Source organism: Pelodiscus sinensis, chromosome 3 (genome assembly GCF_049634645.1).
Source record: "Pelodiscus sinensis isolate JC-2024 chromosome 3, ASM4963464v1, whole genome shotgun sequence".
Classification (NCBI taxonomy): domain Eukaryota; kingdom Metazoa; phylum Chordata; order Testudines; family Trionychidae; genus Pelodiscus; species Pelodiscus sinensis.
Window position 1 is genome coordinate 53395071 of NC_134713.1, and position 72089 is coordinate 53467159.

The window sequence follows — 72089 nt, forward strand, 5'->3', positions numbered from 1 at the left end:
ATAGTTCCACTGAGCTATTTGAAACTTCTTCATTTTCAGTCTTGCATTTAGGTGAGAGAGCATATTCTCCATGGCTCTTACATTCTATAAATCGATTTATTTTAGTTGCTTTCTCTACTTAACGGACATAGCTGACTCCCTTCTTGACACTTAGGACTCTGTGATTACATGGTGCAAAAGGAAATGGATTTTTACAAAATCTGGGTTAAGGATAATAGAGAGCCTGCTGGCCTAAGCTAATGGAGAACTCCCTGTAGATCAATGACAGAGCTCTTGCTTTGATAACTAAAGATCCTAGATTCCAGTGCCAGTAGCAAACTCTCCTCCTAATTAATTGTAGATGTACTGCAGTCTGTTAAGAGGATATATGATGTCAACTGAACACGGATAACTGGCAACAGATACCCAAGAGTTATAAAGGCTGAATTACTTATTTGGTTGTCTTAGTATTGAAAAAGAGGGAAAATGCCATCTGTTTTCAATTTTTTTGTTTTCTTTTAATCTTTTAATTTGTTTTCTTTTAACACAAAAATGGGTTTTAGCAGTACTATTCTTTAAGGAATGTTCTTGAGTGATATATTCTTGTGTTTTCCTTTCCACTAAATAGAAGTTTTATTATTTACTAATCCTTAGATTTTAGAACAAAAGGCAAGAAACCACTATTGTACATAATACTCAGGAGATTTATATAAGATATGTATATTTCCCTAAAATAATTCTTCCTAGGAAATTGTAGAGTATGTTTATATACTTCCACAAAGAAAAACATAAATATAGAGCCAGTTCTACAGTAGCAGTGTCAGAGGGCAAGTCTTCATTGGCAAGTTACTACGTAGTAAATCAACTACCAGCACTGTAACTCCCAAGGTGTTCACACTGGCAATGTTCTTAATGCGCACTACTTCCTCAGTTAGTGTGCTCTAGGTAAACCACCTCAGTGAGAAGTGTAGAGCTTGCTGTTCTCTGGATACAGTGTTGGAGGGTAGAGCAGTACGGACACTTGAATTGATTGCTGCAACCTGACTGGCCTCTGGAAATGGCCCATAATCCCTCAAATCCCTTCTGCTCTTTGTTGGTGGAACTGGTCTTGCCCTGCAGGCATGCACATATCCCCTTTCAAAGCTCCATTTCTGACAGTCTGCTTGCTGCACTGATTTGCTCCATGACACAGAGCAAACCATCCAGATGAAATGCTCCTGCTATTGAACACAGAGGCGGATATATGTTTGCATGAGTGAGAGAGAGAAAGGCTGTACACAGAACTGGGGAGGGAGGCAGGGTGGGAACTGAGATGTTGGGGTTTCCCCCTCTGCCTGCCTCAGGAGGGATTGTTTCCTACTGCTGTCTGAACTTACAAGACACCATGCTGACATCTCCCCAAAACACGCTGTCTCCCCCACCCCATTCCACATACACACACATACTCTCCTTGTCACATGCTCCACCTTTCCACTGACTTCTATTGAAATGCAGCTGTCTATGTAGTAGGATGATCATGGAGCAATGGGATGGGGAACCTGCATCATGTGATGCTGCCTGCCCCTATGTGACCTTGTAAATCTCCCCAAAGCACCCTGCAGCCAGTTGCACCATGGGACAGCTACCACTATGCACTGATCTCTGTGGCATTGCAAGAGCTGCTAATGTGGAAGTTGCTACACCATCACAAGAAGCACCGGGTGGATATATAACAGCAGGTTCTCTGCAGTGCTCTGTGAGCAGAGCTGTAACTACCAGCATTTTACAGCTGTCGGTGTCGACATAGCCAGAGTTTGACTACAGAGCCTATCTGACCACTCCATATATTTTATAAAAAAATTGATCTATCTACAAGAGTGTCAGGAATATTACATCAACTTGTACAGCTAAGGGGTACAGACAGATTGACGTGGAGATGATTTGTATAGATATGCCTTGTAAATCACTTTCTTTGTGTTAAAAACATAAGTAGAACTGGGAGAATGTCATATGGCTGAAATGTTACTGGCCATCCACTCTCAAGCATTGTGATCCATTTATAGGAAAAGCTTAATCCTGTGCACGGTTTTTATTATGCAAATATGTCTGGGAACACCTCCAGGGAACTGCACAGTTGGCAATTCCATTAAGACTCCATGTAACTGATTTGGTTTATTTGGATTTTTTTAATGTGCTTATCCACCTTTCTGGGTACATGTACATTTAAAAAAATGACAATCTTTAAAATAGTATAGTGGAGAATAACTGCTGGCCAATTTTGGATTTTGCAAGCAATGCACACTAGAAAGGTAATAAAAGGAGCAACACAGACATTTATCACCACTATAGAGACCTTCCTTCTTATCAAGGGCAAGTTTATCCATAAATAATATCCAGGAAAGTGTTGCTGCTGAATGAAAACTACATAAGAAAGGAAAATACAAAAGCACTAGCTCCATTTTTCAAAAAACCCCAGACCAACTGATAAGCTAAATCCTGGTCATTGCTTCTTCTCTTAGCTATAGATTAAATTAATTTTTCAGCGAGTCTTCATAACCCAGTGGGAGTTTTGGCTCTATGCTACCTAAACCAAACTACGCTCATGTCCTACTTTTCACATTGAAGAGGGCTCATTCTCTTCTATGACATTTGACACCCATTCTTCCCACTCTAGTAATTATAGTCTACCTTGAGGAAAGAAGTAGAGACTGATTTTTATTTCAGAGTGCTCTTCTGTGGGTTTTCAAAGGGAAGAATATTATGTGGGTGTTATCGGTTGTGTTCCCTGGTCCTCAATTAATTCGTGGGACCAGGGTTCAACCCAGATATTATTTATTGTGTGACCACCACCCCCATTCACTTCTAAGTATTCCCACAGGTTACATGCAGTCATATACACTCAATGACTTCGTCGAGGCTGCGTTTCTCACAAACAATTCACGCCCCAGAAGGATAAGAGGGGGACTCGGGCCCACCCTCTCTCCTGAGTCCCAACCCTGGACCCTAAGGGTAGGGAAACCTCATCCCTACCCAGAGGATGGGGTTGCAGACCCTAAACCACCCGCTCACGGGTTCCATGGCCCTGGGTTACTTCCTCTTCCCTCCCATCTTCTGGGGCTCCCCCCCTTGTAACAACTCACTGCCTCCTTCTTCCCCCTCTTCCGCCTCCACTGCTCCCTTCCTCCCCTTCTGTCCGGCCTGCTCCCATTTTGAATTCCCCGCTGCCCTTCCGGGGTCTGTCATCACGCTGCGACCGGCATATTCCTCGCCGGCGTGGCGCGTGACATCATCACTCTGCACTACCTCCCACGCATCCCCAGCATCCTGCTGGCTGCTGCCATCCTCTGTCCCCGATTCTCCAGTGGGTTCCATCCTGCTGGGAGGTGCCCGACCGGTATTTATCCAGGGTGCTTCCTCCATGAGCCCTTGGTTGTGGCTCCCCCAAGTGCGGGGCAGAGGCGCCCCGTCACAGTGGGCCATTTGCATTTCAGCACGTTTTGGCCAACCATGTGAACTTGAGTATGAATTTCAAACCTAGGGCAGAAGGAAAGTTGCTACTGTGACCATATCAAGCTGTATAAATCTTACTACATTATTTACTGTACATCTTATTCAACAGGAAAAAAAACAGATTTTGTCAATAAACAGGGCCCATTTCTGTACTCACAAAAGTTCATATCTAAATTACAGCTGGTCAATAATTTCTATCAAATTTTTTTCAGATGGGAAAAATGAGTTTTCTACTGAATGCTTTTGTGACAAGTGTCTGCTTTCGACAGAAAATTTTGATTCATTTTGACCAGAAAACCCCCTACAAACAAACAAACAAACAAACACAATCACCACATCCCAAAAAAGAATATCCAAAAACTGAAAACAAATTGGTGTGATAGCCATCTGTGGTGTTATCACATTGTTTTCTGTATTCTTTATCCTCTGCCATCTTGGGTTTCCTCTCTTCCCCAATTGCCTATTGGCCATTTGGCCCACAGCACAAGAAGAAAACTATGCTAGTAAATAAAATTTTTATTAAATTACAGACAAAACATGAGTCACATGAGTTTTCTTAGCTTAGGCACATTATAGATTAACTGTGTCTCATTTCTTCATGAATCTGCCATATGTGCAAAATGAAACACAAAAGTCTAATTCTTCTGTCAGTTAAACCCGTGCATTTACTGGAAGTCAACTGCACTGGTATAAGTTTGAGGCAGAAATAGCCCCTCGTATATAGACAATGGTGATTTTCTGTTTTCATAACTTGGTCTTTTATCTCATGTGTTTGACAATGTATTTATTCCAAGTGTCTGTACATCGACTAAAAGGTAAGGCTTGGACTGTTATAATGAAGAAACATCAGCTGAAGAAAACCATTTTAGTTTTCCTAGCCGGTTTAGCAGAATAAGGCTAGATTAGAGCACATCATCAGAAATGAGACACCAAGCAAAGTCATTCTGTCAAATGTTCAATTAATTCCCCCCATGGGGACAGTAAACATAATTGAAGAAAAGATAGTATAGCATAAAGAATGTGCAAATCAATCTTCTGCTTCTCATTCAGAAAATGTATGGTTACAATTTCCCATATATCAGTTGTTTGTTGGGTAATACTTACTGAATTTATAGCTTTGGCAAAATATCAAACCTAGTCCAAAGGGGTAGCCTTGTTTGTTTCAGCCCATGAAGCATACGCCCAATTAAATGTGTTAGCTTTTAAGGTGCCACAGAACTCCTCATTTTTTCAATCAAACTTATCAAAGGCCCATTTAGTGCCCATTTTGGAAAAGGGGACAGGAAACATCATACAATTTCCTTCACAGAGTGTCCTCTGAAGTCTTTGGTTGAGATTCTGGGTCTCAGAAATGAAACTTTGGAAGCAGGAGTTTGCCCCCACAAACTGTGCATTCCCAGAGCAACACCAGTGGCCAGGGCTTTCTGCACAGAGGCTTAGTGTCTCCATATTGTGATTCAGTTCCCAGCAGGCCTGTGGAGCAATGCTGACATGGCTTCTTCTTCAGCTGCTACCTTTAGAGCTCCCTTTAAATCAGGCCAGCAGTGGGACCAGGGGATTCCACTCACTAGGTAAGACAACATGTGCTTGAGCAGGCCTGAGTAAAATACCCTCCATGGGCCAGATGTGGCCTGTGAAGCCACCAGATCCAGCCTATGGATGCAGCGGGGAGCCTCAGGCAGACTTCCTGTCTACCCCCCACACACTGCTGAGAAAAGCAGACATTATGGCCTTCCAGGGCTCTGTTTAAACAGTTGTGAGCCGGGCACGGGGGGTATAAGGGGGGGGAGGATTCAGGCACTGCTCCCACCACCAGCACAATCCCATTGGCCAGTCAACAGGCAGCTAGGGAAGCACCCTCCTTCTCTCCCCTCAAGCTCATAGCTGTTCAATAACTACATGGCTCCTGCAGCCAGTGCAGGGTGGGGCAGTCAAGAAGTCTGCTTGAGAAGGCTGCTGGATGGGAGTCAAGCAGGTAAGTCCCCCAGTCAGTGCCTGCCTCAGACACCCCAACCCTTTGCCCTCCTACCCCACATAACCCAAACCCTCTACACCCTTCCTGCCCCCATATTCCCTCTCAGATCCTGCACCCCAATCTGCTGCCCCAGGTCACAACCCCCTTCTTCCCTAGGTCACAGCACAAACCTCTCCACCCCCTTCTACACCCTAGTCCCCTTCCCCAGGTCATAACCCCCTCTTCACCAAGGTCACAACCCAAACCCTTGCAGCCTATCCCCTAACTCAGGTCACAACGGCCTCCTTCACCTAAACTCCCTCCCAGGCCCCACTCCTACTCCCATTCCTACACCCCAATTCCTTACTATAAACTTCCTTTTCCACCCAACCTCATCCCAGACCCTGCACCTCCTTCATTAACATGGAAGAGTGCAGCCCTTGACCATTTTCCAAATTCTTGGAGTGACCCCACATCACAAATGATTTCTTTAGGATTATTTTGGAATCAAGATAAATGGTTGTGCAATGTTTCAGAGGCCGCTGACCTCCCACACACTTCCTCCATGGAACCATTCCTTATCTTGTTGTAAGTTTTGCATATAGTGACTTGTGCTCCTTTGCAATAACTCCAATTAGCTAATCATATCTCTCCATTTCTCTTGCTTCTCATGGAGTCAGATCCTTCTCCCATTGAAATAATTACAAAATGTACTTTTACCTTCATGGGAGATATAACTGATGAGACTCATATATGCTGAGTGACTGTGAAATGTGGTGTATTGCAAACACCATCATAAAGCTCTCAATAAATGTTGTGAGCGTAATAATGAAACAGAACCATAATTACATTAAATGTAATATGCTGTGTATATTTTTTCCAGAACTGGAGGGGATATATCAGAGGATCTTGAAGGAATTGCCTGAAGCCTTTATGGAGCCATCAGTGATAATATGTATCTTATCTCTTAGACATCAGATAAGCTATCCATGTCTTAGAGGAAAGGTATCCAATTACAGGTTTTTAAAAATATATTGAACTAAAAGATTTACCCGGCATTGCTAGGGACCTTCAGGGCAGGGAGCATACAATTCAGGGTGGGAATTGTAAGTGGGGAGTGCAAGAGTCATGGCAGGAGCTTGGAGATGTGGGGGAGTACCCAGGACAGGGGACTGGAGGTGCGTGGTGCAGGAGTCAGGGTTGGGGGTGAGGACGGACTCCTGGCAAGGGATGAGGGGTGCAGAAGTCAGGTTGGCGGTGAGAAAGAGCTCTTGAAGTCATTGTGGATAGTTCTTTGCAAACATCCATTCAATACACAGCAGCAGTCAAAAACAGAATATTGGGAAACTTTATGAAAGGATTTGTAAAGAAAATATTATATTGCTTCTACATAAATCCACAGTACTCCCACATCTTGAATACTGACTGCAGGTCTGGTCATTCCACCTCAAAAAAAGAAATATTGGAAATGGAAAAGGTACAACAAAACTGGCTGTGGATTAGGGGTACGGAAAAGCTTGTGTATGAGGAGAGATTAATAAAACTGAGACTTTTTAGCTTGGAAAAAAGATGACTAAGGAGGGATATGATAGACGTCTATAATATTATGACATCTGTGGAGTGAATAAGAAAGTATTATTTGCTCCTCATCACACAAGAACGTGGAGTTGCCAGATGAAATTAATAGGCAGCAGGTTCAAAACAAACAAAAGGAAATAAGTACAAATTAGTCAATCTGTCTTAAAGGTGGAACAGGGGATTTGTGTCTGTTCTTTTGATTTCCTGATACCCTGTACTTCAGGTATAGACATCTATGTACATTGTTCCTATTTCTTTATTGAGATTTCTGAGAAATAAAGAAAAATAATTACCATGTGGCTTAAGCCAGAAATACCCAACATATTTACTGCTCCATTTCTGTTCTGTTTCTTTCTGCTAGTGGTGCAGAGCTTGCTCTTGGAAGATTTGTCACAATAAAATTTTCCAGAAGAGCCCCTGAGGACTGTTGCATAGCACAAGGGGTGTAGACATTTATATTCAGGCTTCCCACACCCTGCCTGCGGAGTGGGACAGCAGGTGTTTGGCTGGTACATGCCATGTGAGGACGAGAGGTAGGACTTCCCACGAAGTGTGTTGTAGTTACAGTCCTATTACACTCATTTTTTGTCATCAGAGTCGTGCACAAAAGAAGAAATATAACCTTGTGCTACTGCTGCAGTATGGAAGCTAATACACTGTTATGCTGGTATCACATTAATGATTCTCTGAGACAGAGGCTTGTTCCCCCACATAAGCCTCAGGCAAGCAATCAGTTACTGCAGCTTTCCCCCCACTCCTTTTTTTATTTTTTCTCTTGCATTTGCAGTCTCCAAGTACCCCTCATGATACTAAGAAAAGACCCAAAGATTTTGTAGATTCTATGTAACAAACATAAATTAACAACTCCCAAAGATCTGTTGTACTATTTAGGAGCCCCATTGCCCCAGGGGTTTCCAGGTGTGCAGAATCTGCACTCCCACTATGACGCCCTTCGTGTAACACAGCATGCTGGTCAGTGCATGACAAGGTCTTTGAGGATTCTATAAGCCCCTCAGCTGTATTAACAGCATTAATACAGAAAATAATCTCCCTGTTTTTTGGGCATGTCTACACTGCACACTTATTTCAAAATAAGCTATTCTGAAATAGTTATTCTGAAATAGCTTATTTCGAAATAGCACATCTACACTGCAGGGAAGCCTCAAAATTACTCCAAGGCAGGCTCCCCTAATGCAGACACGCTATCTGGTTTAGAGCCCCAGGAGGCTCAGAGGAGGAATAACTTAGAATGGCACCAGTGAGGGGCTATTTAAAAATAGCAGAATAAGCCGTCCGTTATTTCAAAATTATTTTGAAATAGCAGAATGGCTATGTAGATGCTCGCATTTTTATTTCAAAATAATGCTAGTTATCTCAAACTTACAACACTGTGTAGATGTACCTGTAGAGACGAAGACTATGTCTACACTGTGCAGCTATTTCGGGATACCAGCGGTATCCTGAAATAGCTACCTCGTGTCTTAACAAGCTGCCTGTTATTTCAAAATATTTTTCAAAATAACAGGCACACTATTTCAGCATCCCTATAACCCTCATTCTTGAAAACTAAGAAAATGTTGTTTGAGGACAGCCATAAAAATGTTGGCATATTATGGGCCATAGCAATTCCGATGACTTGAAGATATAAATTGTTCCCAAATTGGAAATGGTTGTGGGTGTGGACAAACACACATAGCTCAGCCACTAGATGTGCTGTGACTTCATCGGGAATACTGTTCCTGACAGCTTGTAGTCCAACCTTGTGGAATATTGGTTTAGAGAGCTTCTATATCTATGGTGACAAAGATTGTGTTTTCAGGCAGGTCGCTGATGAGCTGTAGTTTCCTAAGGAAGTCAGTGGTGTCTCATAGATAGCTAGGAGTGCTGGTAGCATAGGGTCTGAGGAGGCAGTACTCATAACCAGACAACCTTGCTGGGGCATCCAGGATTTCCAGGTTTATGGATCTTGGGTAGAAGACAGAATGCTCCTGGGCAGGACTTTAGGGGTGTATCTGTGTAGATTTAGTCCTGTGCTATTGCAGGGAGTTTCTTGAGCAGAGGGTGTAGTTTGTTTTGGTATTCCTCAGTGGAATCAGAGGAAAGTGGGCTGTGGAGTGTGGTGTTGGAGGGTTCCTGGCTGCCTCTGCTCGTAATCTGACCTATTCATGATGACAACAGCAACTCCTTTGTTAGCCTCTTTGATTATAAAATCAGAGTTGTTTGCATGTGTTGCATTCTGCACAGCTAAGGTTATGGGGCACATGATGTTGTTTATTTACAATGTCAGTCTGCGCACCTTTGCAAAAGCACTCAGTGTAAAAGTCCAAGCTGTCATTTCAGCCATCGGGAGGAGTCTACTTCTTCTTGCAGTGTTGGTAGGAGGGATCCTGTGGGTCAATGTAATGTTCAGTGATGTGTTGGAAATATTCCTTGAGTCAGAGATGGAGAAAATAAGCTTCCAGATCACCACAAAACTGTATCATGTGTGTGGGGGTGGTGCGGCAGAGTCCCAAATATAGAACAGACTCTTCTGCTGGGCTAAGTGTGTGGTTGGATAAATTAACAATGTTGTTCAGTGAGCTGAGAGTACCACTGTTGTGACAAGTCAGTGCAACTGATATCAGACAGGACAGTCTTATGGTCAAAGCATGGAAGATGGTGTTATAGCCCTACTCTCTGTTCTTGGTTTTCACACAAACTGCCTTTTGTTTCAGGTTCTCCATATGTAAGAAGGACTTCAGCTGTTTGTCCTCAGGATAAGGGTATTCAGGCCAGGGTGGAGACAGCTGTGGGGAGACTGAGTCTTTTTCACTGGTAGGGGGGAAGGGTGTATGAATGCAATTCAGCAGGGAAGACATATGTTTCTTTGAACTCCCAGCAGGCTTGAGGCCTAGGGACAGTTTAGAGAAGGAGTGTTTCTTTCCTAATTTTCTTCTGGGACCTTGGCCAAGGTAAGTGACACTTTGCTTGAAATCATAGGCTGATTAAAACTGGGAAGTATTTTTCCCCTGATTGGCACTTGAAAATGTCTGCTGCTGTTAGTTCTGCATAGCTTGTGCTAGATGGTAATGAAATCTATCTACCTTGGTCAGTGGAATACTTGCGTGGTGTGATGACTACTGCCTGTCCTTCCTCAGTGGACTCCCATGTCATAATGACTTGCGGTCTATAAGAAAGCAAAAATTACTTCTTAAATTACAGTAAGAGGCTTTATTTCAAAACCAATCCTCTTTCATGGGGTCATAAATTTCCTTTTGAAGTTTTTCTATTGGTCAATACTTATTCAACTCCAATACTATAAAGTAATAAATATTTCATTCTAAGTTGTGAGGATCCCATGATCTCCAGCACTCAGTCTGTTTCATTCCTACCTTGCTCAACACTTTTAGTATACATGGTTAGAAAAATTCAAATGATGATGAAAATGAAATATTTCAAATGGGGTAGAAAGGGCAGAGATTTTGGTGGAAAAAAATGTCCTGTTCTTTGATCAGTTAGTTGTAGTGGGAGATAGGTGCCTAAGCACCTTTGAAAAGTTCCACAAGATGCTATCTGCATTTGTAACTCTCACATAGTGGCTGTGTTTCATTGTCCCATATAGTGGCACTCAGGCCACTTTCAGAGAGAGTTTCCTCTACATCAGTGTTTGGCGAAGTGATCTGAGGAACCACTTTGAGAAACCTGTTAACTGGCCGCTCTGGCATGTTTTCTTACCAGTGCCACGGCCGTGGAGCCCTCTGTTTTGTCGTTTGCAGCCAAAGGAAGCAGCGGCCTGGCCCGTGCTGCTTCCTGAGGCACCCCTTAGCTCTCTTTCACTGTTTGTAGCCAATAGGATCCATGAGGTTCCATGGTGCAGCACCAGTAAGTAAACATGCCAGAGTGGCCAGCTAACAGGTTTCTTAAAATCGTTTAGTGGAGCGCACTGAAAAACACCGCTCTACGGCCTTTGCTGAGAACCAAGCTGTGGAGGCTCAGGCACTAAGCTGCAGAAGGCCAAGGCTGAGTTAGCTTGGGATTTCAGCTGGTTCTCTGAATGACACTTTTAGTCTGAAATGTGACTGAAAAGTAAGTTTGCTTTCCTTTGTGATCTGCTGTCTTGTCAATCCAGTCACATCTGCTTATTTCACTGGTAAATGTCATCTTTCCCGATACCACTGCAGTATCAACATAGCTAAGAAAATGTGGAGCCTATTTTTTCTTGTGCATAGTTTTAAAAAAAATATGCAGTCTTATCTGGGCTTTCTCTCATGCCATCATGCATGTTTGATGGGAGAGATCTGAGAAGGTAACTATTTAGGGGTCCCCCTATATTTACTCCTTAGGTCCCCAAGAATGCTTGTCTCACCCTAGTGAGTCAAGGCTGCTACTTGTCATTCAGGTGATGGGAGACACTAGAAACAATATCAAGGTGTGCTCTTCTATCCGATAGAGCTGAGATGGGGAATCTTTTCTTGGCTCAGGGGCCACTGACCCACAATAAAATCCATTGAGGGGAGGGGCACTACACATAAGTGAGAAGTCCTTGTCTGAGAAGGAGAAAGACACTCCCCACATTCTCCTCACACAATAGTGCCTAGAGGGGCCTGGGCTAGTAGATTTTGTGAGTTTCAGATCCATGGGTAGGTGGCAGGGGACCTGGAGCACTAGCATGAGCTCCCCAGTGCTGGGGGCAGCCATGAGTCTTGGAGGCCAGGCCTATGATAATGGCCCCTCAGAAGAAGCAAAGGATCCCACATGGTCACAAGGTGCGGGGAGGGGTTTCCTAAAGGTTTAGTCAAGTTTTTTTTTACTATTGAACCCAAGGGCGGGGGGGGGGGGGGGGGAGAGTGTTAAATACAGGTTTGGCTTAGTGCACCAATATCCTTCTGTTGGAAGCCCCCCAGCAAAAATGAGAGCCTGCTGTTCAGAGTTAATCTCTAGCTCATGAGTAGGTGATTATGCTTTGATGGACCCTGGTTTGATTTCTATCTGAAGCCTGGTGTGTCTGTGTTGGTGCAGTTCTATATAGGCAAAATGGTTCTGTGTGGTGTTTCTACCAAATAAGAGGTATAAAGCTGACCTTTTGGGTGTTAGCAAGCATCTAATATAAACAAAGCAAGTAATAACTTTTGCAAAAGGGATTCAAATTGATGATAATGCAGAATATCCTATTTCTAACATAATTTCCAGCATGGGTTAGGCATCAAATTTCATTGCTGAGCATCCCTGTGCTCTGTAGAATGTTGTTAAAATATTAATGAACTGCGCACAACACTAGCTATTTGAGGGATGAGGGGAAACTGGACTCAATACTATACCCAGAAATCCTCCAGCTATCCAATGTACAATAATAAGAACACTCAGATACTATTGTATTTTGTCCATATTATGTTGTTTCAGTATACTAGCATAGTGTACCATGACTTCACTGCTCCCCTTTCAGCCCAACTTTTTCTGTCAAAAACTAATGAAAACCTCCCTGTATTAACAAGGTGAGAAGCAACTTGATAATGGAAAAAATACTTGTGGGGAAAAAGCAAGAGGAGAAAATAGCATTAAAGTGAGTCTTTCAAAAAATGGCCAGTAGTACAGTTCACACTAGATTCTTTCCTGTTCTGAGCTTCACCTGCAGTGGTCAGTAATCCACTTCATGCAGTCTGATGATTTTTTTTTTTTCAAGCTCAACATCAGTCACAGCACAATTTAAAGCCAGTGCTATGGTAGACAGCTTGAAGGTTCACCTTTAACTTAGGTTCCTTAATGAACCTATGCTTTATTACCTTTAACATGGCCTCTTGCCTGGAGAACTCCCTAGCAAAACTACCCTGTGAGCTGGTCCTGTTCGCTCACTCAACAAGTGAGGTTGTCCCCAGTTGACAGAGAAGCAAACCAAATCACCGATGAAGTGTTTCCCAAGATCACATGAGAAACCAGTGCCAAAGCTGAGGTAAGCTTACTAGTCCATTTCTAGGACTGGGACTCTTATCTTCACATCTATTAAATGGATCCCTGGGGTAGTTCATAGTAATCAGCTGGCCTCTTACAGCTCTGCCTCCCTTCAACAGAAGAAAATGCAATCAAATAAGCAGGATCTAGTGGTAATATTTTCTCCAAGCAAACAAACTTCATAATGCAGCATTTTTTCATCCTCAAGTGGCAGATCGTGAAAGATTCAATATCAAAGTCTTAAAATATATCTGTACTGACAACTTCCCTCTACAAGGCAAGACAGTTTAAAAGCTGCTTTCAGAGATAAAAGTAATGCTTCTCCAAGGGTGGCAGCAACAGCGCAACAGCTCAGCAACTGGCTTCTGTCCCATCTTTCAGGAGACACCTGACTTTTGCTCGCCTATCCCATAACTGATGTCCTATTCAGTTCTCTTGGTTCACAGCTTGTGTTCTTAATGCCTTCCAGTCTCAACTAACGATAAAGAAACTTCACTCTTTCTGTTGGTGAGAGTAAACAGTTTCTTTTCTGCTGTAAATCTTGTGGAGAGGGGTTAACATTCATAAAACAGTGACACATTTTTGGGGGTGATGGGAAAGTTCGTTTGCTAGAAAATAGCAGCATGTCAAGTAGCTCTATAGTCTTCACTTGTTTTCAGAGTAGAATTCTGCACTCAATGGCAGTTTATGCTTATAGCCTCTCAAAACTTTTTTACACTTTTTAGCTACCATATATTTGTGGCACTATGTCATGTTTGTTATCACTTTAGTGCCACTGATCAGTAGAGTAGAATACAATGTTATTCCTTTAATCTAAAATTGGACAGTGCTTTTTTTTAAAGGGCTTATTTGCCATATATGAATAAATAGGCATCATCATATGCCAACAATCCAAGGCACAGTAAAGGAATTTTTCTTCTTACAGTGTGGGAGAATGAAAGGACTGCAAGTCATACTCCAGGAAATGAACTAGTAGATTTTTAAAATCTTTTCCTCCCTAGGCAGAGTTTTGTGTATTATGCATTATGTAGCAGCAAAAGGCATGAACAGATTTTATACAAGGGGTGTACAAGAAGTGTATGTTTAGCAGCTGTAAGCTAGGTGATAGCAAGAGGGTTTCCAGGCAGGCTGTTAGAGAAACTGAGTGGATTAGGGAGACTGATGATGATGATGATGATGATGATGAAGGAACCTGTACTGCAGCCATTTACTGATGATTTTGTGTGTTGTTCTTGGTAGCTTTCAGGCCATGTGTGTTGTGCATGTGCTTTGATCTTTCTTCACAGACTCCCTCGGGAAATTTTTGCCCTGAGACCAACATTTCTGACTTGTGTGACATATATTAAATTGCTCTAAAAGCTACATGAAGTCTCTGATTTTACTTCAGAACTAGTGTCAAGTAAATGACATTAATTACATAGAGGAAAGATGAAAGGCATTTAAGATAGCTCCACTGTGCAAGGAAACATTATGCTAAATCAAAGAAAAGCGAATCCCTTTATCATTTGGTCACGGGGTTCCTGAAACAATATCCCCGCTACCATGATATTGTTGTTCCTACATTTTCAGAGTCTTTGAATTTTCTTGATGTGACTCCAGTTGTGTGGCAGGATATAGAAAGCCCTTCCAGCTTGGGGGATCTGAACCCTTCTTCCAGCTCTCCATGGCTGTGTCTAGACTGGCCAGTTTTTCCAGAAAATCAGCTGCTTTTCCGGAAAAACTTGCCAGCTGTCTACACTGGCTGCTTGAATTTCCGCAAAAGCACTGACTTCCTACTGTAAGAAATCAGTGCTTCTTGTGGAAATACTATGCTGCTCCAGTTCAGGCAAAAGTCCCTTTTGTGCAAAACTTTTGCACAAAAGGGCCAGTGTAGACAGCTGAGATTTGTTTTGCGCAAAAAAGCGCATCTAGATTGGCCACGGATGCTTTTCTGCAAAAAGTGCTTTGGCAGAAAAGCATCCATGTCAATCTAGACGCTCTGTTCCGAAAATGCTTTTAATGGAAAACTTTCCCGTTTAAAAGCATTTCTGGAAAATCATGCCAGTCTAGACGTAGCCCATGTGTATACTAAGATCTGAGGGATTTGAGGAGATTTCAACTCCAGCCCCCTGCACTGAGGATGGACCACCTCAAATTATTATGTAATTAACAGCGAGTTTCCATTAGCAACTGGTGGTCCGTGGAAAGATTTGCTTTGAGCCAGGTGGTTCATGGGCCAAAAAGTTTGAGAACCACTGACTTAAACCATTCCGGAAGGTGTTTGTCTAGCCTGTTCTTAAAAACATCCAGTGATGGGCATTCTACAACCTCCTTTGTAAGTTTATTGCAGAGCTTAACTCCCCTTTGTTAGATTTTAGGATTTTTTTTCTTAACTTAAATCTTTCTTGCTGCAGATGTAAGACCCTTACTGCTTGCTGAACTAGCTAGGATTTGTACTTTGAGCTCCTATACAGCATAGATCCTCTGGCATGAGCTGAAGATCTGGAAACTATAGTCAAGCCCTTCACTTTTATAGAGCAATTTAATATCTAGGGCTTTATATACTACAAAGCTATAAGAACTGGTTTTCTAGGATTCATATTTTTAAAAAAATCTTTTTTTAGCTATTTTAAAACACAGATTAGCAACTGAAAATGAAATTTGAGAAGTGTGTTTTATAACATTCCAGAATGCCCACTTCCAAATTTTCAGTTTAGTTCTTTCTACTTCTGCAATATCGTATGTGAATCGTATTTCCTATTGGCTCTCATACAGTTTTCCACATTGTTCAATATATGGCTATAAGCATAATTAAACACCTAAAAGCTCCTAAAATTGAATTTTTCCAAGCAACAAAAGAAGGGAATTTCTAAAGTAAGAGGAGCACCAACAACCAAATCTCCATAAATCCTCAGATCTCACACTGGTATTAAGAAGCGACAAACAGGCTTGTTTCATTAGACATCAAAGCACAGCTTAGAGTATAAAGCATAAAACTGTCACCGAGATAAAATTGGACCTTAGTTACTGGGGTGTTTTGTATGTTTCAAAAGCATTTTCATACACTACAGGAGATTTAATCAGGAGACAGGGCAAGGATCATACAGCTAGGGATTTATATTAGAATAAATTGTTAGAGGTAAAAGCCCTGGCCCTGGACCTGTACAAGTTACAATCTCTGCAGAAAAATGGAGGAAAGACTTTAAAGTAGATTGTTTCAGTCCTTAAATCTCAAGATTATTTCAGTCCTTAAATCTCAAAGTGACTAAAGCATAGATCACTGCTCAAATGTCACAGTAAGTCCATCTACAGTAAAACTCCAATAGTCCGGCATCCAATAGTCCGGCACTCCTGATAGTCCGGCATCAAAATGGCAAGAGCCTAGTGAGTGAGCTTCAGCAAAAAATGAGTCACACGGTAGCAGCAGCTGAACTGAGCAAAAAGGGTAAAAAAGGCTTAAAAAAAGAAAACATTACAGTATACTGTATACAGTATGTACAATAAAAAGGGTTAAATACACTTTATATAATGTATACAGTATATATATAACCAGTTTATAGTACCTCCTGATAGTCCGGCATATCTGATAATCTGGCACCACTTAGGTCCAATAGGTTCCGGATTATCGGAAGTCTACTGTATAAAGATTTCTTGGATTAGTTGAAGATTTGATATTTTTAGAAGGTTAGTCCGAAACAATAAAGGGCAATGACAATCGGTCCTGAACAGTCTAAAGTATATTTTGGATAAACCATTTATTGAAAAAGTTAATGGTGGATTTGTGTGTGCGTGTGCGCATGTATTATAGGCAAAGCTAGTAACAACACTTATTAAGTTACCCATTTCCAGTTGCTTACAAACTTTTAACAATTTGGATGGAGATTTTTCCATCCTGGATATCACTCTCACTGGTTTTGTTTTGTGTTTTGTTTTTTGTTTGTATGGGTTTTTTTTTTTTTTATTTAACCCAAAACAATTCCAATATTTCCTTGGCGGAGGGGAGGTAGAGAGAATGTTTTTGCTCATGTTAAACGCTGTCACCCTTTCCTAAGAGCTGGCATGCACCCACCTGCATTAAATCAGCAACTTGAAATTTGGCAGTAGGGTGTTCGGATGTCAGGGATATGCCTTTTGCTAGCTCCATGAAAATGTACCCTTACATGGCCAAGTCATAACCCTTTGAAAAATCAGTTTCTATATGGTTGTGGTATTTTTGAAGCTGTTTGTCCCAGGATATGAGAGAGACAAAGTGGATGGGGTAATATCTTTTATTGAATCAACTTCTGTGGGTGACAGAGGGAAGCTTTGCTCTTCAGGTCTGGGCCAGGCACTAACAGGGTTAGCATATGTAGCTAAGACACAATAAAAGGGAGGTGATGATCTGTCCAAGAGTGGTAGGGTTGGAATGTCCTTGATTCTGACATCTATGTCAAAGATTAGGTCCAGAACACGAATTGAATGCAAATAATGAAATAGAAAACATCTCTGTGGTGATGGGGTCCATAAAACCACAAGGAAGGGCTAAGGGTGCAGGAACAACTCTGGGGCTGGGAAAACTCAGTCCAACAGGCCTGCTGGGCCTTCTCTAGTTGGAGGAAGGACTTGAAAGGGACTAGCTTGAACACAGTAGGATGGTTAGCAGAGAGAAGCAAATCCACATTCTGCTACAGAAGGACTATTTCAGAATAGTTTTTCAAGAGTTGGAACCCAGTGAAGTAAGAGAACTCAGGATCCCCAACCCCCATGCCACAAGACTGGGCTGCTACCACAAATTGTAACTGCTATGCAAGACTCTTCCCCCTGCTGACAATGGGTGGAGAGGCAGGTGTGACCACCCAGTCCTAAAGATGTGAGGACAGCCAAAAAGCTAGTAAGAAATTAACAAGGGGGCTACCTGTATCTAGAGAAACTGCTGAAGTGAGTAGTGGGAAGCCAGCAGCAACAGAGTCTATTGCTGCAAACAGCTAGCCAGCCAGCACCAGCAACAAGTAGATTAAAGCAACACCAGTAGCAATTCATCTGGGAGCTAACCGCTCAAAACCTGGTCCATCAGATCACCCATTCATGCCAAACCTATAAATGTATCTCTGCTACTGTGTTTATTAATAGTTCCCTGCCTCAACATATCTTTCAGGATCCAGGAGTCCTAGACATACCTGTCACAACATGTGATGTACCTCAGCCAGTTTAATAACTGCTCCAATAATGCCTATGTAAGTGAAGCCACATTACCACTGTAATCTTGAATGAATTCACACAAATTTAGGCTAAGATTAAAAACACCATATCACGTGGGGGCAAACCCTTTTGACACAGGAGCTCTCACCTCCCCACCCCACCCCCACCAGTTGTATCACCACCCCATCACCATTAGCACCCTATCCCATCAACCCACTGCCCTCAGTTCACCCTCCCAGCACTCCATCTTCCCAGTATTCACCATCAATACAGTGCTCACCACCCCATCAGTCCTACCCTCATCGCTTCAGGCCATAATGCAGCCCTCCCAACCTCCCCCTAATCCTTTTAGGGCTCTTCACCCTTCCTGGGCCTTTTCCGCTTCCCAGGCTGCCAGGAGAACTCCAGGTACCTTGGGCTCACAGTGGGGCAGCCTTTCTTTATGGGAAAGTCTGGTTGACTGATGATGATAGTCCCGGCCACCAGAGGTGAACTGACAGCGGATGCTCTGGATGGGACAGCACTTCCTAAGTAAAATTAATCCCTACTCATGAGCTGGGGATGGAGGGATTTTTGTTTTGTTTTCAGCTGCAAAGGTGGGGGGGAGGGGGAAACCCTGACATTTGAAAGTTGTCTCTTGAGATCCTGAGTCGGGTTTAATTTTTCTTGGTAATGATGTCTTTCTCAACTTATTCACAAGTTGGCATGTCTGCAGCAAGCAGTAACTCACTAACCCCCCTGCTTTGTTGGTAAAGGATAAAATGGATATGCTAAACAATCTCTTACCTTGTATTTAGCTGTGACGGAGTACCTTTCCCAGACCTGAAGAGGAGACTTTTTGAAAGTTTGTCTCTTTCACCGATAGTAGTGGGTCTGATTAAAAGATAATACCTCCTCCGCTTTCTTGATCTAGTTTCTACATGATCGGTACAAACTTAGTAAAGTTTTAGAGCTAAATTTCTCGAGGATTCTGCCCTTGTTGAGCAGAGCCAAACAGGACTGTCCCTGCCATTGCGACTATGTTGCTGGCTGGTGTCCAGGTCTGTGTCCAGCCACTGGAATGGAGAGCAGGGAGCTTGTCTTTGCTGTGCTCTGTGACCTCCCACCCCCTTCACCACCATTGGCACATGGGCAATGTGGAGGAGAAAGGTGCCTGATTCAAATGCAGAGAGAGTAAGAGTTGGACCTGGTGGAAGGGTGAGGAAAGTGGATTGGGACAAAGAGCCTGGGAGAGGAGGGAGGAGTGGGAGTTTTGATGGGACTAAACTAGGACAGGTTGGGCAAGGGGACTGAACTAGTGGGAGAAGTGATGATAGATTTTGAGATAGAGGACTACTTACTCCAAGTCATGGTAACCCTCATTTCATGAGGAGTAAGGGAAGTCGAAGAAAAGTGTTCTTCCTTCAACTTCCTGCTGTGTAGATAGCACCTAACGACGAATTAAGCCATTTTGACTTAAGCTATGCAATTGATGTAGCTGAAGTTGCGTAGCTTTAATTCAACTTTAGCCCTACTGTGTAGATGTTCCCTTGGGGTGGGGGAAGAGAATTGGTACAAGGAGCCAGGCCTAGGGCTGAGACAGGGAAGGGAATCACTCAGAAGAGGTCAAGTTGGGGACTGGGGGAGAAGATGCAGAAAGTTCTGTGCCCACCAGAGCTCACTCTTCTCCAGACCCTGCAATGGAACCCAAGATTTCTTAGCTTCACCGTTCCTCCGCTGCTGACAAATACCTATGAAACCTGCTGGCAGAGTAGGTGTGTGTGTCTTAGCTCCCTCTAAGGGTGGTCCACATAAATAAAGACAACCAACTATCCCTGTTGTTCCACAATTATCACGGAATATCAATCACTTCATTAACTCAGTCAGCTCAGGTCTGTGGAGCATGGCACATCTTTTCTCCCTTCCCTGTGAGAATGTGGGGAGGTTGATGGACTGTTGTCACTTGTATGCCATCACAATCAATATTTCTACGTATTTTTACCCTTTGTTGTTATGACATCCCATCCAAATGCTGGGTACAGAATTATTAATTCCCCACATGATTTTTTGTGACCTTCTCCCCACAGCATCTGAGAGCTTGACAATCAATAATTGTTACACTTCACAATGTTCCTCTAAGGTAGGTAGGCATTACTACACTTGTATTTTACAAATGGGGTTAATGAGCCAAAGATTGAGGCAAAATTATCCAGAAAGTCCATTGTTTTCACTTATCTGTTGGATGCCCAGCTTTGTGTCAACTAAGATCTGAGTCTTCCAAATATTTAGCATTTTATAACACTCTTTACATATTCAAGCATAGATCTTACGGATTTTAGCTGTGAATGTGCTGCTCTGTAAAACTAACCCCCATTGACTCAAGCTGGGCTCCCAAAATGAAGAACATGCAGTTAATGATCAGCTGTGAAAACTTAAGTGACTTGTTCAGTATTTCAGATGTCTGTGGTAGAGACTGGGAGAGAATCCAGTTCTCCAGTGTATTTAGCTGCATGGAATTTCCTGGATGAGTCCTGGAGGGGAATAAGGCTATGTCTAGACTGCACTGCTTTTCTGGGATACTGGGAAAATTGTGTTTCTTTTTCCAACTTACCATTGCAATGTAGTCCTAGCCTAAGTGATCCCATAATTCAAAACCATATCAGGAATAGACACAAGGGGAATGAATTCCATAGAAAATCTTAATTCTGGCATGCCCCAATGTTCAAGTACTTGAATTTGCTACCTTAATGTATTCAGTCATGTTTGTATAAATTCTTTACAAATAAAAGAAATGGTCAAATAATGCAGCTTTACAAATTTGGACCTCTCTAAATGAGAGGAAGGAGACAGGTCCCTGTGGCCTGTTCCACTGTTCTGTTTGCAAATAATTTAAAAACATTATTTGTGCACAATTCCCCTTATAGCTGACCTATCACAGTATTTAATTGTATGTTATAGGCAAGGCTGAAATATATATTATTTTCTTAATAGAAATACACTGGGTGGGTGTTTTTCAGTTACAAAGATATTTTGGCAAAAGTCTTCTGCCATAGGATCACAGTCCTCTCCATTGGCTGTATGGAATCTCTTGGGACTAGTGCCCTGCAAAATAACAGATACTCGTGTCTAGCAGATAAATGCTCACTCATTACCATAAATAATTTTCCACTTTATACATTCTCACTTTCTTATTCATATCAATGCTAACTGAATTAGCTCTGATATAACACACCCATCTCTATACATCTACTATCTGTTGCTTTTTCTTTCCTTTCATGCATCTGACACAGTGAGTTGCAACTGTTGAAAACTTATGCAGCAATAAAATGTTTGGTCTTTAAGGTGCCACTGGAGTCCTTGCTAGTACCATTTTCATAATCAATACTTAGTGGTATGGCATCACAGTTATTTGACAACAGTGAATGGTAATTAGGGGGTAGCAATAACTAGAATACTGTGTTCCAAACCTGCTATTTCTGGGAATGGCCACATGTTCATATCATCTTGTGACATTCTTTGACAAGAATGGTGTTTGTGAAAGTGAATACTAGGCTTCCTCATTTTGGCTCATCTCTAGTTTTCATTACTAGCTCTATATCCAGTAGAACTGTGATGGCAGATGCTCACTAACACACTTCCCCTAAGTTAAATGAATATTAAACAATATGAAATTCCTGACTCATTAGCTGATTCAGTTAAAGTGAAGGAAATGCAAACCTAATATTTGATGAGATATGGGTTAGTATCTAAAGTCTTCAGTGTTTGCTTTCTTGGATTGAAAACTTTAGAGGTCTCATCAAAATTACTCCATGCCACTGGAAAATGAGGCCCTACGTCTTTTAAAACTGGTTCATAGAATCATGCTTAAGCACACATCATAGGTATTTTAGTTAGGTTCTCAGCACCAAGGATGTAGTTTGTTGTGTTTTGTGTTTGTTTTTCCCATTGTGTCTTATTGCTGTAGGTCAGAGGTTCTGAAACTTCATTATACCATGACCCGTTTCAGACAACAGTTACTACATGACCCTAGGTGGAGCCTGAGCCCTTCTGCTGGGAAGGGGAGGAATGGGACACGGCCTGAGCCCCATCACCCAGGGTAGGGGAAGAGAGGGCCACAGTCCAACCACCACTCCCCTGGGTAGGGGTAAAGCTTAGGCTTCAACTTCATCCCTAGGTAACAGCAAGTCTAATGCTCACCCTGTTGACCCCATTAAAAAGAGGTCAAGATCCACTTCAGGATCCTGACTCAGTTTGAGAACTGCTATAGGCCTAAAATAATATTCAGATACCTATGCATGTGCTTTACCTGCATGAATCGTCCCATTCTAATCCCTCTTTGCTGTTTATGTATTACTTTTAGCAATATCAGTTTATTTGGGGCTGTATGACAACCCTAGATGTCCTATATAAAGCTGCTGCTACAACCAAGCTTCTCACTTGGAAATTTTACATTGTATCACCCCTCACTTTGTTCCCTTATTCCAAGGATCCAGTCCCCAGGAGCATGGTGCTTGCAATGTATGGTAAGTGCTCCATGAGGGCCACTGCAGCAATACCCAGTATCCCCAGCTCCACTTCCTTGTAAAAAATAGTAACTCAAGTTGGAACACCTGAATGAAATCATTATGTTCCAGGAATGGACTATAATCAACCAGGCCCCAGAACAACGCCCCCTCCAGCTGGGAAGCCTCAACACTCCCTCCCAGTGGTTGTCATTCCATTCCATGTTTACCATAACCAAAAATACCTTTACAGAGTCTGTGGATGCTGTATTACTTACTGCCTCACGTGCTTAGTCTCATCTGAAATTGAACATTTGAGCACAAATAGTTTGAAACATTTTTTAAGTGGCGAGGGAAAGGTCAAATACTTTCCAATTATAAGTAAAGGTTGGGTTTGCTTTAACAGTTCTACAGGGCAAAAGGCTTAGGGTAGAAAGATGACGCGCCTTGGAAATGAATTTGCTTTGGAAGAGAAGTCACTGAGTTTTCAGAGAAAGTTGATTTGAGTTCACCCACTAACCCTTACATTTAGTAACACTCCATTTTGAAGAGATTCTCACTTAGATCCTGGCTTTGCGATGAGCACAGTGCAGGTAGGTAGACACCTGTGCCAATGCAGAGTTCATTATGGTTTTGGATCTAAGTAAGAAAATCTATTCAAAATGTAATGTTCCCACTGAAGTGAAGATGAGATCTTCAGAGTAAGCTCTTTTTCCCAGATCCATGAAGATACTCATGCACTTAACCCTAGTCTAAGGCCTTGTCTAAACTACAAAGTTCATTAGACTTAAGTTATATAGCGATACACCCATAGGTGAGGTGGTGTGGCCTCCCTGTGAGCCAGAAGGGAGGAACCACTCTCTCTGCTCCACTGAGTGTGGGCAGAGTTTAGCCAGGCTCAGCCCTCCCACTGGAAGTTGTGGGGGTGGGACAGGAAGTACAAATGATGGAGTACCCAGCTCAGCTGAGGCTGAGTCAGGGAAGGAGACAGATGTGCCTTGATCGCTGCTGCTGAGCCATTAGGCACCCTGGACTTGGAAAGGCCTGACGCTGAGGAGGAGGAGCTGAAGCTATTGGTGGCTGAATACCAAGATGAACTGGAGGAGCTAGAGCACTACTAGCAGCTGAATACCCAGATGATCCTAAGGAGTCTGATCTGGAGCTCAGGTAGGAAGTAGCCCATGGGTTTTAGTTGGTGGTGTGGCTTGCCAGCCAGTCAGTGTGTTGCAGGAGGATCCCCAGTGACCCAGTGGTGGGATATTCCTCCACCGTTAGGGTTTGGGGTTGACACTCAGTGGAGTCTGGAAAATCTGCATTTCCTCCCTGACATCCTGCCTCCAGGGTGACCATCTCCCCACCCTAGTCTAAAGGCCTTGTCTAAACTACAAAGTTCAGTAGACTTAAGTTATATAGCGATACACCTAAAGGTGGTGTGGCCTCCCTGTGAGCAGTGCTTGCTCATGTGACCAGTACTTTCTCATGCACCCCCCTGAATAGGGATCCAGGGCCTCCTGTCTTCGGGAGTGATCCTTGTTACAAAGGCTAGGATGCTGTGCTTACTCTGCCAATCTCCAAACTGTAGACCATGATTCTGGTGACGTATGGAGGCAGTGTGGCCTCCCTTGGAGCCAGAAGGGGAGGGACAACTGTGCCAATGTACTACAAGCCTCCACTATAATTAAACTACTGCTGCATGTCCAAACTGTGCTCCTTGTGTCAGCAGAGCATGTTCACAGTAGCAGCTTTTGCATCAACACAGAGCAGTGCACCATGGATGCACTCCCCACCATCTACAACAGGGTGCTTCAGGATCAGGTTCAGCATCCCATGATTTCCTACAATTCAGTGCATTTTCTAGTACATTACTAATCAGCTCCTGAAATCTGTGCACCCGCCACATCTGTCAGCACAAATCTTGCACTGCTCCCCAATATTGTGATGGTGGATTGTGTTCCCACAATGCTCTGCTCCTGCAGTATTTCATGAGCTGCAACTCTGATGATGATACCTTGAAATCTGCCTTGCTTTGTGCCATAGAATGAAACAACCCTTGATTGCAGTTGGCATTTGTGAAGCAGCTTGACATGATGGACTGTCAGTTTTTGAGATCAGAAACAAACACTGGGTGGTGGGATTGCATCACTATGCAGATCTGGGGTGACAAGCAGTGGCTGCAGAACTTTTGAGATGCAAAACTCCACTTTTCTGGAACTGTGTGTGGTGCTCACCCCAGTCTCACGGTGCAGACTCTCTAAAATGAGAGCTGCTCTTTTCATTCCTAGTGATAATCCTCTGGCCTGGAAAAGAAGTCCCTGCTTGCAATATGCTGTACAGGCCTGTGTTCCTAAAGATGCGCGAGTTATGCTCCTTCCCTGACCATCCACACTGCTTCTTCCTCTTGCTATGCAGTGTGGCAGGTGCCTAACTCATTCCCATCAGAAACATGCTAGGTGCCTAAATTGCCTGACGGGTTCCCATTCCTGGATAGCTAAGCAGAAAGGCATCTGTGTGCAGCCCCAAACTCCAGAAAGGAGAGGCTCAGAACGTGTCCTTCTCATGCATAGAGCCCACTGACTAGTTTAGGCAGCTCCCCTCCTACTGTGGTGTCTGTGTGGATCACATTCTAAGGATCTAGCTCACCCCATTGCATGAAGCTCCCCTAGGCATCTAAGTAGGCTTTGTGGATTACAATCTTTTCCCCATGATTTCTCTGGTACTCTTACAGTTAGGCATGGCAAAAGCTAAGCCTTGTAGCCCCTAAAGTCTCTTGAGGGATTCCACCTCTCATGATGGGCCCTGAGTGCATTAGAGAAGAGATTTTTCTTTCAAGAGGCAGCACTAACATTCTAATGACAGGTCACTAAGAATTACAAATTGTCTTAGGTATAGCTCCATATATATTTATATCTCATAGAGTTGGAAGGGACCTTGAGAAGTAATTGGGTCCAGTCCCCTGTCTTCATGGCAGGACCAAGTACCATCCCTGAGAGACATGTCCCAGATCACTAAATGGCCCCCTCAAGGATTGAACTCACAACCCTGGATTTAGCAGGCTAATGATCAAACCACTGAGCTATCCCTTCTATTTTTGATGGGTGAATACTTGGTTATAAAATAACCCAATGCTAGACACTGTTGCCTAATGAGCAGGCACAAAAACAGCACATCTGGGATAGGGATGTTAAATTGCATGTAATCAGCTAATCAAATAGTCAATGGAATTTCCATTGGCTTCAGGAGCTAACCCTGCTGCAGCTTTGCCTTTTAACTGTATTAAGATCCGCCAGACTCTTAATACATTTAAAAGGCAGAGGTGTAGCGGGGCGGAGTGGGGGACTGGATGTGAGCCGGGAATCAGTTGTCCCAACTCATGCTCAGACAGCGTCTGGGATCAGGTGTGAGCTGGGAATCAACTAAGTCCCGGCTCTCATCTGCTCCCTGCTATGCCTCTGCCTCCCCTGGTCCCCCAGATGGTGCTGGGGGGGAGCTGGCTTTTGAGCCAGCTCCCCCCAGCATTGGATCCTGCTCCCCGCCCCGCTTGCTGCACCTCTGATGGAGGCAGCAAGGGAGTAAGTGACTAGTCGAGTCACTACCCAACTACTAACTAGTCGCTTGCATCCCTAATCTCTGAAGAAGCTCAGCCATGGTGTGAATTAGGGTATTCATAAAACAGCTCAAAAAAAAAAAAAACCCTGTTGCTGCTTAGGATATTAGCTAGCTAGAAGAAAAACACAAGGAAATGACCTCCTTATTTACTAATATTAAGATGGTGATTGGAGGGTTAGGGTTCCTGTAACAGCAGCATTCATGTTTTGTTTGGAAATGGGTGACACGGAAGGGATCATGTGAGGATTACCTGTTGAGTTCCCTCCCTCTGGGGCATATGGCATTGACTACTGTCGGAAGACAGGATACTGGGCTACATGGGCCATTGGTCTGAACCAGTATGGCCATTCTTATGTTCTTAATATCATGTGGAACTCCATGTACAGTTCCTCTGACACTTTTAATATTAGAGCCATAGTTTTCTTCATTTGCGGTCATTTCCTAGCACTTGAGCACACAACATTGCTATCCTCTCTCTCCATGTGAACCTTACTAAAGCAGCAAGCTTATAATAGTACTGTAGCATTAACTCAATTTAACTGTCCTTAGCATAGCAAGGTAGGTATTTTAACTCCCAAGCCTACTAAAATATAAATATTAAAGGGCGGTTTAGTCTTGTTTTCCCCTAAAAGTTTTATTTAAAAAAATTGTCGGAGAATGACCTTCTTTTCTCAATAAGAGCACTCTTTCAGAGTAATACAACTTCACTTTCAGCCTCCCCTACACAGCTTCACCACTGCTACTTACTGTGTCCTCTAGTTTCCCCCTCCAGCCTACCATTTGTCTCAGCACACACTTCACTCCTTTCCTGCTCTTTCCCATATGTTCTCCTTTTGAGCACACCACCCCATCACTCACTACCTGCCATACTTTTTCCAAAAATATGGTGATAACAATAGTACTTTCCACTTCTCCAGCAATTTTAATCTTGTGATATAGAAGCACTTGGCAAAGAATGGATCACATGTATCCAAGAAGCCAGCGGAAAAGATGGGGACAGAACTCATCTGCTGTTGCCAGCCAGCAGCTGCCTTGGCCATTGGTACTGAAATTATTACTGGTTTAAACATTCCCTATGTGTTCCTAAGTATGTCCTCATTCTATTAATACTTTTAAGTAAATACCTTAACACTTGCTTAGTGTTCATCTTTTTTTATCAAACTTTATTTAATTTGTTACAAAATCTAGCTGCTCTAAATCTCTTTGGCAGAACTTTATCGCTTGCAATGTTCCCTAGCTGCCCTATGTAATGGAAACGTGGGTTATGGCTTTGCAATGTCTGTGCTGAGCTTCAATAACAATGTTTATGCTGCCTTGTGCTGTTATGGCAACTGCAATCAGTTTCTAAAATGACATTCAGAAAATAAGGACTCGTATGTGTCAAGTTGCTATAGAAACACATTTTCTGTGTTTAAGAAATTCAGTGTATATTGTCACACGTCCCTTTTGAAACATCTGGACAACAGAAGAGGGGCTACGTTGTGGCTGAAACACATAGTCAAATGTCAATGGAATGCAGGATTGCATCAGCAGAGCAACAGATTGGAATCAAATGGAATCATTAAGCCTTACTCAGTAGGGATAAGTTTTCCCCCATGTTCCAGTGGGCCTTCTGCTTGAGAAACTAAGGGTGTGACTTTTTTTTTTCCCCATGCCTCTGTTTCAAGGCCTTCATATACAGGCAGTCCCCGGGTTACGTACAAGATAGGGACTGTAGGTTTGTTCTTAAGTTGAATCTGTATGTAAGTCAGAACTGTCGTCAGCCGCTGCTGAAACTGATCAGTTTCAACCGTGGCTGAATCTGGACGCCAGTTCTGACTTGCATACAGATTCAATTTAAGAAACCCAGGCGTCCACAAGTCAGCTGCTGATTAAACTGATCAGCGGCTGATTCCAGGAAGCCTGGGGCAGAGCAACTCTGCCTCGGGCTTCCTGTAGTCAGCCGCTGGTCAGTTTCAGCAGCGGCTGACTTGGGGATGCCTGGGGCAGAGCAGCTGGGGTGCTGCCGGGTTGGTCCAGAGCGGCGCTGCGGGACCAACCTGGCAGCCCCCAGCTGCCCTACCCCAGGGGTAGGCAAGAAAAGCCTGGTCTGCTGGGGGGGGCACTAGCTGCACCCCCCCCTGCAGACCAGGGAGATGGGGAGCAAAGCCTTGGAGCACGCCCGCAGCAGGACAGCCCAAGCGCTCCTGGGCTGTCCCCCTGCGGGCATGCTCCGTGGCTTTGCTCCCCGTCTCCTGACCAGCAGACCAGGGAGATGGGGAGCAAAGCCACGGAGCACGCCCGCAGGGGGACAGCCCAGGAGCGCTTGGGCTGTCCTGCTGCGGGCGTGCTCCAAGGCTTTGCTCCCCATCTCCCTGGTCTGCTGGTCAGGAGACGGGGAGCAAAGCCACGGAGCATGCCCGCAGGGGAACAGCTCTAGCGCGCCTGGGCTGTCCCGCTGTGGGCGTGCTCCAAGGCTTTGCTCCCCATCTTCCTGCAGTCCAGGGAGACGGGGAGCAGCTTTTCTCGCCCCGGAGGATGGGGGCGGCGGACCGCGGTGCATCTGGGCGTCCTGCCGCTCCCATCCTCTGGGGCGAGAAAAGCCCTGTTCGTAACTGCAGATCCGACATAAGTCGGATCCGCGTAACTTGGGGACTGCCTGTAGTTAGACCACTGTGGGGCCAAGGATGCTCCTCTATCACACCCTGCCAGATCTGTATCCGGAGTATGGATGTAAGCAACTAGTTGACTACCTGATAAGCATGTGCTCATGAACTACCTGGAAAATCAGAATCTTGGAGAGGTATGACTGACTAGAAACCGTGGCCAGGAGGCACTAAAATATTTACTGCCCTGAACAAATTCAAGTACTAGCCTCTTAAATGAGTCCCTACAGTCTTAGACTGATTGTTGTATGTACTCTTTAATCTGATAAAAGATCATGGCTTTTGGATTGTAGGTACCATTGTTTGCAAATGTAGGAAAGTATTTTAAGGCCTTGTGGGTTTTGGTCAGTTTTAAAGGTCACTATTACATTGGATAATCTTTCAGTGAATCATCAGAAACACCGTCACTGTTTCTATGGGCTTCCAATGTCGTCTAAATTACTGCTGAAATTGAGCCACATCTCTCAGCTCCCTAAGCTAATATAACTATGTGTTGGCCATGTTCTCTGCTGTACAGTTGATGGATTCTAGACATCACAGTTCAACATTTCTTATCCAAGCTTTTTCAATGCAATGCAGCCTGGAAGAATTATTTACCAGGAATAGGAGGCCATTTGAGGTAAACGTCTCTGAGCATGTTAAACTTAAAGGAAAAAAAGTATCTGCATAGTGATAACTTCATGACTGTGAATGTGGTTGCACAAGTAAAGAGGGAAGGAGCAGTGGAGAGTGATCCTTGTTCTACATTACAGACATTAACAACAACAAACTTGGATACCCAAAGTTCTGGTAAGTGACTAAATTCAATATTCAGTCATGAGTTCAGTTGAGGACATCTGAAAATTGGGTTGCCAATATGACAGGAATAATTCTAAGAATAAGAGTCAAAGTAAGTGTGTGTGTGTGTGTGTGTGTCTAAGAAGAAAGACGATAAACTTTGCCCCCCAACACCTTACAATGGCAATTTAAAAGAGAACAAGATGGAAAAGCAGATTTCTTTGATCCTTCAAATATAGCCATGCGACAAGGTGCTAGCTCCAAGGATTGGGGAGGAAGAAAGAATCTTTAGTTTCTGAGATCATGATAAGGCAAAGCACCCTAAAGATTTAAAATCCAGCCCCTGCCATCTCTGCAGCTATTGTAGGTCACCCTGCAGCTTTATCAGTGCAGATTTGCTTCATGAAAGGGTTAGGGGGAGGAATGCACACTCCCAGTGTAGTGTTAGGCAGTGACTAGTCACAGAAAGCAGGTGAAGGTGGAACAAGTGCAAGGGGATACACCACTGTGCAGTCTCTGTTCTGCCATTGTGTGGTTGGAGAGGGTTAGAGGAGAGGGACCGCTGAGCCTTCTTCAGCTATTGGCCTAAAGTAATTCTGTGGAGTGCCTCCGCAGCTGTTTCATGGCCTGAGCAGGGGATTTGCTTCTCACTCACCCCAATACATCTGTTCAGCACCTGGACCAGCTATTTGGGTGGGCTGATTGTCAAAGTATTGTAGCCTAAGGCAAAACTCTATAGTGATAGACAATAATAATTCATAGTGCTGTGTGGTTCCCAAGAGAAGGAAGGAAACCTCCTTTAATGAAAACAAATCTCTATCATAAGTCCTTCATCTAGCTAGGGACTGCTAAAATAGCAATATACTGCATGGTTTAGTTTCTGAGTTTTAAATCAGCTAGTTTTGTTAGGAGAAAAATTAACATGCTGTTGAAATGCATGGGTGATGGCATTTACAAAGCAAGCTGTAATTCTTTTGGCCAACTACAAAAGAAAAGCTTAGTTACTTAAAGGCTATAAAAAGTTTTGAAAGCTGATGCTTTGGTGACGTAAAGTACAGTGCTTACAGATTGTAATGGTTCCAGAAGATGTTTTCATCTCCTTCCAAAAATGTCTCCCTCTTTGGGGGGGGGGCTTCCTACATTCTACTCAGTTGTCGATAAGCACCAGAAAAGTTAGAAATAAGAGGACATACTCCAAATACTATGGGGGGGGGGGGAAATAAATGTTTCCCTAACTTGCTTTTCTTTTACACTCCTGGGAATTTAGAGCATACAAATTTAGAAGTGTTCTTTGTAACGTACGTGACTTCCTAAGAGTGTTAACTGAACATTGGAAATAGCTGGGTCAGTGTCCTGCCCTGAGATTGCATCACCATTATTGGGGAAAAAATTACAATTATCTGTGAGGTTTTTGTTGGTTTTCAGTCGGGTGTTTATTTTTTGGTCATTCCTGCTGGCTGAATTGTATGAATGTAGTTGAAGAGTGATTCGACCTTGTTCATATTATTGAGTTCAGCTTCTTCATAAAGCAGTTGTTTGCTTTTTCCTGCAGATTAAGGCAACTTTTTTTTTAAATATATGTGCCTAATGTCAGGCATCTGAAGTCCTATTTAGATACCGGGAGAAATGGTCTGACTGGGTAGAGGGGTTGAGGAAGCCCAGCTTCTGCTGAAGTCAATGGGAAGTGCAGGTGTTTAGCAACTTTGAAAATAAGGCTAAAACTTATATTTATGGCTCCTAGCTTTAGGCTCCCAGGTTTTAAAATTTGGGCTTCCCCTAGTATTACATAGCCATAAGATTGCCAGGCTTTTTTGTGGATTTCACTTGTGATGAAGCCTTCAAATCTGCTGTAGCATGGTTAATAACATATATTTAATATAATTAAGTAGCAGAAGGGAAAAACCAAAAGGCTATGTCTACACTATAGCATATTTTCTGCCAAAAAAGACTTAATGAGGGACTCATTAGCATCAGTTGCAACATCATTAGCATATTTTCTGCTGTTTCTTTTTGCACAAGGGATTTTTGTGCAAAAAGCAGCAGTGTGGGTGTGCCCTTTTTGCGCAATACCTCCATTTTGCACAAAGTTCCTTATGCCTCTCCAGGACAGACATAAGGATCTTGTGCAAAATGGAGGTTTTGCACAAAAAGGGAATACCCACACTGCTGCTTTTTGCGCAAAAACCCCTTGCACAAAAAGAAATGGCAAAAAGTATGCTAATGTCGTAACTTAGCATATTTTCTGTCGAAAAACGTGTAGTGTAGATCTAGTTAAACAATAAAATGGTCCCAAGGAGAGTAATTTGTTTACTTCTAAATCAAGACTACACAGAGAATTTCAGAAACTAAAATACAAATGGAAAGAGAAAATGCTAGAAAACACCCACAGCTGAAATTGAGAGGAAAATACCAGAAAATCAAAGCTAGGAAACAAAGGATGGTTGAAAAATCTTGTTAGCTAACTTCTACTCTTCTGAAGCTTCAGGGGGTAGCCTGAGTTAGTCTATAAAGTGCTACCAGACCTTTTGTTGTTTAAGTTTCTACTACTGTTCTAAAGGTCAAGAAAATTAAACATAATGTACAAAGTAAAAGTGGATAGTTATTCCATAAGTTTACCAAACAAATATAATCTAGAATAGATGTGAAGAACATTGCAAATAATGACTTTGAAGGCTAGCTCAGGTATTGGTAGCTTATACTAGATAATCATGGTTCATATAATTTATCTAATGGGATGAAAGGAACCTTTTATGTTTAAAAATTATGACCCAAAAAAGATAATTCCAAGAAGTCTCCATTAGTGACCATTATTGAAGTTTTCCTAAGCCAATGAATTTTATTCCACATTAATCAATGAAAAATGTTGTTGTTGTTTTCACATTTAGGACAGTATATAGTTTTGACTTTTTTTTTCATGAATCCTCAAATTAATTGGAGCCAATGAATTCAGAATATTTCTGATCTTATAAACACTTCTTTCTTTGTTGCATGATGATCCTCAGTATCAAAGACTAACAGTGACTGTTGCTCAACCACAAACATCCATACTAAAAAAATAAATTCTAGCTAAAGGCCAATTTTGCTGTTCTGAACATGTCAGAATTCTGGAGGGAGTTTTGAATCTAATGGGCAATGTAGAACACAATATCAGTAAAATCTATAAACTGCTGGAAACAGTGAACAGTCATGCAAAAGTTAAGAATCGATCCTTTACTCATAGATGTGGAAAGAAAAAGGAATCAAATGCTGAGTTTGCTCTCTGGCAACTTACCACATACCACAGAAGAAAACCATTTTGTGTATCCTTCCAGGGCTATAAATACATAGTAAATCTCATGCATAAATGCAAAATAGCTAACAGAAAAATAACAAATGACATGCAGATATCAAAATCCAGATTCCATAGGCACGAATGGTCACACATAGTTTTGCACAATTAAGGGGTCGGCACCAGAGAAATTATAGAGCAATCTGACATGCTGGTACAAACTTAAAGGTACTTAATGAGTATTACACAGTTCTGTGATAGGCAAGTGGGTGGTAGACTCTGCTTGCCTGATAGATGGAGCACAGATGATTTTCTGAGAGAGCGCTGATCTAGTGAGAGACATTGCATTTTGGATGTTTTTAATTTTGTATGATCTGCACTTTCCTGTGATTTACATGATTAAAGAGCATAAGGTAGATAGACTGAGGGGTGTGTGTGTGTGTGTGTGTGTGTGTTGACTAACTGCTTTGCAACTATTGTGTGGTATTGAGTAAGTTAAATTGTAAACCAGAAGCTTTACACTTTTGGGGTGGAGTTCTGGGATCAGTTTTGAATATTGGCAGGGTCTGAAAGGTCAGTGCCATACCCAGTGGGACTAGACAATTGGATAGTGGATTCCAACACCTGGATGGGAAGATTACCAGATAAAAGGTCTGAACTTGAGAGTGTGCCTAGAACAGCTGAGATTGGAGCAGTAGCTGGGCTTCACTCAGGATTAGGAGCTTGAAATACCCTCTAGGAATCGAGAGCATAAAGGCTTGGATTCCCCTCATAGCAATTGTAGTAGGTAGCCAAGAAGGGGCATTTGCTAGGATCTACAGGCCTGTCGACAGGCAAGAGCAAAGTGGGCAGTTGTCCCGCAGCCTAGCAATTTAAAGGGACCAGGGCTGCCAGCCCATGCCAATGTTGCTTCAGAAGCAGTGGCAGTAGGAGCCCTGAGCTCTTTAAACCATCTCTGGAATGGCATGTGGCACAGTCCTAGCAGCTTTGAGGGTTGAGGGGGGCTGTCACAGCACACTCAGGCCAGCTGGCCCCGTCTGCCCAAGAATACCCTTTCCAGGAGTGCAGAGCTAGATCCCTCCCCACACTTTGCCCATGTTGCCCAGCAAGTCTTTCAGCTCACCTGAGGATCCATGATGTACTTTGTTGGGATTCCCTCTGAGACCTTATCCATAACACCTCCTTCAGTTCTGGGAGAATACTGCATCCAGTCACTGCAACTCCTAACTCATCACTGAGTTTTCTTTATTGGCATACAGTAAAATTACAGCTGAGTTAATCAGGATGTTCCACCCACCCAACACACTACATATGAATCAGCTTACATATATACACACTTACTCTCAATATTATTGATTAATACATTATATCACACGCATTGATTGGTCTAATTTTTGTAACCACTCCTTGTACAGAGCATGAACTGTCCACAAGCTGGAAAGTATGCTAGTAAGAAAAGTTGCAGCTGAAAGCTTACCACACATTACTCTTGTTTTCTTTACCTACTAACTACGTTATTTGCAAGGCCACTTCTGAGCTTCTGCTTTCTCCATTGGTAACCTCTGTTCCTTACTTCTGTTTTCTTTCACTGTTCATGCCAGGCTTATATCCATATTCTTAAAATGTACTCCCAATCATGACTTGACTACATCTTGCTTTTGCAGTACAGTCAGAAGGGAAAGGATGCAATTTTCTTTATTCCAAAGTGTAATAAAGACCAACATCAAGGGTTAAAGAACTTGGAGGTACTCCACAAGAAGAAATTACAAAATGCATTTTCCTGTGTTCCCAAAGGGGTTTTTGCATTTGGGTGGTAGAAGTATACCACCCAAGGACAGGGAATCTGTGACCCTGTGCCCAAGTGGGGAACAGCCTTGACACAACACCTGAGTCTGATATAAGTATTTCCATTTCTAAAAAATAAGCCCTTTTAAAAAGGCAATATACTCCATCTAATTCTTATCTCCTCTTCAGGCAACATTATCCCACTGAAATCAATGTTCAGTTTATTTATCCTGTTATCTTATACTGGGCATAATAATGTTCCCTATAGTCTGAATCTGAAAGCTTCTGTTGACTTTGTTATAATTCTTTTATAGAATAGCTGCTTTTGTGGGAAGAGTTATAGGAAAAATCATCCCTTTCAACTCCTTAATCATCATCTTACATTCATGCATTGTTAAGCATGATACCCTGATGAATTCCACAAGATACTTTCTCATACAGGCAGCAAAGCAGAATGAAAAGGATAAGATATGAGAATTTTAAAAATTCAATATCAAAGACTAGACTAACCATAAAAACCCTGCCACATCTCTGGCTTATTTCCCTGGAAGGCAGTTGATTGTGGAGTTGCACCAGGAGGAATTTAACCTAGTTAACTTTTTTACAGAATTTTACTTAATGAAAACAAATTTACCATAAATCCCCATTTATAGCTCAGAAGACATGAAACCAAGATAGTGGGAAACAATCAAGGCATAGGTCGGTAACACACAAAACATGTTACTAGGATATCCTCTCCATGTATTATTTGAGGTTGGATTAAAGCAATCGAGAGCTCTAACACCCACCTTCCTCCCAGGGAGCATCTGAGATGTGGCCCTACTTTTGCTTGGTAGAGCCTGCTACCACAGACCACTGCCTACAGAAGGGCTTGGAACAACTCAGCCAGGCAGAGTGAGGTAGGAGTCAGGTGATTTTACCAAGACTCTATCAAAAAGACATGGGGTTGGCAGCAATGAGGTCCTGGTGTCCCTCCTCCATGCACATGTAACACTAACAGGCAGAACCACACCTGGGACCTCTGGAACTTAGTGCATGAACCTCTACTACTTGAGCTATAAAGCCAGCTGGCTCTCAGCTATGGCTGTAGAGAACTCATTATTTCTCTCTGTAAGTTGTCTAAGTGCCACTACATGGGCCCATGAACCACACCCAGTAGGTATGTTGGTTACACACACTCACTCACGTGCCTCAATTGGGGCAGTGTTGACAAGAGTGCCCTACACTAGAGAAGTAGTTTCAAAATTAAATCAGAGTTAGAGGGGTGAACAGTGCCTCTGAAGCTGCTATTTCAGGCTCTCTGCAGAACCAGGCAGACACAACTGCATTAGTTATACTTTGGTTACATTTTCAAGCTCTTTTTTTTTTTTTTTTTTTTTTTTTAATTGTGAGAGCTGAAGTTTTTTTTAAAAATGAAACCTAAGGTTGACTTCATGAGCAGGTGCCCCAGGCACATGCCTATAATACCTGAGTCTTCACCTAGACCTCATAATATACAGTGGATGTCTGCTGTTCCAGATAGTCTAACCATTTATTAGAAATATCAACTGACAGAGTTCTCATATGAGTGCCACTCAAGTATATAATAGTTTAGTTTGTCATGCAGTCTATTTATTTTTAATGGTTTCCTTTTTTATGTAATAAAGGGATATTAAAAAGTTAAAAATACACCCTATTAAATGGTCACCAAAACGACCTCATTATTCATCTCATAATCACAGAGAGAAAGCTTGAAGTAGCATAGCTGCTGAAATTCAGTTTCCCAGCAGGCTGTATCTCTGGAGATGCTTCAATATGTCTTCTTGACACCTCTTTGGTAATAGCAGTAGTGGGGCAGAAAATAATTGATTTTGCTAGAGGATTACAGGCTTCCTGTTTGAGTGTTTCTTTTCATTTCCTGCAAGTGGGTACAGTGTGTTCATATGATTGAGGGAGTTTTACTTGAGCAAATCTATTGCCAATGAACTAATTCACCCAGACGTCTAATTCAACCATTCTAGGTCAGTATCTTTTTCTTTACCATAGATAGCATCCACTTCAAAATATGCTCTTTCTCCGTTGACTAAAATCTGCAAGTCCTACCTGAATTTAAATTAAAAAACAAGCATAAAGGGGTGTGTGAGGAGGGATTTTAAAATGTTGTTGTTGGTTGGCTTCATTCTGGGCTTGCAGCAGTGAAAAACCATTATTAGAAGATTAATGTAAGCTATCATGATTTGATTTTTACATCATCTAAACTGAAAACAAAATATTCAGTAGGGGAAGTGGTCTTATTCAACACAATTATTATTTCTAATGATTTCATTTATTTGAATGCATGCATATGAGTGTTCAAAGCCATATATGATTTGATACATTTAATATTGTAGGAGTTAGAACCCATTGTGACTGTTGTGATATCAGAAATATTGGCTACTAATAAAATGAACACTGATGAAATGTGATACATGTGTTTTGATACTAATGTTGTATCCAAGGGCCTGATTAGGATGTTTGGAAAATGTCTTAGATTCTGCTGCTGTACTTTTTGGTCCTGTCCGTGCCTTCTAGTTGGTGTATCAAACTGGAATATGGGCAGTCTTGCCTAGTAATCAACACAAAGGCAGACAAGTTTAGTGCTCACAGCTGGAATCAGAGGACAGGAACAGTATTGAAGGTCAGAGTTAAGGGTCAGGAACCATAGCTATGTCTACACTGGCGCGATCTTGCGCCAGAGATATGCAAATGAGGCTAAGCGTGGCATATCACCGAGCCTCATTTGCATATCTAATGAGCCGCCATTTTGCGGAAGAGGCTTTTGCGCCAGAAGGAGCTGTCTACACTGCCCCTTCTTGCGCAAGAAAAACCCTCTTGTGCAATGCCGTTATTCCTGAAAATAATCAGCATAGCAGCATTCCACGAGGGTTACAGGGATGCCAGAATAGCACACCTGCTATTTTAGCAAATAGCGGGGCTTTTAAAGATGCGGTGTTGATATTTCAGGATACCAGAAGTAGCAACACAATCTGGACGTACCCAAACTGTCAGTACCCCTCACTAAAGGCGTCTCTGACGATGTCTCCCTCATTGCAATAGCATGCTGTATAAGCAATGTTTTACAACCAACAAGTGTAACTAATAAACAACATCTTTATCTTTACTAGTAGTGATACATTTATCTAATATGCAAGACAGTCTTCATTGATGTATGTTGTGTTCTGTTCTGATATGAGGCACTTTCCAAGCCTATGATAACAGAGGATGCTCTTAAATACTTAGTAAAGATTCTGTGAATGATCCACGGTAAGTTAGAGACTGGCTGCAAATCTCAAATAGACAAGGGTGTGGCCAGAACATGATGCATTTTATTAATTCTCAGCTGGCAAATGATCACTTGGAGAAAGTAGATGCATTTGAGATCCTCCCCCACACTGTCTTTTACATTCAAACAATTGGTGCTAACTTTGGGCCAGCTTGTAAACCATTGATTTATTACTGGGGGAATAGCTTCCCTCAGCTTTGGAGAGAAAGGGCTAATATCTAATTTTTGGTTTTGCTGTCCAAGCTTCAGGTTAGTGTGCAATGATGTCATTTCAGAAACACAGGTTCTAAGACCGGTGTTAGAACTGGTGGGGCCTTATAAAGAACATAGGAGCTCTACCTGTTGTGTGTCTGTGTGTTCTTTGGTAAGCAACCTTTGGTTTCATAGTCTCTTCCAGTGGCCAACTGAAAGCTGTGAAAGGCTCTTGCTTGGGTTTTATTGTGCTGAGGATGATTTTCAATCACACTGCTACAAACAGACTGGAAGGTTCAAACTAGCAGTAAACAGCACTGCTTCATGGATCATGGGACAGATCATCTGTGCGTCAAACCCCTGCAGTGGTAGTGAATGCAAACAGTAAGTATATCTGAAATGGAAGTTGTCAGATACACAATGTGATCACAAATTATAAAGATAAAGATTGGAAGAGACCTCAGGAGGCCATCTGGTCCAACCCCTTTCTCAAAGAAGGACCAATGTCAGACAAATCCTTCCAGCTAGGGCTTTCTCAAGTTTGGCCTTAAAAACCTCTATGGTTGGAGATTCCACTCCTCCCTAGGAAACCCATTCCAGTGGTTCACCATTCTCCCAGTGAAATAGTTTGTCCTAATGTCCAGCCTTCACTCCCACATTGTAACTTGAGATCATTGCTTCTTTGTCTGTCCTCTGCCATCATTGGTATTAGCTTGGCTCACTCGTCTTTGGAACCCTCTTCAGGTAGTTGGAGACTATCAAATCCTGTTCTTTTCCCCTCCCCCCCCCCATTCTTCTCTTCTGAAAATATGTCCAGTTCCCTCAGCCTCTTCTCTTAAGTCATGTGCTCCAGCATCCTAATCATTGTCTACATCCTTTTTGTACTAAGGCTCCCAAAACTGGATGCAGTACTCCAGATGTGGCCTCACCAATGCCAAAGAGAGAGAATAATCACTTCCCTCAATTTTTCTGGCAATGCGCCTACTAATGCAGCCCAATATACCATTAGCCTTTTTGGCAACAAGGGCATACTGTTGCCTCCTATCCAGATTCCTGTCTACTGTAATCCCCAGGTCCTTCCCTGCAGTGAGGGAGGGATAGCTCAGTGGTTTGAGCATTAACCTGCTAAATCCAGCATTGTGAGTTCAATCCTTGAGGGATTTGGAGCACATTTGTTAGGGATGGCACTTGGTCCTGCTGTGAGGACTGGACTCAATGATCCCCTCAAGGTCCCTTCCAGCTCTGAGATGGTATATCTCCATATATTATATAGAACTGCCACTGAGGCAGTCAGTTCCCAGTTTGTAGCAGTGTGTGAGATTCTTCCATCCTAAGTGCAGGACTCTCCACTTGTTCTTGTTGAATCTCATATTTCTTTTGGCCCAGTTCTCCAATTTGTCTAGGCCACTCTGGAGTCTACCTCTCCCCTCCAGCATATCTACCTCTCCCCTCAGTTTAATGTCATCCACAAACTTGCTGAGGGTGCAATCCATCCCCTCATTCAGATCACTAAAGAAGATGTTGAATAAAATCAGCCTCAGGGCATAGGGCACTCCACTCGATACCAGCTACCAACTAGACATCAATCTGTTGATGACTACCCATTGAACCTGACAATCTAGCCAAATTTCTGTCCAACTTATATTTCATTAATCCAAGCCATAGTTTCTGGCAAGAATACTCTGGGAGACCATATCAAAAGCTTTGCTAAAGTCAAGATGCATCATGTTGATCACTTTTTCCATATCCATAGAGCCAATTATCTAATCATAGAAGGCAAGTAAGTTGGTCAGGCATGACTTGCATCTGATGAATCCATGTTGATGATCCCTAATCACCTTTCTCTCATTCAAGTGTTTCAAAATGGATTCCTTGAGGACCTGATCCATGATTTTTTTTTCAGGGACTGAGAAGAGGCTGATTGGTCTATATTTCCCTGGATTTTCCTTCTTCCCTTTTTTAAAAGATGGGCACTAAATTTGCCTTTTACCAATTGTCCAGGATTTCCCCCATCTCAGTTTTTTTAAAAACAATAGCAATGGCATTGCAGTCATATCGGCAATCCCTCTCAGCACCTTCAGATGCATTGGATCTGGTCCTATGGACTTGTGCATGCCCAGCTTTCTCCAAATAATCTACCTCATTCACCTGGGCTACTGCTCTATAGCAGATGCCAACCACATCACTCTTGTTGCTCTCGCCTCTAATTTTAAACCAAAGATTCTCAACAGGCTTTGCTCCAGTTTCATGCTGGCGCTCTAAGTGATCATATTGCTCTTTTCTACATGATACACCTCTTTCACCTTTTTTCCCTGATTGTCCTTCCTGAACATTTTATACTCATCCATAGAATACATGGACTGGAAGGGACCTCGAGAGGTCATCGAGTCCAGTCCCCTGCCCTCAGGGCAGGACCAAATACTGTCTAGACCATCCCTGATAGACATTTATCTAATCTACTCTTAAATAGCTCCACACATGGAGATTCCACAACCTCCCTGGGCAACTTATTACAGTGTTTGACTACCCTGACAGTTAAGAACTTTTTCCTAATGACCAACCTAAACCTCCCTTGCTGCAGTTTAAGCCCATTGCTGCTTCTTCTATCCCCAGAGGCCAAGATGAACAAGTTTTCTCCCTCCTCCTTATGACACCCTTTTAGATATCTGAAAACTGCTATCATGTTCCCCCTTCAATCTTCTCATTTCTAAACTAAACAGACCCAATTCCTTCAGCCTTCCCTCATAGGTCATGTTCTCTAGACCTTTAATCATTCTCGTTGCTCTTCTCTGGACCCTCTCCAATTTCTCCACATCTTTCCTGAAATGTGGTGTCCAGAACTGGACACAATACTCCAATTGAGGCCTAACCAGTGCAGAGTAGAGTGGAAGAATGACTTCTCATGTCTTGCTCACAACACACCTGTTAATGCATCCCAGAATCATGTTTACTTTTTTTTTTTTGCAACAGCATCACACTGCTGACTCATATTCTACTTGTGGTCCAATATGACCCCTAGATCCCTTTCTGCCGTACTCCTTCCCAGACAGTCACTTCCCATTATGTATGTATGAAACTGATCGTTCCTTCATAAGTGGAGCACTTTGCATTTGTCTTTATTAAACTTCATTCTATTTACCTCAGACCATTTCTCTAATCTATGACAGTGCTCCAGTCATTAGAGTTACCCCACCAAGTCTCTGTTACTCCAATCATATCATAGTTCCTTGACTCTGCCAGGGCTTCCAAATCTTCCTATTTGTTTCCCAGGCTTCTTGCATTCTTGTACAGGTACCTTAGAGAATTCACTGGTTGCCCGACATTCTCCGTGTGAATCAGGAGGCCTCTCCTCCTCCTTAGGTCACAATGCCCTGGTGAACATATTTTAAAGCTCTCCTCACTAGCTTAGCAAGCCTGCCTGTGATTATCTATAATAGCCTTTCCAAATCTTAAGCTCTGTCTTCAGTTATCAATTTTTTTTCCTCTGAAAAAGCTATTTTTCCCCTTAGCTCATAAATAGACAATTTACCCAATTTCTTTTTCTCGTGTGTCAGGATACTGTCTGTGTTCTCTGCACGCACTCTGGCTCTGAAATCGGCAGAAATTAACGCTGTACACATGGCACACTGTACCAGTAGCAAGAGAGATCTAGTAAATACCAGGACTGATGATATCTTGAGAGCAGCTAGGGAGTAGGTCTTTAGGCAGCAAAAGTGTTATCCTGGGTTTTAAAATGACCACTGCAATAAAGAGTCTCCAGGTTTGCCTATAAAAATATATTTTTCCTAGAGCTTAGCTTACTAATTGACAGAAGATGCCTTAAGGAAGGATGATAGCAATAAAAAAGCACTATCTAATTTTTATTTCTTTTTCTAAATTAAAGAAAAAGCCTAGTCTCTTGGAATTCACACAAACTACCCTTGCTCTGGGGTAGGTCTTCCAGATTCCAAAGCCAGAAGAGAGACAATTGTGGGCATCTGTATAACCTCCTATATAGCACAGGCCATTTAACTGCTGCAAAATAGTTTCTAGAGCTTATCTTTTACAAAAAGCACCTTATTTTGCTTTTGAAATTCAGTGATGGAGAATCCACTAAGACTGTTGGTAAATTGTTCCAATTGTACTCTGTGTTACTCTTTCTATGAAAAGTGTAACCATGTAAGTGAAATAAAGTTTTCTTTCCAGTATGAATTTGTGTTACTCTGGATGAAGAATTAGATTATTATTGTACCAAAGATGTAGGAGATGAACAATGAATATTAGGTGTAAATAGGAAATTCTTAATGAATTCTAAACAAGTAGGTGATGGTGATGGCCTATTCCAGTAAATAACTGTAACAAATTCTAACAGCTCCTACAGTGATGTATGTCAAAGCCTCTGGCCCAGCTCTTTTTTTTTTTTTTTTTTTTTTTCCCTAGTTAAGTTTGCAAATTGCCTTCCTCAACCTCCCAAAATTGCATTTTTTTGCTTTGCACTCACAAGAATTAACATTGGATGCTAATCTGAAAACTTGCAGTTGTAACTGTCTGGCTGCAGATATGAACAGTAGAAAGACTGGTATTGTCATTTCCATTATGGGTGTACATTTAGTGACTCTAATCTATCCCTTTAAAAAAAAATGTCCAAAAATATTTCAAGAAGAGTTAGGTGCCTAAGTGCTTTTGAAAAACTCGCTAAGTACAGGTTGAACCTCTCTAGTCCAGAACACTCTAGTCTGGAAACATCCATCATCCAGAATGATTTTAGTTAGCTAGATGTTCACTTTTCATGGGTGCAGCTAAGTTTCTCATGGTTACATAATGGTTGTTTATAGTCACCAACCCTAGCTCTCAGTATTCTGTGCTCTTATTTAGAGAACATTTAGGGGCAAATTAGAGCTAACAGCCCAGTAAGCAGTGGAAGTGATGGTAATGCTGCTAAACAGTATTGACCTCCCATGACCTAGAAAATTCTCTAGTTCAGAATGAGCAGGTCCTGAGGGTGCCAGACTACAGAGGTTCAACCTGTACTCAGATGCATTCCAAAACATGTAAAAATGTAAGTACCACTGACTTTCAGTAAAACATGGGCACTAACGAGCCTTTTTGGAAAATGAGAATTAGGCATTTTTGAAACATTTTACCCTAGACATAATGCAGACTAGGAATGTTAAATATCAACTAATTGACTAATCGAATAGTTGATGCATTTTGCATTGACTAGTCGATAGGGTGCCTCTGTCTTTGAAGTGTAGCAACAGCCCTCAGGGCGAAAGCGCTGCGTGGAGCCAGGGATCAGCTGGGGACTCCTCCACTGTCCCAAGGCTTCGTGCGGTGCTGCCACTTTGAAATGCCATGAGGAGCCTGACACCGAGCTCCCCACAGCATTTCAAAGCAGCAACATGGCACAGAGTCCCCAGTTAATCCTGGCTTCCATGTGGCGCTGCCACTTTGAAACACTGCAAGGAGCATGATGCTGGGCTCCCCACATCATTTCAAAGCAGCAGTGCCGTATGGAGCCCAGAATCAGTGGGGGAGTCCCCAGATGATCCTGTGCTCCATGTGGTGCTGCTTCTTTGAAACGCTGCATGTAGCCTGGGGACACCCCAGCTGGCCCCAGGCTGCACATAGTGTTTCAAAGCGGCAGCACCGGGTGGAGCCCGGAGTCAGGCTCCAGGCGGAGCTTCCACTTTGAAATACCCCATCTGTCTTTCTGATAAAGGCAGCAAGGAGGGAAGTGGGCAGTGACTAGTCAACTAGCCTGTTGACTAGTCCTTCACATCCCTAATGCAGACTTCGGTATTTCTATCTGATATGTTACAAAGACCAGAAATTTGGCTTGTGGGTGAATGATCAACAGCTTTCTTCTGAGTTCAAAATCATTAATGTTCAATTCAGAATATGTTTCAACTGCCAATTTTGTATCTAGCATGTTTAAATTTCAGTGGGGGCTAAATTCCACACTCGATTGCACATATATACAATTTTTCTTGTCTTTAAGGGGAATAATGTGTATCAGGCCATATGTCTTATCACCAATTGTAATTGCCAATGCTATCATTTTTTATGGTTTATCAAGTGAAGAAGTGGAACAAGCCTCACATTTTGCATCAGAGAGAACTTCTTAAAGTTCTGTTTGTTTAGGCTGTTAACTAAGAGTAAAAGCCCAAATTTCTAACCTAACATTAGGCACCTTCTATCTTCCCTTGAAAATTTTTCCCCCATTTCTTTACAGGGGAGAGCAGGCTGTCCCCAGTTCAACCCTTATTTTTAGAATTTTGGCTACTGAGTTGGCAGGATGCAGTGATGCAGATTCCAGATGAAGAAGCTAGATCTAACGAGTTTTCAAGGTAAACTGAAATCATAGTAATGTCAGTTTGGGACTAAATTTAGCACTCCTTTGCAGCCCTGTGGGATACGCGATTTGAGTGTTGGTGACACTGACTGGAGGGGGGGGGGCTAATAATTAGTAGTTAAAGCGCTAGTTGGAGGCCCACTCAAACTAACTCAGTTATTGTGTTACACTAATGCAGATAGATCCTTTTTTGTTAATCTCCCAAAGTACAGATTTATCTCTTCCTCCCCTCCTCCTCCCCCCCCCCCCCCCCCAAGCACATACCAAACGAGAACAGAAAAAGCACAGGAGTGGTAACAGAATTGCATGTTCAAAAATGAAAAAGTTCGGCAAGTACAATAATATTGTATAGGCAAGCAGAAAGTGTCCAGTTACAAGAACAGTTGAGGAGAAGACAAATAACAGGATATGGTTTGTAGAATAAATAGAAGGAGACAAGTCTTAAGGAGTTTCCATGACTCATTGCTGGGCTACGGTAACCAAAGCGGCACAAAGAAATTATTCAAAGGGATGTAAGTAAAATGGATGCAGAAGAAATAAAAAGGAGGATGAACGCTTTGTAGGGCTGAGGAGACAGGGAAATGGATGAGCTGGAATGATGTCATGGAGAGATACCTTTCTTGGCCAGACATGTGGAAAATTGAGGCACATAGATTATAGTTCTGTTTATGATCCTTTGCCAGCAACTTCTTGTTTACAACACTGAGGGTTAAGAAAAGATGACAGCTGTACCTTAATGTGACAGGAAATCTTATTTTGCAGTAAGTCTGGTCGGTCTGGCAAGGGGTCAGGTCTGGTCGAAATGGAAGCATGTAAAGGTTTTAAAAATCCCATAGGCATGTGAAGAGAGCAGATTAGTTTCGGAAAATGAGATGGAATAAAATCTCCCTCTTCTTTTCCAGCTCTGTGACACAAATAATGTGAGAGAGCTCTGCAAAGATTCAGTGCTAGATGCCACAAAAACATAAATTAAAATCTGTAACTACACAATCAGAGTATTTTAGAAAAGTATTTGCTTTGGCTTTTTCTCCTGGAGAGAATCAGAGTGAAATAGTGAAATAAACAGTTTTCTGACTAAGATACCTTCGTATTGCCATGGGGATATTTTGCACACTAAGGAGTGAAAGGAATGAACAGATGATAAAGCAGCATAGTGGATCCTGACAGAACTCAAGGTACAGTGTGTATCTTTAGAAATGAGCTGTAAAGGATATATAACACACAAAGAGCATTTCAGGATTAATCAGTAATGTGAGACGAGATTATTCTGGAAGTCAAATGAGGACAGAAGAAAACATACTACAGTTAATTTTAGAAGCCCTGGGCCTACTGTGTCTCTTCCTGTAAAAGGGCATTATTTAATGGGCATTCAAACACTTTTATTAACCTGCTTTTTATTTTTTCTCCATGGCCTAAACACAACTTTGGAGAGCAACCAGGTGAAACTTCCACTGAAGTAAGTTGCAATTGTGTGCTTACTCCAGGGCTGCACTTAGTTCTATGACTCTTTCTCCTAACTGAGTAACAGCCTTGCAAACTCAGAGCCAGACTGGCCAGGTAAACCAAGGGCTCAAAGTGATGCCTCCCCAGCCATCGGTCTGATCTGCACACAGCGTAGAATGCACTAGCTCTGGACAGGAAAGTACTCACTCACCTGTCACCTTCTCCCACAAATAAAAAGGAAGAGTTGCGGGGCAGGGAAAGATTCAAGGTTTGTGCAAAGATGGGAATAAAGTGGGGTTTCAGAACTTATTGTGAGTAACTTGCTCATCCCAGGCTCCCCTCCACATTGGTCCTCCTTTGATCTCACTCTCAATATTCTGGACTCCGTCAGTTCCCATGTTGCAGCCTATTGGTTTCCTCCAGCCAAGCAGCACATGGGGACTGGACTGGGGGCAGGAGGGCAATCACTTGCCCTAACCATAAATGTTTATAATACATTGAGTAAACTCAGCTGAAATTAACTACATTCATGTGCTAGCTGTCAGTGATCATCATGGTCACTTTGCCTTTATATTTTATCTCCTTCCTCCATTCTTCAACTGCCTTCTCTTTTTTTTTTTTTTTTTTTTTTTTTAAGCTTATAAGTTTGTCCAGTTCCTGCATTAGAATATTTCTCTTCCAAATGAGTTATTGGGCTTTTATGCCTCCTATTGCTTGTGCAAGTTCATGTGCAATATAGTCTACAGTTTGGATGTTGGGCATTTTGCAACCCCTCCAGTTTGGCTTCTGAAAATGTACATGGAGGCATACATGTTTTATTTTCTCTTTGTTGAACTCAAAATATGCTATAATGGCTCACCCTCCTGAGAGCCCAAAATTCCAGAATTCTATGGGCAGTTGTGCTTTGTACTTGAAACTCAGGGTTGCTCTTTTATGACAAATGTTTGCAACCTTCATAGTTTGAGCACCACTGTGTACCTGCTATCATGTAAAAGATACACTATATTTCAACAATCTTTAACTTCAAGTGCAGCAAAATAGAAATACTGTAGACTTCTCTGGCTAGGCAAAGAATAAGCTGTTTAAAGAATATGTTCCTCATCCATCAAATAATAAAATATAGATTTAAACTCTTCTGTTCATTAGGCATTCCTTTTGCTGAAAACAGATCTGCTTTATTAATAGTAAGTACTTCTTATTATGTTTCAGTTGCTCTCAAAGCACTTTATATAGGTGGCAAATATCACTACTGCCACTTGACAGACAAGGAAACTGAGAACCAATGAGGAAAGTGACTTGTCCACGGTCACCTGAATCTCAGTGGCAGAGCTAGGAATAAAATGCAGTCTCCTGAATGCTAATCCATTGATCTGGCCACATGGCAAAGCCACCAAGCCCTATGCCTTTAGTACCACATTAGTACAGGTTGTACCTCTCTTTAATGACAAGGAATCCTGTAGCACCTTATAGTCTAACAGATGTATTGGAGCATAACCTTTTGTGGGCAAAGACCCACTTCATCAGATGCATCTGACAAAGTGGGTCTTTGCCCATGAAAGCTTATGCTCCAATACATATGTTAGTCTATAAGGTGCTATAGGACTCCTTGTTGCTTTTGCAGATACAGGCTACCCCGCTGATACTTGACTCCCTTTAATGAGACTCCCTGGTCCGGCAACATTACAGGTTGCCCGTGGTCCGGCATGGATCATGGATGTTCTTGGATCACAGAGCCCAGGAAGAGGGAAGTCTGGTGGCAGGGCAGGAGCACCATAAGGGGCACCAGCAACTCAGCCAGGAGCCCAGAATGTGTGTTTTTGGGGGAGGACAGATGGCATGGTGGGGAGTTCTGACCCCAGTGGAGCTCCCTGGCTCCAATGGCTAGGGAGCTCTAGCCTGGCTAGGGCCAGGGAGCTCTGGCCTCATCCCCGTCCATGAAGCTCCAGCCACGTTCTGGTTCCAGTGGCCAGAGAAGTCCAACCCAAGTCTCAATGGCAGCCAGGAAGCCCTGGCTGCACAGCTCTGGCTGTGGCGTTCCAGCCCCAGGGGCCTGAGGCAGCAGCAGCAGGGACAAGCTGGAGCCCTGGCCACAAGGGAAGGGACCTTCCCTGGTCCAGCAAATCCCCTCGTTCAGGACCAGTCAGGTCCGGTGGGCACGAGATCAGCAAGGTTCAACCTATAATGCTTTCATTTTTGTGAAACCTGTACACTGTTGGTTCTTGGGACCCCAAAGATTGAATTAGCAGCTGTGAGAAGAATACCTTTTAATGGGTCATGCATTTAATATTTACATTAATAATTGTATCTAGTCCTCACAATGTAAAGTAGGTTTTGGTGTCTTCAGTTGAGGGTTTGTCTAATAGAATTAAACAAGGGTTTGATGAGAATACACATCATATATTATTACTAAAGTTCAAAATAGCATTTATTATCTTAAAACTGGCAAAGTGTTCCTAGATTTTTGTCTCCTTTACACCTGAAGAAAGTGAGATACAGGCAGGGCAACTGACTTGCCCAACTCACACAGCAAACCAGTGACAGAGCTGGGATTAGATCTCAGCTTTCTTAAGTCCTGGTATTGTGTTCCAAACTTTAGCTGACATTGCATCGTCTCCAGAAAAGTAATAGAAGGCAGATTAATGGATAACTAACAACAAATAATATGATGCCATGACAATTAAAATTTGCAGTGAGCATCTCCAAATGCTTTGTAGCTTGAGGTGAAGCACATATGATCAATTTCATATAGCTCTTGTGTACAAGGAAATCCATTGAAACCATTTCATTACACTGAGAAAATGCAGATATCTGTACTTAATTTACTATTTTTCTTTAGTAATTGTCACTGGTTTTTTTTCTAAACTTGTATACTCAAAGCCTGATATTTTTTTCAGGATCACTTGCTGAGTAGCTAGGACTTCAGCTGAGGTTCAGGACTTCTTGAAGTATATTTGTTTCCTCCTGTGGAATCACTCACTTGGCAGCCCTTTAAAGCAAGAATTTGATCTCTCCAAACTCCACTTTATAAAGGGGTGCAGAAGGAATGCAAAAAGTAAAGTCAGAGACAAGTAACACTTGGGTATCTGCCAGCTGGAACAAGGGAATTTCCCTTTCTTACACTCATCGCATCTCCTTCCAATATGTATCAGCAAGGCATGTGGGCCAGCTCACAATATGTTCACACTCAACCTGCAGCATGGCCAGGCTGTTCAGCAGGCACAGATTGTTCTACAACTGCTCTCACGATCTGTAGGAAGAGACATGAGCAGTAATTTTCCCTATCTGCTTGGGAAGGAAGAATGCCAACATGGGTGACGATGTTGGTGCTGATATGCATGTTTAATTTCCATTGCTGCTGCTGTATCACTCCCCCAGTAAATACATTCTGCCCACTCAGCTAAATCTATCTCTCCTCAATAAAGCAATTCTGTCCTCATTCAATTCTGCCCCATCACTTTGCCAGGCAGGGCTCCTGCTTCTGTTTTTTTCTATACTTAGTCCACAGGTTCCTCCCACAGCTTGGTCGTTGGCTCCTCTCTCCCATTTCTTGCCTGCCAAATAAGATACAGAGGTCATTTTGCTCCTTCTCCACAAATAGTATCACTTACTCCCTGCCTCCTCCTTCCCACCAGAGAAGATCTAAATCACACTTCATAAAATGAAGCCATCTTCCCCTGTGAGTTTCACAGCCTATTTGAAGTGGCCATCCTAAAGTCAGTGAGACGTGCAGGCATTCGGTGTCTCTGAAAGTCAGACCTACGTTATTTGGGAAGTACCTGACTCCTATTAGGCCATAACCTTGTCAGGAGTTTGCAGATCATCTCTCTTGGACTACAGGCAGTCTCCGACTTACGCGGATCCGACTTATGTCGGATCCGCAGTTACGAACGGGGCTGCCCCAGAGTACACGGACTGCGGGACCTCGCGGTCCTGCCGCCCGTGTACTCTGGGGCTTTCTCTGCGTCTCCCTGGTCTGCAGACCAGGAAGACGCAGAGCAAAGCCGCGGAGGGGCTCGGGCAGCCCAGGGGCGCCTGGGCTGCCCGAGCCCCCCCACCCGACCCCCCCCCCGCGGCTTTGCGAAGCCGCAGGGAAGCCGGCAGCGAGACAGCCCAGCCGCGCCTGGACTGCTCCGCTGCCGGCTTCCCCGAGGCTTTGCAAAGCCGGGGGGGGGGGGGTCTCGGGCAGCGGGGCACCCCAGGCGCACCTGGGCTGCTCCGCTGCCGGCTTCCCCGAGGCTTTGCAAAGCCGCGGGGGGGCTCGGGCAGAGGGACAGCCCAGATGCCCCGCGGCTGTCCCGCTGCCGGCGTCCTCAGAGGCTTTGCTCCCCGTCTCCCTGGTCTGCTGGTCTCCAGCAGACCAGGGAGACAGGGAGCAAAGCCACCCCTTACTGAAGTCTAGGTATACCACATCCACCGCTTCTCCTTATCCACAAGACTCGTTATCCTATTAAAGAAAGCTATCAGATTGGTTTGACAGGATTTGTTTTTACAAATCCATGCTAGCTGTTCCCTATCACCTTGCCACTTTCCAAGTGTTTACAGACAATTTCCTTAATTACTTGCTCCATTATCTTCCCTGGCACAGAAGTTAAAGTAACTGGTCTGTAGTTTCCTGGGCTGTTCTTATTTCCCTTTTTATAAATGGGCACTATATTTGCCCTTTTCCAGTCCTCTGCAATCTCTCCTGTCCCATGATTTTCCAAAGATGATAGCTAGAGGCTCAGATACCTCCTCTATCAGCTCCTTGTGTATTCTAGGATGCATTTCAACAGGCCCTGGTGACTTGCAAGCATCTAACTTTTCTAGGTGATTTTTAACTTGTTCTTTTTTTATTTTGCCTTCTAAAACTACCCCCTTCCCACTAGCATTCACTATGTTAGGCGTTCCTTCAGACTTCTCGGTGAAGACCGAAATAAAGAAGTCATTCAGCATCTCTGCCATTTCCAAGTTTCCTGTTACTGTGTCTCCCTCCTCACTGACCAGTGGGCCTACCCTCTCCTTGGTCTTCCTCTTGCTTCTAATATATTTATAAAAAGTCTTTTTGTTTCTCTTTATTCCAGTAGCTAGTTTGAGCTCATTCTGTGCCTTTGCCTTTGCCCTTGCCTCTGCATTCCTGTGCTGTTTGCCTATATTCATCCTCTGTAATTTGTCATACTTTCCATTTTTTATGAGACTCCTTTTTTATATTTAGATCATGCAAGATCTCGTGGTTAAACCAAGGTGGTCTTTTGCCATATTTTCTATCTTTCTGACACATTGGAATAGTTTGCTTTTGGGCCCTTAACAGTTGTTTTCCCCCTCAGTCTCGATTCCCATGGGATCTTACCTATCAGCTCTCTGAGCTTACCAAAATCTGCGTTCCTGAAATCCATTGCTGTTCTCCCTTCTACCCTTTCTTAGAATTGTGAACTCTATGATTTCATGATCACTTTCACCCAAGCTGCCTTCCACTTTCAAATTCTCAACTAGTTCCTCCCTATTTGTTAGGATCAAATCTAGAACAGCTTCCTCTCTGGTAGCTTTTTCAACCTTCTGAAATAAAAAGTTGTCTCCAATGCAGTCCAAGAACTTATTGGATAGTCTGTGCCCCGCAGTGTTATTTTCCCAACATATATCTGGATAGTTGAAGTCCAGATGAATATCACCGCACTTCATTTGCATAGGTAAAGAGCAGCTGTTTTTGCGCAAGAGGCTTTTGCGCAAAAATGAGCAGTGTATTGTTCTTATAGTTTCCTGTTTGTGATTTTAAAAAAATGCAGCATTTCAAAGTGTAAATTTATTTTAGTGAATATTATATTGAACATGAATTGGTACAGAAATGTACCTGATCTGAAGAGCACTGTAACCTAAGATTTCCCTAAATAAATGTCACATCATAAGAGTTGCAATGAAAAAAGTGGGGAATTTCAAAGTATTTCAAAGAGCATTTGAATAGGTAGCTGATCTGTGACCAGGATTATGGCTGAAGGCAATTCTTTTTGATGAAGCAGAGTTTTTCTGAACTCTTTTCTCGTGAATCTGCAATTATTTAGAATGTCAAATGATATGATAAATATTTTGAAGATACAGATATTTTGAAGAAAAGATGTTACAAATTGGAGATACAACCACACGACAGGAACTCTGGAGTGAATGTGTATGAGTCCTGGTACAATTTAGAGAGAAATCAACAAAATAATGTAGTTATTTTTTTACATAATTCTACATTTGTAATTTCATCTTTCATGACAAAGAGATTGCATAACAGTACTTGTATGACTATGAGGTGAATTTAAAAATATTGGTTCTTTTGGGGGGATTTACAGTTCAAATATTTGTCATAAAAATAAGGATAAAGTGATCACTATATATTTGTATTCTTTGTTCTAATTATAATTAATATATTTCAAATGTAAAAACCATCCCAAAATAATTAACTATATGTTGTTCTATTATTTTTAACATGATTAATTGTTATTAATTTTTTAAATTGTACGATTAATTGCCATTCATTTTTTCATTTCTTGACAGCTCTGTGTTCAAGTCACCAGAGGTTTGATGCTTCTTTACCAGACTTTCTGTTTCTGGGTTTCCAGCATGAGATGTATCCATTTTGATTGCTACAGAGGTTGTTGTTTGTTTGTTTGTTTGTTTGTTTGTTTTCTTGCAACTATTGAGATAGCCAGGCAAAATGGTGGAATTATGTCCAGGGTGGTGCCAAACATCTCACTGAATTTTGGCTAATTTGCCTTTCAGAAGTCACCAGTTGATGCTGACTGTGTGGAAGGTTATCAAGAATGGCTCTGGACGTATTCCGAGGGATTTCTAATTGTTCTTTGCTGAAGAGGAAGAGATCTGGGTTGGCATCTCTGTTCCTGCAGACAGAACGAAACATGTCTCTATGGGTATGTCTACACTACCCCCCTAGTTCGAACTAGGGGGGTAATGTAGGCATACCGAACTTGCTAATGAAGCCCGGGATTTGAATTTCCCGGGCTTCATTAGCATAAAGCCGGCGCCGCCATTTTTAAAAGCCGGCTAGTGCGAACCCCGTGCCGCGCAGCTACACGCGGCACGGACTAGATAGTTCGGATTAGGAAGCCTAATCCGAACTATCTAGTCCGTGCCGCGTGTAGCTGCGCGGCACGGGGTTCGCACTAGCCGGCTTTTAAAAATGGCGGCGCCGGCTTTATGCTAATGAAGCCCGGGAAATTCAAATCCCGGGCTTCATTAGCAAGTTCGGTATGCCTACATTACCCCCCTAGTTCGAACTAGGGGGGTAGTGTAGACATACCCTATCTTTCTCATGAAAAAGAAGGTATGTGTCTTCATTTAAGGACAGTTCCAAAAGTGCCTCACCCATAGTATCTATTATACAATTATAGCCCAACATCATGTGGTAGCTATTGAAATCATTGATATATCTAGTCAAATGATAATTTATGAACAACGTGGGAGAAGGCCAATCTGTTTCTGGTAATTTAGGGTATGTCTACACTACAAAGTTAGTTCGAACTAACGTCCGTTAGTTCGAACTAACTTTCATAGGCACTACACTAGCGCTCTGTTAGTTCGAATTTAATTCGAACTAACGGAGCGCTTAGTTCGAACTAGGTAATCCTCATTCCATGAGGATTAAGCCTAGTTCGAACTTTCTAGTTCGAATTAAGGGGTGTGTAGCCCCTTAATTCGAACTAGTGGGAGGCTAGCCCTCCCCAGCTTTCCCTGGTGGCCACTCTGGCCAACACCAGGGAAACTCGTCTGCCCCCCTCCCGGCCCCGGACCCCTTAAAGGGGCACGGGCTGGCTACGGTGCCCGTGCCAGGTGCAAGCCTGCCAGCACCCAGCTAGCAGACCCTGCACCTGGCACGGCTCGAGCCAGCCACCCGATGTCCCCCAGCCCTCCCCCTCTTCCCGAGACCAGGCTGGTGGCTCCCGGGAGCTTGCCCGGGACCGCAAGAGGCGGGCACCCGCCTGGGCTAGTGCGGACATCGTGGACCTCATCCACGACCTCCGCACTAGGCACAGGAAGATGGCCGGGTAGGGCAGGAGAGCTGCCAGCCTGGCCACCCAGGCGCAGGTGTGCATGAAAATCAAGGTGGTCCACTGAGACCCCCAACCCTGAGCCCTGAGCTTACAATGGCCGTCCTGGGTCAGACCAAAGGTCCATCTAGCCCAGTAGCCGACAGCGACCAACCCTAGGGACCCTGGAGGGGATGGACCGAAGACAGTGACCAAGCCATTTGTCTCATGCCATCCCTCTCCAGCCTTCCACAAACCTTGGGCAGGGACACCACTCCTACCCCCTGGCTAATACCACTCCATGGACCCAACCTCCATGACTTGATCTCACTTCTCTTTAAACTCTGTTCTAGTTCTAGTCTTCACAGCCTCCTGCAGCAAGGAGTTCCACAGGTTGACTCTTTGCTTTGTGAAGAACAACTTTCTGTTATTAGTTTGAAGCCTGCTACCCATTGCTTTCCTTTGGTGTCCTCTAGTCCTTCTTTATGGGAACTAATGAAGAACTTTTCTGTATGCACCCTCTCCACCCAACTCCTGCTTTTAGAGACCTCTATCCTGTCCCCCCTCAGTCTCCTCTTTTCTAAGCTGAGAAGTCCCAGTCTCTTTAGCCTCTTCATATGGGACCTGTTCCCAACCCCTGATCATTGTAGTTGCCCTCCCCTCTCCCAGCCTCTCTCTTCCCCTCTCCCACCTCCTTTTCCCAGTCTCCCCCAGTTTTGTTCAATAAAGAGAAATTGTATTTTTTAACACAATTGTCCTTTATTTTGTACATCAGGAAGGGGGGCTAGGGAAGGGTAAGTGGAAGGACGTGAGGGAGGAATGGGGTACAAGCCCCCTATGGGGAGGACTGGGCTGGCTCTGTGGGCTTCTGGGGGTGGAACCTCTCCTGCGGCCCCCCCAATTGTCCCCTCTCCCCAGATGGCAGCCTGCGGCAAGTGCAGCTGGTCTGATGGCCAAGTGCTGTGATGTGCCCAGTGTGGGTAGTCCGGGCACTCCAAGCCAGTACTGCTTTGCACGTGGGGCACCCCTGAGAACTGTCTGTCCGGGGTGGGGGTCAGGACCATTTAAGCGCAGCCCTCGGCTAGCCTGAGACAGCATCTCCACGCTCTAAGTCCTCCTCTGATGCCCTGCCGGCACTGCTTCCGGCCATCCTTAAGCCTGGTTCAGGGTCCACTCTGTGTGGACATGCTAGTTCGAATTAGCAAAATGCTAATTCGAAGTAGTTTTTTTAGTCTGGATCCGTTAGTTCGAATTAGCTTAGTTCGAATTAGTTAATTCGAACTAAGTTAGTTCGAATTAGTTAATTCGAACTAAGTTAGTTCGAATTAACATTGTAGTGTAGACGTACCCTTATATGCATTACTACCATTATCTTGATAATTGTTATTGAGATGGTAAAGATTCTGGAATTGCTCCTGGTGTCTATCAATTGCAGTCCAACACCTTCCTTGTTGTAGGTGTCAAGGCCACATTGCTTGAGACTGTTGCAGGGAACCCCTGCCCATAGCTTGTGTGGAACTATCTCAGTAAACTCCATGGATTCTTGTCACCTAAACCTGCATTGTAGTTTTGTCTTGGACAATGAAGAAAGTATCCCACAGTTTTCATTTCTGCCTATGACTATGTTTGGGATTTTTTTTTTTAATTCTGATCTCAACTTTGTTTTATTTAATTATTTATTTTATGGCATATAATGACCCAGATTTCAATTTCAAGAACTGACTGCCTTCTGACTTAAGGTCTTTGTCTCAAGCCAAATAATCTGAAAAAAAAATGCTTGAGGGGATTTTGAAATCTCTTTTCTTGCAAATAACCACTGAAATATTGTGAACAATTGTGCTTTATTGTCTGAAGAAACAGTACTAAAATCAATAGCTTCTTCTGACCAAATATACTGAAATTATCAGAGAGTATAGGTTTTGTGTTCTTTTTTTCCTTTTGTTTTGATTGCATTCATGTTTTAGTGTGGAAAGAAACCTGCATAGTAAGTCTAACTACGAGGACATTTTTGAATCAATTAATATTTTGCTGAGTTCATTGCAGCCATTAGGTGCCTAAATAGTGTACAGTTCCAATTTATAGCACAGATGTATCATGTCAAACTTAACACAGTGCATTTCTTTGTTCTTCAGCAAGTTGAGTCTACAAGTTGGCTTGTTTGTCTTTTATTTTATTCACATTTGGGCAAGTAGATGCCATAACTAATCTTCATTCTCTCATTTTAAAATTAACTTTGAAAAGCAATTTTCATAGAGGCTGTAATTAGATAAAGCAGATCACTTAATGCAACCTGACTGTGTTTCTAAATCGCTGAAGGTAATCACTGTCTTTTCATATAAATGTATTAACTTTAAATGAAGAAAGGGGATTCATGTGAGCATACGTTCTTTAAGTAGGGTTGCTGGGGGTTCTGCTGAACCTTCTGGCATAAAGTGGTTTCTATTATGTATAGGGTTTACAATTTGGTTCTATGGCTCTCAGTACTCAGATTGTTCCAGCACCCCTATATGTGAGGTAATTGCTTGCTATAGCCAGGCATGCTGGATGGATTCACAATGGGGATTTAGGCATTCAACATCCACTATAGAGTCCTAAGTTCAATATTTAGGTACCTCTGGCATTCAGAAAACCCCCAAACAGCTAAAAAAATCAATGCAGACATTCAAGTTTTGGCTGAAGCCCAAACTCCCTTGTCACAACATTTCAGAGCCTAGGCTCCAGGCTGAGCCAAAGGCTATGGCTACACTTCAGTTCTTTTTCAGTTCTTTTTTGCAATTTGCGTACCTTTTTCTGATTCTTTTTTCGGAAAAGGTTTTTCCGACATTTGACCCATCTACACGGGGCCAAATGTGGGAAAAACCTCCTCTTTTGGAAGAGCCTTTATTCCTCATAAAATGAGGAATACAGGGCTTCTGAAAGAATGTACCTGCTTTTTTGGAAACTGATCCAAAAAAGTGGACGTGTTCCCTGGATGCGGCATTGTTTTGACTTAGCTAAAATGTCTACGCTGCTGTTTTTAGCCCTGCTGTGGCAACCTGAGTCAATTGACCCAGGCTCTGAGACTCACTGCAGGGATGGGGTTGGCTGGGTGTTTTTTGTTTAATTGTGGAGACATACAGTAAGTTTCTGCTCCTAAAGTCCCTATAAGCACCTACATTTTGGCAGCTAGGTGGACACCTTGCATCTCAGCACCTAATTAATGCCTAAACCTCAGTGGGATTCACAAACTAGGTATTCCCCCAACATTTTTCTTGAAAAAAGGCTAACATAGTTTAGGGGCTGAACTCTAGGAGAGGTTTCATGACTCTAAAAGAGGTTTTATGAATCCAAGTGGAGATAAATGAATTAATCTATACCATATTGGGACACTTTAATTCTGAAAAAATACATCTACACAGGGCTGTATTGAAGTTGAACTAATCCATTTCAAAAATTCACATTTAGTTAATTCCAGTTTTCCTCTGTGTTCCTGTTTACAGATGCTATCATCCTTCAGAAACAAATGCATTTCAGAGTCCTTCCATTACTGAGATTCCTATTCTGCAAATACTTACACCTATATATAGCTAAACATTTTAGTAGTTTCATTAAAGTCAGTGGAAAAGTTTATGTATGTTACAATGTGCAGAATCTGTAATTGAGCTGCACTCTGCTAAGAAATAAATATAATAATTGATCTATCCTTTGCTGAGGAAGACATTTTACTTTCTAAACAATAGGAAGAATAGATACACTTTTAGAGGTTACCTACCAGGTTAGCCACTATTGAAGAAGTGCCAAGGGTATCTAGCTTTTGTCTGTGAAATAGTAATAAATGATGTCATCATAAATTATTATCAGGGAATAGATTTTGGAAGCTACACAATATTATTCCCGACTATTCTACTTTGCAGAGTTTTAGTGTACCATGAGATAACAAAAAGGCTCCTTTGTTGTGTTTTAATTAAGACAAAAATTAATAATGTTGATTAGAGATAGGAAAAAAAAATCAGTAGAACAGATTTTTATTAGAAAGTGTAGTTACATCAAAACTGTGTCCAATTCACTGACATTTAATTTCAGAGGGGGAAAAAATGAAAAGATGTGACTAGATTGAAAATCCTGTTTCAAAATTTTTGTGTTCCTTGGGTTGAGTTTTAACCAGCTCATATAGTAATCCAAGTTATTCTCTCAAGCAGGGACTGGGACATGAAAGAAATGGCACATAAGAATGTAAGAATGGTAATACTGGGTCAAACCAACAGTCCATCTAGCCTAGTATCCTGTCTTCCGACAGTGGCCAATGACAGGTGCCCCAGAGAGAATGAACAGAACAGGTAATCACCAAGGGTACATCTACATTGTGAGCTAAAGTCAAATTAAGATACTCAACTTCAGCTACATTAACTGCATAGCTGAAGTTGAATTACTTTAACTTGATACTGTCTACACAGCAGGAAGTCAAAGGAAGAACACTCTTCCTTCAATTTCCCTTACTCCTTGTGAAATGATGGCTACAGAAGTCAAAACAAGAAGCCCTTTATTTCAAAACTATTTTAAAAAAACGGGCTTGCTGTGTAGACGTGTTATTTCGAAACACGTGTGCAGTGTAGACATAGCCCAAGTGATCCATCCCCGTTGCCCATTCCCAGCTTCTGATAAAAGAAGATAGGGACACCATTCTTACCCATCCTGTCTAATAGCCATTGATGGACCTATCTCCCATGAATTTATCTAGTTCTTTTTTTGAACCCTGTTAAAGTCCTGATCTTCACAATGCCCCTCACAAGGAGTTCCACAGGTTGACTTTGTGTTGTGTGAAGAAATACTTCCTTTTGTTGGTTTAAAACCTGCTATCTATTAATTTCCTATGATGGCCCCTAGTTCTTCTGTTATGGAAACAAGTAAATAACTTTTCCTTATTTACTTTCTCTATACCTGTCATGATTTTATAGACCTCTATCATATCTGCCTTTAGTTTCTTCTTTACTAAGCTGAAAAGTCCCAGGGTTTTAATCTCTTCTCGTGGCAGCCATTCCAAATCCCTAGTCATTTTTGTTGCACTTTTCTGAACTTTTTCCAATGCCAATATATCTTTTTTTGGTGATGGCTTGAGATGTGAGGTATTCTGCTTTTGTCCCAAAATAACACAGCCACAGGCTGCATATCAGCTTGGAGACACTTAATATTCTGACCAATGGAAAACACAGACTGATTTAAAATGTGTTGTTAAAACAAAATATATAAACAGAGATAACTCCTATGTTAGTTTCTGTTTATTATGAAGCATGTGGCCAATTTCTTTCCTTTCACTATTTCTCCTAATAAGTTAGCTAAGTAAACATTTTTTGGCCTTATTTCTAATAATACATGTATATAGGCAAGAATCTGGATCTCACACCAATACCTCAAGTAACCTTTAAGCACCAAAACAAAAAAAAATACTTAAAGATATATGAAATGCTCGCTCGCTCGCTCTCTATTTGTGAGGGAATGTATTGCTCAGGCATGTATGGAACTCCAATGGGTGCACTTAACATGCTTTTACTGGTTTGAAAGTTGGTCTGGTTTGAGAGAGGTTTTCTGTACATATGAGGAACTAATTGAAATAATAAGCCATTGAAAACTGTCATACTGATAGTTTACCTGTTGTAATAGCACTGTCCTGAACCAGCTGTTGAGCAATTTTCCACACATATTTCTGCCAGTGCAATTGAATCCTGATTTTCAGTTTGGCTGGAGCAAAGCAAGAGAGGCTCATTCCATTCCACTGCTGCTTCTTCATCATTATAACACTTCCCAGAGGTACACAGTATCCTTACAGCTTGAGTGTCACATGAATTTCCTCAGTATACATGCTTCAGAATTTGTTGGCTTGCCATTCTAATAATATGTCCATTCCAAGAAAACCTCAGAAACCAGACCTAGAGTCATTTGCTGAGTTTGGCTTCAAATCTTCTTTTCTCTCATCTTGTCCTGCCATTTGAAATAGAGCAGCTGAAAAGGATGACTGGAATTGTAAATATTAGCAGGTGTTCCTTAGCCTCTCTCAGCACCACTGTTTCACTACAATAGAACTGGTGCAATCATAGGCTTCATGGTAAGTTTGATGTCACAACATCCCCACAGAAGCAGCTCAAAGGCCTGAAATATGGCAGCAGCAGCAATAACTTCTGCTATACAAGTGTCCATATCTTCCATCTATCGTGATTCCCAAATATGTCTCATTTCCCCCTCCCTACACCCCACTTGATGTCTGGTCTGCTGCTGGCCATAACCTAGAGCTGGAGGCTGCCTGATGGTAATGGTCAGGGGCTTGGCAGTCAAGAGTCATGGATGATTGAGTTCACAGAGGTGCTGAACTTGACTGACCAAGGTCCTTCATTCTTTGCATATTTAGGGGCCCCTGACAACCAGGGAAGTTTGAATCATACAAATTTGAGCTCCTATAAGCAAGGAATTGATATTTTTCTAGGCAACTCTTAAATCTTCATGGGTTTGATTAAAAGGTAGTCAAGAGATTACATTTGAACACGCACTCAACTCAATTTTTTTGAAAGTTTTTTTTCTAGAATTATTGATAACTGTGTACATCCATGCCATGCCAAATAAAGCAGTTAATAATGAAAGACAGAACTAAGACTTTGCAGAAAAATATAAAACAAAACCCAAAACAATAATTTATCCCTCTCAATAACTAGCCTAGATACATGTTTTCCTATACAGAACATTCACTAACCTAATATAAACTATTTAGTAACAATGCAAACTTTTCTTCATTACTTTATTGAAACTTTGTAAAATTTGCAACATTAAATGTTCTTTTATTGTAGAGAAGAGTTACTCTTAGGCAGAACTAAGTAGTAATTATCATAAACTAGTGTTTTCATTTCATAGTAAAATACCACTTACAGTCCAGCTTAATCATTTTCAGCTCTGTGTGTCTTTACACAACATGTCTTGGTGTCTGTGAATGGGAATCACATCAGCTTCCATCCCCAGCGTCATTCTGTCTGTGGAGCATTTAGGCAGAATGCTTCAGGCACTGAAGGAAACATGCTCACAGGAGATTATAAAGAGATGATCTCTGCTCTCAGACTAATTATACATGGGTGAAATGATGCGGAAAGAATATGAGGACACTTCCAATTATCCCAATTAGAAGCACTTCCAGTTATGCCAGTTGGAAGCATTAAAACTCAGTTTTTATACTCTGTAACTGTTGCTATCCTCTAAGCAAATGTGCAAAGTTGGGGGAAGGAGCAGAAAAAGCTAGTTGTCCATATCTTTTGCTCCACACAGAGCAGGTCCTCTATTTCTTCTCTTTCAATTTCACTTGTTCAGAATTCCTTCTCCCTTATTTTGAAAAACCCAAGTAAATATAAGCCAAATATTCTTGACTACATGTAATGTGTGATAAGAATTAATCGAATGATATATTATTCCAATGGCATTATACAGCGCATAAAAATATAACTTGGACACCTCCTCACTTTCTCTCACATCCCTATTGTGCAACATTAACTATTGTGAAAGATGGTAGGTGTCTGAAAGGCTTGTCAGGAGGTCTCATGCTTGCTGAAGGATTTTTAAAAATTGTGCATATATAAGAACTATACACATATGCAAGTATAGTAAAGTATATATGTAAACACTTCCACCTGCACATGTAGGTTTATGATAGATTATAAAATTTGCAATTGTGGGCACTGATGTGCCTAAAATTTATTTGCACATATTAAGTTCTGTTGCTCGGCCTAACCTATTGGCCAAATAGGTTGGGTGTGAGAAAGGAGCCAGGTTCTTGTCAGTCCGGACTGACGCTCTATAGTCTTAGCAGGATGGAACCCAAAGAACTATACAAGACCCCAATCCTTTATAGGATTTTCCTTCTGTGCAAGTCTATGCATTTTGCCTTGTTAGGTCTTAATCAGTCATTCAGCATCACAATCAATCTTCCTGCGACATATGCTTATTGGGAAGTTATTCTCACAGGGTATGTCTACACTACAAAGTTAGTTCGAACTAACGGACGTTAGTTCGAACTAACTTTCATAGGCGCTACACTAGCGCTCCGTTAGTTCGAACTAGGTAATCCTCATTCCACGAGGATTAAGCCTAGTTCGAATTTACTAGTTCGAATTAAGGGGTGTGTAGCCCCTTAATTCGAACTAGTGGGAGGCTAGCCCTCCCCAGCTTTCCCTGGTGGCCACTCTGGCCAACACCAGGGAAACTCGTCTGCCCCCCTCCCGGCCCCGGACCCCTTAAAGGGGCACGGGCTGGCTACGATGCCCGTGCCAGGTTCAAGCCTGCCAGCACCCAGCTAGCAGACCCTGCACCTGGCACGGCTCGAGCCAGCCACCCGATGTCCCCCAGCCCTCCCCCTCTTCCCGAGACCAGGCTGGTGGCTCCCGGGAGCTTGCCCGGGACCACAAGAGGCGGGCACCCGCCTGGGCTAGTGCGGACATCGTGGACCTCGTCCACAACCTCCGCACTAGGCACAGGAAAGTGGCCGGCTAGGGCAGAAGAGCTGCCAGCCTGGCCACCCAGGAGCAGGTGTGCATGAAAATCAAGGTGGTCCACTGAGACCCCCGACCCTGAGCCCTGAGCTTACAATGGCCGTCCTGGGTCAGACCAAAGGTCCATCTAGCCCAGTAGCCTGTCTGCCGACAGCGGCCAACCCTAGGGACCCTGGAGGGGATGGACCGCAAACCGGGACCATGACCAAGCCATTTGTCTCGTGCCATCCCTCTCCAGCCTTCCACAAACTTTGGGCAGGGACACCACTCCTACCCCCTGGCTAATACCACTCCATGGACCCAACCTCCATGATTTTATCTCACTTCTCTTTAAACTCTGTACTAGTTCTAGCCTTCACAGCCTCCTGCAGCAAGGAGTTCCACAGGTTGACTCTTTGCTTTGTGAAGAACAACTTTCTGTTACTAGTTTGAAGCCTGCTACCCATTCTTTTCCTTTGGTGTCCTCTAGTCCTTCTTTATGGGAACTAATGAAGAACTTTTCTGTATGCACCCTCTCCACCCCACTCATGCTTTTATAGACCTCTATCCTATCCCCCCTCAGTCTCCTCTTTTCTAAACTGAAAAGTCCCAGTCTCTTTAGCCTCTCTTCATATGGGACCTGTACCAAACCTCTGATCATTGTAGTTGTCCTCCCCTCTCCCACCCTCTCTCTTCCCCTCTCCCACCTCCTTTTCCCAGTCTCCCCAAGTTTTGTTCAATAAAGAGACCACACGTTTTCTTTATTTTGTACATCAGGAAGGGGGGCTAGGGAAGGGTAAGTGGAAGGAGGTGAGGGAGGAATGGAGTACAAGCCCCCGATGGGGAGGACTGGGCTGGCTCTGCAGGCTTCTGGGGATGGAAGCTCTCCTGCAGCCCCCCAATTGCCCCCTCTCCCCAGATGGCAGCCTGTGGCAAGTGCAGCCGGTCTGATGGCCGAGTGCTGTGATGTGCCCAGTGTGGGCACTCAGGGCACTCCAAGCCAGGACTGCTTTGCAAGCGGGGAACCCCTGAGAACTGTCTGTCCGGGGTGGGGGTTGGGTCCCTTTAAGCACAGCCCTCGGCTAGCCTGAAACAGCATCTCCACGCTCTAAGTCCTCATCTGATGCCCTGCCGGCACTGCTTCCGGCCATCCTTACCCCGGTTCAGGGTCCACTCTGTGTGGACATGCTAGTTCGAATTAGCAAAATGCTAATTCGAACTAGTTTTTTTTAGTCTGGATCAGTTAGTTCGAATTAGCTTAGTTCGAATTAACTAATTCGAACTAAGTTAGTTCGAATTAACGTTGTAGTGTAGACATACCCACGGTTATTTGATATCTGTATGCTGACAACCCTTTGGGGTTGTTGTCTTCCAGCAAAAGTTGTTACTGGTTCCCTATCAAGGGGTGCTTCCACTAACTTCAGGGTTCATCAGTCTGCCTTGATCCGGTTTGCATCTTCAGCGTGCTTTTGCTTAGTTGATCATTATTTAGTGCTTCAGCATGTCCAGCACATTCTCTGATGATCTGGGCATGCAGTGGCTTTCACACTTATAGAATCATAGAGCTGGAAGAGACCTCAGAAGGTCATCAAGTCCAGCCCCCTGCCCAAAGCAGGACCAATCCCAACTAAATCAACTCATCCAGGGCTTTGTCAAGCTGAGACTTAAAAACCTCTGGGGGTGGAGATTCCATCACCTCCCTAGGAAACCCATTCCAGTACTTCACCACCCTCCTAATGGACCTAGACCTAGACGATTGCTCCTTATTCTGCCATCTGTCACTACTGTGAACAGCTTTTCTCCAGCCTCTTTGGAACTTCCTTTCAGGAAGTTGAAGGCTGCTTTCAAATCCCCCTCTTCTCTGCGGCAGACTAAACAAACCCAGTTCCCTCCGTCTCTCCTCATAGATCATGCGCTCCAGCTCCCTAATCATTTTGGTCACCCTCTGCTGGACCTTCTCCAATGCGTCCACATCCTTTCTATAGTAGGGGGGGGGGGCAGAACTGGACACAGTACTCCAGATGTGGCGTCACTAGAGCCAAATAAAGGGGAATAATCACTTCTCTGGATCTGCTGGCAATGCTCCTCCTCATGCACCCTAATATGCCATTAGCCTTCTTGGCTACAAGGACACACTATTGACTTATATCCAGCTTCTCATCCACTGTAATCCCCAGGTCCTTTTCTGCAGAACTGCTACTTAGTCATTCAGTCCCCAGCCTGTAACAATGCTTGGGATTCTTCCGTCCCAAGTGCAGGACTGTACATTTGTCCTTGTTGAAGCTAATCAGATTACTAGTGGCCCAATCCTCTAATCTGTCCAGGTCACTCTGGACCCTATCCCTTCCCTCCAGTGTGTCTACCTCTCCCCCTAGCTTAGTGTCATCTGCAAACTTGCTGAGGGTGCAATCCATCCCCTTGTCTAGGTCATTAATAAAGATATTGAACAAAACTGGTCTTAGAACAGATCCTTGGGGCACTCTGCTAGAAACCGACCGCCAACCTGACATCAAGCTGTTGATCACTAGCCAGTTAGTGTGAGAGGGCCCAATCCCTGCTACCAGCACCAAGTTCCCTGCTAGTCCCCTGACCCACTCTAGGGCCTCTGGGGCCCCCAAAGCACAAGGCCAAGGGCAGTTGGAGGAACCATTCAATGAATGGGATGGCTCTGCATGCAGATGCTGGCCTCTTGCCCCTCCCGCCACAGCTTCAGGGCACATGGCCATTTGTGCCTACCTGTGTGCCACATCTCCAAGGATGGATGATTTCCTGTGAGCTCTTTGTCACCTTCTTATCTGGCAGAGCTGCTCTGCCTGTGTGTAGGGATTTCCCTAAATACTACATCTGCAGAAGCACAAAAAACAATAAACAGAAGCATGATTGTTAGTGCATACACAGTACAGAATCGTTATAGTAAAATGCACCTCTTTTTACATATAAATCACTTCCTCACTTTCTCTTGGCAAGCCTGCATCTCAGTAAACACCCTAAGCATGGTGAGCTTGACTTCAGAGCTTGATCTTGCACAAATCTGCATGTAGGCAATTCCTAAGCAATGAGGCCCAGTTCCTCAAAGCCAGGCATGTCCAAAGTCCGGCCTGCGGGCCAATTGCGGCCCGTGTTCTGGTTTAATACGGCCCCCCAGGTAATTTGGCAATATCTATCTTTTATGGCCCCCAACGAATCCATATGTATTGAGATGAATACATTGTAAAATCTCAGTTAATGTCAGTTGGTCTAAATCAGTTATAAATATATTTGGACACAACATGTATACTTGGTGTTATGTTCCTGTTCATATTTTTTGAACTTAAAAGTTGACAGACAACCTTTATTACCAATAATATGTAATGTACTTTACAATGTTCCTGACATATTTCAGCTTCCTGGATTTTTTTTTTTCATCTGGCCTTCAGATATGAAAGGCAGAGTGATTTAACACCTGTTTAGATTTGTCATCCATGTGACGAAATGAAAAATATGCCGTTTGCAATAACCTTTGCATAAAATAGTTAATTTGCATTTAATTTTAATGGTTCAAAGAATGTCAGGCAAAATGGCCGGCCCTCACGCATGTTCACTTCATCAAATCTGGCCTTCGTTGAAAAAAGTTTGGACACCCCTGCTCAAAGCTATTTAGGCTCCTATATTCCATTGATTTCCACAAAGAGGATCAACAAACAATGGCTAGCCAAAGTGACACATGTTCAGAGCAAAGCTCCAAGGAGGTTTGTGTCAATTGAACTGTAGCTGCCATTCAGAAGACTAAGAAATCAAAAATTAGCTTTATCCATGAAAACTTTTTAAAGGCAGCATAAGCACCTGATCTACTGCAAAAATTGGACTAATGACTCGTGCACCTTGCAAAGGTTATAGAATCTTGTGATTTGCATAGCCTGACATTCATCAGAATTTTACTGATCTGCTGGATTTATTTAGGCTTCTCTTGTAGGAGTTTTCGTTATAAAAAATGAAACACTACAATAATCAATTTGCCAGAACACAACCATGAATCAGAAATTCTGTTTGAAAAAGTTTGAATTCTTTTTAGATGGGAATATAGAAAAGTGAAGTGTTATTGACTCTTGCGAGAAATAAACAGAGTGGTGCAGTAACTGCTACTGCAGTACATCTTCTTTTCATGTAGCCAGGAGGTTACATGAACCTGCACCTCTTTTCCCACCAACACCCCCTTGTTTTTGTTTCCTGATACGAATCATTGTTATCTGCAGGAAGCTGATCAGATACCTTCAATCAATACTCCTCTCTAGCCTCAGGTGACCTGCTTCTGAAGTTCTTGTCAATAGAGAAAATCATGTCTTCTCAAGATAATAAATGTTTTGATCTATAGCTGCTTAAAGCTCAACACTGCAAGACCTTTTCTCTTTTCTTCTAAAAAAAAATCCAAGTCTCACTTGAGAGCAATGAGCCACTACATGACAGTACTGCTACATAACAGTTCTAAATGTCATCTACTCTGCTTCCTGGGACAAGCTGCATAAATTGACAGGGAACATGTAAAAGTACAAAGGACAACCAACACATAAATAGAAAGGATAGCATCTAATAAATACAGGCACTAGCAGATAACAGGCTTAATAAAAACTGGCAACTGAGGTGGTCTATTTTTCAGTGATTCCCTGTCTCATTCATTAGCGACATACATGATGTACAGAAATCTTAGCTGAAAGAAAATGAGTCATATTCAAACCTGCTGTAATTCCACTGAAGTTAACAAGGACACATCTGGGAATTGAATTTGGCTCAATATGTAAGTACTGACTACCTTAATTTATTTAACTTGGAACTAAACTAATCTCCATTCTACACTTATATCCATAAACATCAATCCATAAACATTATATAAATATAATCATTTTTAAAAACTATTTAAAAAGCCAGTTAGATAAAACGTATATGTTTTAAAACAGCCTTAAAATACAATACAAGAAAGCCCTTCAAAAGACTTATGCAACACCCCCCAAAAAAAGGAAAATGTGAGAAAAAAGACGTTGCATATTTACCATTACAAGGCCACATGTGTAAATGAAACGTGTGAATATATCACACTGGAAAATAAATTTGTTTTCTTACAAAAAAATAAGCATGACTGATAATGCTTTAAGTTAATTATACAGGAATAATCCTGTCAATAATTAGAGAAGTAATTGCTTTAGCATAATTTCAGTTACTGTCCTTTCACACCTTTTTATAAGTGCATCTTTATATTCCCTTCATTTTGAAGGAAATTCTGTGTTCAGTAAACATTTTAAAATCACTGTATGAGTTGGCATACAAGTACTTAATCACAGTGTTAAACTATATTGTCCAAATATAACAAGATCTTGTTAATGAAATGTGTAAATACCATAAGTGAAACAACTCCAGTAGCAGTAGTGACGGCAATTAAAGGAATGCACTTCCCAGGGAACATATGGATATGGAAATATTAGTAATTTTGTCCTGATTGATTGCATCCCTTTTCCTAGAACAAGAGCACATTTATTAAAAGAAACAAATTCTGTGTGTGAAAATAATAAAAATGATAAACAGAAAATTCATAATATAGTAATCCACTCTGGATTTATTCCTTGTTCAGCTGATGGGTAGTTTCATTTTAAAAGCTTGTATTGTCATGAGTGGTTGAGTCTTATTTATTTTATTATCCACCTCTGATCCGCAGTTTTTTCAGGAGTGGTAAGGGAGCTCAAGGGCAGTGCACAAAGTCAGGCATTCCCTGCTAAGGAATTTACTTCCTGGAGGTTACATTTTTCTTTTAACGAGTTGCCAAAAATGCAGCCAGAGTGGCCACTGCTGCAGTACAGTGGGGTGCACTATTACACACCCAAGATAAATAAAGTTTTCCTTGGCTGGTTGCTAAATGTTCTTAGTGCCACCTACTGAATACATTTGGCTACTGTAGCTCTTAGTTTAAATGGGAAGTTTTCAAAAATGCAAATCTTAAGCCCTGTCTACACTATGAGACAAGGTTGAATGTATTCAGGTCCAATTTTTGCACCCGATTTTGTAAAGTCAAAGGTGCATGCCCCTACTATATGCTGTTGTTGTTGTTTGTTGCAATAGTTTGACAAAGTGCATAGTAGTTGGGTGGCTACCATCTACTTTGACAGTGATGCACTGTAGTTAGCTATCTCACCGTTTCTGCTGTCCCTTTGCATTCTGGGTTAGGCTCCCACTGCCTGATGGAACAAAGGCAGTGTAGCAGGTGGTCCTGGGTACATGTTATCAGTGTCCCATAATGTACTTATCTCCTCTCTCTTCCCCCCCCCCGATCCCTGCTTGAAAGCAATGGCAAAATAACCTTTTTACGACCTTTTTTTCTCTGGTTATTCATGCAGACGCCATGGGAGGGCAAGCATGTACCCCGTTCAGCAGCAATGTGCTATGATAATCATAGCAAACATCTTGCACCTTATGCTGCAGTATGTCCAGGGGCTAGCCAGAGCCCACGGGAGTACGGAAGAATGTGAGGAGACCTTGAACAAGCACTTGTATGAAGCACTTGAGTGGAGCAATTGGCAGATGCTGGTGGCATTCAATCATCTTAACACAGTGGATTGCCGGTTCTGATGCCGTGAGATAAGCAAAAACAGGTGGGACTGCATAGTTACTCAGCTAAGGGATGATCAGCAGTGGCTGCAAAACTTTTGCATGCATAAGCCCACTTTTCATGGCATTTGTAAATTGCTTTCCCCCACCTTGAAGCACAACAATACCAGAATGAGACTCACTCTGACAGTTGAGAAAAGAGTGGTATTAGCCCTGTGGAAGTTTGCAACACTAGACAACTACCACTCAGTTGGAAATCAACTCAGAGTGGGTAAAGCTACAGTGGGGACTGCTGTGATCCAAGTAGCTAAGGCAATCTATACCCTGCTGTGAAGGGCAGTGACTTTGGGAAATGTGCAGGACATCGTGGATGGCTTTGCCACAATGTGGTTCCCAGCTGTGGTGGGGCGAAAGATGGAATGCATATCTGTATCTTGGCGCCCGACCACCTTGCCAAAGAGTACATAAATCATAAAGGGTACTACTCAATAGTGCTGCATGAGCTCCTAGGAAAATGCCTGACACACACATCTTTAGGAACCTCAGTTTCTGCAAAAAAGCTGAAAAATGGAACTTTCTTCTGTGACAGACCAGGCCGGGTCTGGGCAAAGCTAAGGGCGTCTGCTCAGGGTGAATTGCTCAAAACCAGGGCTGCTTACAGCCCTAGACTGGAGATCTTTCCCAAACAGGTGATAAACCAGTCACACAGAGTGATTCAGCTGCCAATCCAGCCAGCAGGAAGCCTCATGAGCAAAACCCCTCAGACACCCCAGCTCTCCCTGTGCCACAATCAGCCCTGGGCCTTACACACAGGTGAGGGGTTATAGAACCCAATCTCACCTACCTCGAATGGGTTCTCCCGGTCCCAAAGAACCAGCCACAGATTCCTAGTCAATTTACAGTTTAGATCTTACCCCCAAGATCACGCTGGGCCAATCTTTTAGAATCTATAATCTAAAGGTTTATTAATAAAAGACAGAAAAAGTATGAGAGTAAGGTTGTTAAGGAGAATACATTGCATGCATCGATCTCCAAGTTCTTGATGCAGGCTCTCAGCAGCGATGTTACAAACTGATATCTTAAAAGTCTCTGATGTACATCCTATGTCAGGATGGGTCGACAATCCTTCCCAGCTCTCTATCCCTCACAAGGCTGCATCTAGGAGCAGTAGCAGAACTGAAAACAAGATGGAGTCTATCTCATGGCACTTATATATCCATTCCTGGTACCTTCCAAACTGGAGGGGGTCACATGGCCAAGAGACCTATCCCTGTGTCACATGCCAGTAGCCATTAGATACTGAATGGTTTGCAGATTTCCAGATGCATTTATCAGATGTGTATGGGCCACCTTGAGAGCCATTGTCCTTGGGGCCCTGCTAATTAGCATAGTCATTGACTGAACAACTGTTCTTTACAACAGGCAGTCAAGGCCCACTGCTCTGTCTCTGGCAGAGAACATTCACAGTACAAGCACAAATCCCATATTCATAACTCTACATCCAGATATCACACAAATACATGAGTAGCATATATAAAATCAGTAGAACATAAGCTTACATTTGACACCTCACATGGCCCCCTTTGTATAGACTTTGGGGCAAACACCCTCCCCCCACCTCCGGTGGGTGCAGTAGTGATTTGGCTGCTCCCCTTAAAATCCAATAATGTGACATCTTCTCAGACCAGAAAATTAGCATTGGAGGCATTGAAATATCAATAGTTATCCTTGGAGACCCAGTCTACCCATTGCTCCTCTGACTCTTGAAGCTGTACACAGGCAGTTTGGACTGCAGTAAGGAACAGTTCCTACAGGCTGAGGAAGTTCAGAACAGTGGTAGAAGGTGCTTCTGGGTGTTTAAAGAGAAGGTTTACAGTTTATTGACTGGGCTAGACCACAACAAAAGCAACATTCCCATTGTCATGGCAGAATATCTGTGAAAGTAAGGGTGAAAATTTTATGCTGGGGAGAATGGGGTGGCAAAGCACAGTGCCTAACTACTAATTATGAGCAGCCAGACACCAGGCCAATAAGGAAAGCATATTGGGAGGTACGGCAAATCAGAGAGGCTTTGAAAAACGGTTTTGTGAATGGCCAGACAGCAATATGATAGTCATGCATGTTGCTCTTTACAAGGTGCTCCCTGCATTAAGTGTGCTTGCCTGTAAACCCTGTAACCTCCCCCATCCCATGCAACACAAGCAATAAAGACAGTGTTGTTTAGAAATCATGCATTTTTATTTAGGGAACACAAGGAAACAAGGATAGAAAAGGAGTTCAGGGCAGGAGCTTTGAGGGAGGTGAGGGAGAAGGGAAAGTGGTGTATTACAATTCCCCTGTACACCAATTACTCAGGTTTGAGAATGACAGCCTTTTGTTCTGGGACATGCGCCTGGTGGCTGAGTGTAAGGCTGTCCTTGGCTCCTCCTACCCCTGCATTCTAGGGTGCCTACAAGAGGAGACTATGGAACTTGGTGAAGAGGGGCTGTGGTTCTGCATGGGCCAGAGAAGGTCTCTGTGCATCTGATTCTCCTGTGAGTCTACTAGGTACATCATCAGCTCTCCCAGGACCCTCAAGACGTTCTCCTGTGCCTTCTCTTCACATTCCCTGTATGCTCTCCTCTCCTTGTACTCTGCTCTCATTTCCTGCAGCAGTGTTCTCCTCCACTCATTTAATTGCAACCTGTCCATGTGAATGGATTGCATTTGCTCATTAAACATGTCATTCAAATTACATTTTCGCCTTCGGATCTGTATTTCCTGAACAGCTGGAGGAGCTGGGATTGTAGGTAACAGGCTTACTGCTGCACCCACTATAATGAAAAAAGGGAAGGTCAGATTGTACAAGAGATACATTGTGGAACATAGAACCTAAACTCTCAGCATAAAGGAACATCTGTCCAAAACAATAGGGATGTGTTATGTACAAGGCCACGGTTATACTTTTAAGCACCCACTATGCAGCTGGAACACCACAGAGATCTTCAGGGAGCAACTGCATATGGCTTGGTGGCAAGAATGGCAAGGGGCAGGTCAGGGCTTGCTCTTTTGCTTCCTCTTTGAAAGCATGTGCAACACAGTGCATTTGCAAAGGGGACCATGGTGGCATGGCAGTAGGAGAGGGCAGG

General features: G+C 42.8%; 1 long non-coding RNA gene across 3 annotated transcripts; it reads left to right on the forward strand.

Annotated features, from left to right (window-relative positions):
• The first annotated feature begins 9837 nt into the window (after positions 1-9837).
• LOC142827591 (uncharacterized) lies at positions 9838-52819 on the forward strand. Of its 3 annotated transcripts, none has more exons than XR_012902272.1 (5): positions 9838-9951; positions 38333-38521; positions 44352-44466; positions 52425-52521; positions 52650-52819. It is a non-coding gene; the product is annotated as an uncharacterized LOC142827591 (long non-coding RNA). The 3 variants fall into 3 exon arrangements; XR_012902274.1 differs by lacking the exon at positions 9838-9951 and adding an exon at positions 20157-20201; XR_012902273.1 differs by lacking the exon at positions 9838-9951 and adding an exon at positions 29512-29603.
• The last annotated feature ends 19270 nt before the right edge of the window (positions 52820-72089 follow it).